Here is a 72089-nt window from a genome sequence, read left to right on the forward strand (position 1 = left end):
TGAAGTAATAATAGGATTACCAGAAAAACGGGGTATAACACCCAAGCCAATAACCTCCCCTCAGGAACACCAGAGTAAGTCAGTACAAGATTGAAAACTGCCCCATAAGTATCTATGACAGGCTAGTCGGGTATTGCTACTTGTATATGTGAAAACAAAGTTTTTAAAATTAATAGCAAAACTGATGAAAGTCACCAATAAACGTGTATAAGTGTTATATCGGCACTGCAAAAATAATGAGTGTTGTCTTTAGTATTAACATTCAAATACGTGATATCTGTATTAGCGATATTGTCTACGTTCCACCGGTGAGTAAGCTTTAGGCTTACTATCTCGTAGTATAAATGTTGCAAGAAATTGTATTTCTGAAGACATCACGATACAGTTTTTACGATGCATCAAGTCTGCACCAGCGCTTGATAACAGCCTTGTGTTTGGGTGTTTCAGTAGTTTAAATTGCTGTTCTTGATGTTGTTGAATAAACTTTGATACTATGAACAATATAAGGTTATATGAGAGTATGACTTTAGAATGGTAACATGCGTTAATGTATATCTGATATAAATATATATATATATAATAGGATGACATAAATAGAACAATGACTAGTACGTCCAGATTAGTGTATAGGCAACATTTAAAAGTAGATGAAAGAACACAATCGTCCGGAATACGGTGTATAATTCTGGTGCACTTCCATGTGACTCTTCAATTTAAATGGAGTTACTTGTTTCTTTAAAAACTATACAGTTTTAGAGACTAAGCATTAGTCTGAATAGATATCACCAGTTTGGAATTTGAAACTAATCTGTTTACAGTAACAGAACACTGTTTAAGTGTCATGTACAAATGAGAAAGTGGAATCCCGTCAATTAGGCGGACGAACCTTAAAACTATTAATACACATTAAAATAAGCAATATCTGGAAAATGTATATGCATATACTATCTGGCAATAAACACCAAGATCACCTTCCACAAAAATAAGTTTTAAAAGCAGGTTGATATTCTTTTGCGTATTTGACGAGTGTATAACTTTCGAAAGTATAAATCCTTTTCCTATACTCAGACGTTCCTGAGCCTTGCGCTTTCCTAATTATTTTGACTAAAATTATTACCGTTATCATTGTATTTGTTAATGGGAAATACGCGCCGATCAAGTACGTGCCATAAATTAAAGCGACATTGTACGATTCCGAACTCATCACGAGACTGTGTTTATGAATCACTGTTAAATAGTGGTGACATATAGTGGAAACAATACGCGAAATCGCGCATGCACAGAACGGAAAATTTGGACAAGGCATTAAGCAATCCGCATGCGCAGAACGATTGATTTCAGTACTTCCGCTAAGCGCTTCGAGTACAGCGTCAAACTCGGGCCTGTAATCTAACACGCGAGAACATACCAATGAAATCTGAGAAGTAGGAATACCGGTAGACGCTGTTGCTTGATTGACAATGCCAATCAAGAAAGGGAGGAGCTTGATGATATCGTTCTCTCCTAGTAAATTCCGATGTCAAATAACGACGTTATTTGGACGGAAAAACGATGGTTTGAAGCGTCCAAATAACGTCGTTTTTCCGTCCAATGACCATATACGGAAAAAACGACGTTTTCGTTTTTGCAGTGTTAGTTGTCTCATAATTAACCAAAACATAAGCCCAAGAAACCAAACTCTAGCTCGCAAACACCCCTTACCCACCCCAATATCCCAAAGAATAACTAACTACCTCAATGAACACCAAACTCAAAATCTTAAACAAAACTGCAAAAAATCAAACATCTTCACCCCTAAACTCAAAATACCCAAAATAGACACAACGCTAGCTAACCAAATAAATAAACAAACCGACCCAAACATAGCTAAAACCACCACAATTGCATACATACATGAAAATTGGCCAAATGGGTGTCACATATACACTGACGGATCTTCAGACCCGATCTCCAACCACACAGGCTTCGGAGTCCATACCACACAACCAGTTATATCCACACAATCTTACCGACTCCCTAACAACCAATCTATATTCACGGCCGAACTTATTGGCATGGCCTCAGCCCTGCATAACCAACAATCTAAAAACAACAATAAAATCCTAATTCTCACCGACTCCCTTAGTGGACTACAAGCCCGCCAAAACAAAAATACCAAAAAACGACCTAAATTAATAAACCAAATACTTAAAAGCTCCAACGACCTAACAAAAGCAGGCAAACAAATAACCTTCTTGTAGATCCCCGCCCACGTAGGAATTTACGGCAACGAAAGCGCCGATAAAGCAGCTAAATTATCTCTTAAAATACCAGAAATAAGCCTAAACCTAGCCATCTCAAAATCAGAAATTAAAAGTGTAAACAAACAAAACATAACCAAAAAATGGCATAATCAATATCAAAACTCAAATAGCCAAATCAAAAAAGTGCTCAGAAAACCACTAGCCAAACCTAAAATCCTACACCCCTCTAAAAAAATTGACAGATTAATTACAAAACTCCAAACAAGACACACGAACCTAAATAACCACCTAAAAAAACTTAAAAGACACACCACAGGCAACTGCCCCCACTGCAAACAACCCGAAACCACAGAACACGCACTCATTCACTGCTCCCACTACCAAACACACAGCACCACACTACAAACCACACTCAATCTAAATAAGGTTCCTACTCTAGATGAACCACTAAACCCTCAAAATAAACAAGAAAACTTCAAGGCCCTAGGCGTATTTCTAATCAAACCAGACCTAATTAAGCGCATCTAAAAACTAATTAATCTACCAATCCAAAATCCAATAAAAATACAAACACCCACCTCAACCGGCTCCCTTAGTTCCCTCCTCCACCCACCTCGGCATTTATTCCAAATTTAAAAATCTCAAAAATTCAATATAAGCACCCCCTAAAAGCCCCCTTTTGGGTTGCACACACCACTTTCACCCTTTTCGGAATACACTAAATGGTCTGGCCAGGCCTGTGTGCGACATACGCTGCAGTCGGAAAGCGCACGTTAAATCTTCTATATCGGTCAGTAGTTGTCTCAGCACTACACAATCAGCAATCTAAAAAACAAAACAAAAATCCTCATCCTAACCGACTCCCTCAGTGGACTACAAGCCCTCAAAAATAAAAACACTAAAAACCACCCCAAACTAATAAATCAAATACTTAATAGCTCAAACAACTTAACTAGGGCAGGTAAACAAATAGAGTTCATTTGGACCCCCGCCCACGTAGGAATCTTTGGAAATGAAAAGGCAGATAAAGCAGCAAAATTATCCCTTTAACTCCCAGAAATGAGCTTAAACTTACCCAGCTCAAAATCAGAAATCAAAAGTCTCACTAAACAAAAAATCAACAAAAAAATGGCAAAATATATACCAAAACTTAAATAGCCAAATCAGGAAAGTACTAAAAAAAAACCTAAATAAACCAAAAATACTACACCCATCCAAAATAATCGACACAATAATTACTAAACTACAAACAGGCCGCACCAAACTAAATAATCACCGTAAAATAGCTAATCTACACACAACAGGAAACTGCCAACATTCCAAACAACAAGAAACACCAGAACACGTACTCATTCACTGCACACACTACCAACCACACCGAACAACACTACAGACCACCCTAAATCTTAAAACCGGACTTACACTAGAATCAATCCTAAATCCATAAAATAAATTAGAAAAATTCAAAGCCTTAGGTTTATACCTACTTAAAACAGGACTAATTAGTCGCATTCAAACCCCAAATAAAATAATAAAACCAAAACTACCTTATCTAACAACCACCCAACACACACAGCTCCCTTAGTTCATCCACCACCCACTCTTGGCATTCTTTCCAAATCTCAAAATTTCAAAATTACTATATAAGCAACCCCTAAAGCCCCTAATTCATTGTCTTTTTATTGTTCAAATTACTGATAAAACATATTTTAACTTGTTCCTTCTAACCATATTTCCAAACAATTCCAAACCATTCCAAACCATTCCAAGTCATTCCAAACATTTCCAGTGTTGGAAATATGTTTGGAAATGTTGCCATTCCAATTTTGGATGTTTTGGAAAGATCGATCTTTCCAAGCTTTGGAAAGTTTGGAATGAGCGATCTTTCCAAAGCATTCCAACGTTCATTCCAAATTGGAATGGACGCTATTTGGTCTTGTGTTAACAAGAAAGACTCAAAGGACCACACACACACACACACACACACACACACACACACACACACACACACACACACACACCACCACCACCACCAAAAAATAAATATATAAAAAAGAAGAAGAAAAAAATATAACAATAAAAAAAATAAAAGTTGAGAGAATATGAATGATCTCCTCTACTTTGGATGAATGACAGTCATTACTGCATGCCAAATAGATTTTCTTAGCCCTGCCTGTAAATATATTGATCCCAAAAATAATTATCCAAATTAAATTTAAAAAAGTTCTTCTCATCAACATGCACCAAAAAAGAATGTAAGGGAAAATAAACATAAAAACTTATAGTGTCACAAATCACTCAATAGATAAACAAATAACCATGAAGGCAAGTCAAAACATTATCTTGATTACTATAATCTAGTATTTGAAATAAATATATCAAACCCTAACCTGTAAATCACACATGCCCCTTAATTTCGAATTACATTTTAACATGCATTATCATGATTATAATAAAAGTATGTAAGTCAAATTGTTTTATTTTACTCACATATTTCAATGAAAGACCTCTTAGTCTCAGGTGGTTTCCGGTTTGTGCAACAAGTAACCGCTGTTAGTATTCCATATGAATATTCACAGTGATATACCTATTTTTCAAATTGTGTAAACATTATTTGTTAAGTCCGGTGATGACTAGAACTGGTGTTGGACAATGGTAATTTTACACTGTGTATGTACTTTATGTCTAGCTCCATGTTGTTGCAGAACATGAATGGGTTTTTTCTTGGTCATACAGGGGTGAATTTCTGCTGTACAGCAACCAAAAGATGAAGCAGCATCCAGCACACAACAACTTCAAGTCAGAAGTGGCCAAAATGCAAGACAAATACACTGAATTATGTGTAATGTTATTCTGAGGGAATAAATAAAAGTGTTACACCTTGTCAGCAATATAATTGTTATGACACTGCAGACTGTGATTGATAGCAGGGGCAAGATTAAAAGATTAATTGTGATGAACGGTAGGGTTTTTTGAATTAATATTTCTGGTTGTGAGGCTCAAAAGTCCAAAACATTAATACATTCACCTTATCACTCAATCAACACTGATGAACACAAATTTAGTGCAACCATATTGACTTGATGCAGAGATAGAAACAATTGCACCTATTTTTCATATATTTGTGTATTTCAAATATTCTGCCAATAAATCCAAGTCAAACAAATGAGGTAACTGACATTTCACATTTTCCGCTATCCATTTGGACCAATCTGTTTTAAGATCTGCTCAAGAAATGTCAATGTTTATTGGCTATTGTTCTATGAATCAGTGTAATTTGTATGCTGGACCCTAAAACAGCGATACAAAAACAAGACATGTTGATATTTCAACAAAGAATTCATTTCACAAAGCAACAACTGCTATGCCATTGGTTAAGTTAAATTTTCATTGGTAAGCATCTGTTGTATTTTGGGGGAAACTTTTGACCCATTAACTGGAAATCTATTATCACACATTCCATGTGCATTGTTATGATATTATATTCAATATCAATCCAGTATCATGGCTGATACCAGAAATATTAAAAAACCTTTTTTTGTATGGCATTATCCCAGACAAAAAACAATAAATAAGACTCAGATCTATTCAGTAATTTTATTCCAAGGTCATGAGTATTAAACATTCATGGCAAATATTCCCAAATGCCAAGCCTGAACAAATAAATGTGCCAGCATGCACTGTTACTGGTGTCAGTATCTAGATTCACACTGAACTTTATGAGATGTTCTGCAACACCATGTTGATGACAAGTAGGTCCTGTTCCAGCAAGTGTCCAGTGTATAAGGTGTATTCTGATGGTCACAGACATCATTTACAGAACCAGTACTTCAGATAGATCTTTGATATGTTTACAGGAAATTGTTCTCCCCTCAAACATTGAAATATGGCCCAACTGCAAAAGATAAATAACACTTATGAGATCATATAATATATACTTCTAAAATACCAACCATTTCTTACAATGTCCACATCAAGATATGATTAATAAATTAAGCATGTACATTGTAACTTCAACTGAATATGATAAACAAATGCTAAATGGGGTTGTAATGATCAAGTCTATTCACATAATACAGAATACATTTAAGTGAGGTCACTTTTCAGAGTTCTTAAAAAAAAACCGCAAGGATTTAATCATCAATATATACAAATTAGATTAATATTTTTTGTGTGTGAATAAAACCTGATTTTTCAATGTACATAACATTATCATCGTGATATTGGCACATATCCTTATTCATTAACACAGGCACCCCCATAAGTTTCCTTGCACAACATTAAGTATTGACAAAATTTGCATTGCCAACATGCACATGATAGGCATTCTTTAAATATGACTATAGTTTGTGTCATCTCCCCTGGACCTACACATATAATTCTGTGACGTTCCTGAAAAGAGCTGAACATTTATTATTGGAAAAGGTTCAGGATAGATGTAATGGACATTTGCCATAACATTGTATGATGCATAAACCGAGAGCATATTGCAAATACCTTCAGAACGAATGTTTATGCTCATTTTTCAACGCCATCACCATTGTACGTATGATGATGAACCATGAACCGACCAGTATTGTCTGCCTTATCAACACTGACAATTATACCAACTTATCAGAAGTGTGCAAAAAACTTACCTCAATATTTATGAATGGGTAGCGGCCAGTTTGACATCGACCATAGGACGTCTTGACAACACTGCAACTGCTTTGACAAGCCAACACTTGCTATTCATGTTCCCCATCTCGAGTGTTTTAATGCCTGTGACAATGTCATGTTTTTCTAAGTTACACCTGTGTGTTCCAAATATGATTCGTCGGGCCCTGTCCGACGTGACACTGCTGTCGCCATTGCAGCGAGACGTTGTTTGTCACCGGAAGTACTAAATAACGTTAGGTCTCGCGTAGTCCCGTGACCTACTTACACCCCCTATTGAGTTTTTTTTTCGTAAGCAACAAGTGTATGAAAGCTTCTAGAGATTTTGCGTGCACTTTATTTTTGAGTAAGAGTGCAAAAGAGATTATATATTACGGTTTTCCTGATATTTTGTTACACTATTTTATATACTTATTTTATAATTATTTCATAAATAATATAAGGCATTCCAGAGATAATTAGTTACACCGAGTCATTGTTCAATTGTGAGTAATTAATTTAATGCCAAGAGACTTTCACTAAGAGATGTATTTAAAATATTTAGTGATTGTATGAATATTTGGTGTTAAAACAAACAGATTTATCATTTTTGTCAATTGTTTTCAGAACTCCGTCATCAGAGTAAATAAATAGGTGTTCGGAAGCCTTCCCGTTTTCCCATTCTTTGTCCAAACCACATTTATTTAGACGAAGTCCCCTTTATTGGTCACAACACAAGACTGGAATGTTAAACTTCAGGATTGTTTAGACGCAAGTGCGTGTGATGCTGTCATAGTCAGGACTTCTCATGGAAAATGGTGTTGAACGTCCAAGATTTATGCACTTATATAGCGACGTGGATGCACGTGGTGTATGTGTTTGTTTGTGTGTGTGTGTGTGTGTATGTGTGTGTTTATGTGTGTGTGTGGCTGCTTGTACTAGTTTGTACCGATACCAAATCATAGTGCTAGCCCACTGAGATACCATGCCACAGTTTAACATGACTACCACACTCAGACACAGTGTGCTGACTCCGAGCCGACCAGACGTTGTTTTAGCCTATTAATGCCGAGCGCCAGATAGGGTAACAACAAGAACAATTTTTTTAACTTCTTTTGGAGAGGAGACAAGGCAACTCTTGAGAAGAAAGGGGAACACTAGAGAAGTAAGTGGGACAGTAGAAAAGACAAGGGAACACTAGAAAAGACAAGGCAACTCTCGAGAAGAAAGGAGCACAAGAGAAGTCAAGGGAACGATATGAAGAAAAAGGAAACACTAGAGAAGAAAGGGGAACACTAGAGAAGACAAGAGCACACTCGAGCACACTAGAAAAGACAAGGAAACACTAGAGAAGACAAAGGAACTCTAAACAGACAGCTGAATACTAGAGAAGACAAGGATTCACTAGAGAAGAAAGGGGAATACCAAAGAAGACAAGGCAACACTAGAGAGAACAAGGGAACACTAGGGAAAAAGGGGAACACAGGATAAGTCGGGGGTGCAGTGGAGGTGAAAGGGAACACTAGACATGAAAAGGGAACACTAGAGAAGAAAAGGAACACTAGAGATGAAAGAGAACACTAGAGAAGGATGGGGAATGCCAGAGAAGACAAGGCAACACTAGAGAAGAAGGGGGAACACGAGAGAAGAAAGTGAAACTAGAGAGGAAATATGACTATGGAAGAATGGTGAACACTATAAGAGACCATAGAACACGAGAGAAGCGAAGGAACACTGAAGAAGAGAAGGGAACACTAGAGACGAAAGGGGGCACTAGATAAGACGGGGAAACACTAGAGGAGAAAGGGGACACTAGAGAAGACAAGGGAAACTAGAGACGTAAGGGGAACACTAGAGAAGAAGGGGAAAATAGAGAAGACACGGCAACACTAGAGAAGAAAGGGGACACAAGAGAAGACTAGGGAACACCAGAGAAGACACGATAACGCTAGAGAAGAAAGGGGACAATAGAGAAGAAGGGGAAAATAGAGAAGACACGGCAACACTAGAGAAGAAAGGGGACACAAGAGAAGACTAGGGAACACCAGAGAAGACACGATAACGCTAGAGAAGAAAGGGGACAATAGAGAAGACAAGGGAACACCAGAGAAGAAGGGGAAAATAGAGAAGACACGGCAACACTAGAGAAGAAAGGGGACACTAGAGAAGACTAGGGAACACCAGAGAAGACACGATAACACTTGAGAAGAAAGGGGACAATAGAAAAGACAAGGGAACACCAGAGAAGAAGGGGAAAATAGAGAAGACACGGCAACACCAGAGAAGAAAGGGGACACTAGAGAAGACTAGGGAACACCAGAGAAGACACGATAACACTAGAGAAGAAAGGGGACAATAGAGAAGACAAGGGAACACCAGAGAAGACACGATAACACTAGAGAAGAAAGGGGACACTAGAGAAGACTAGGGAACACCAGAGAAGAAGGGGGAAATAGAGAAGACAAGGGAACACCAGAGAAGACACGATAACACTAGAGAAGAAAGGGCACAATAGAGAAGACAAGTGAACACCAGAGAAGAAGGGGAAAATAGAGAAGACACGGCAACACCAGAGAAGAAAGGGGACACTAGAGAAGACTAGGGAACACCAGAGAAGACACGATAACACTAGAGAAGAAAGGGGACAATAGAGAAGACAAGGGAACACCAGAGAAGACACGATAACACTAGAGAAGAAAGGGGACACTAGAGAAGACTAGGGAACACCAGAGAAGAAGGGGGAAATAGAGAAGACAAGGGAACACCAGAGAAGACACGATAACACTAGAGAAGAAAGGGCACAATAGAGAAGACAAGTGAACACCAGAGAAGAAGGGGAAAATAGAGAAGACACGGCAACACCAGAGAAGAAAGGGGACACTAGAGAAGACTAGGGAACACCAGAGAAGACACGATAACACTAGAGAAGAAAGGGGACAATAGAGAAGACAAGGGAACACCAGAGAAGAAGGGGAAAATAGAGAAGACACGGCAACACTAGAGAAGAAAGGGGACACTAGAGAAGATACGGCAACACTAGAGAAGAAAGGGGACACTAGAGAAGACTAGGGAACACCAAAGAAGACTAGGGAACACCAGAGAACAAAGGGGACACTAGAGAAGACTAGGGAACACCAGAGAAGAAAGGGGACAGTAGAGAACAGTAATGAGGTATCGAACATTTGTTTTATCTCGGCTTCCTCTGGGACCAGCAGATAACAGAGTTGTGAAACGGTCCTTAATTTGCAGTATGTGAAAGCCAATGAGTGACAAGAGTATATCTCAATACTAACACCCTTCATTGTGCACGAAATGAGGCAGGCTCCTGTACCGGGTTCATAAAACGGTGCATTCAAACAATTGGATTAATATTAAAAACTACATCATGTGCTTTGTGTATACCACCCATACTACATCCCACCCCCAGTTATAGATCTAACATTACTGCTGATAACTTCAAACTTATCAATACCTAAGAGCCCAAGAGTTTTGCGCACGTGTTATGACCATTTTACCTGTTTATCATGATTCTGATTGGCCAGTCCGGAGTTTCAAATATCCACCTCTGATTGAAACAGTTGATTTGACGGACGTATCACCGGGGAAATCTATATTTATAGAAAAGGATCCATAACACAAAAGTGGTCCCGTTTCATTTTGTCTAACGTCTTACAGCAGTGGTTGGTTAATTAGGATCCATAACACATAAGTGGTCCCGTTTCATTTTGTCTCAGTGGCATGGACTTCGCGTCCTAGCTCCCCATTTCCAAAACACGGTATCTGTACACTGAATGAACTCACACAAAAACAAAACAAACAAAAATCTTTTGCAATGGCATTTACAGTTTATTGCCCAGACTATTACCGGAGACCTAGATGTAAAGAAAATGTAAATATTTATTTACAGATACATAAACGTTGATAATATATCCTCTTATCAGTTTCGAAATTTGAATCTTGTTCGTGTGATTGTATGTGTTACACGTTTGAAAGCATGGCTATTTATAGTTCTGATACAGCTTAGTTTCATTAGTACCATCGTCAAGGGAAAAACTCCAATTTTTCATAACACCAATTGATCATTCTGTAAAATGTTGTGATGTAGAAATGAGAGGTCTTTCTGGTGCGAGATCTCATTGTCGTCCCGAGGCTGTGTTTGCTGCTCGTGTTGTCCTCCTGTTCAGTATGTACATGGAGAAGACGACCAGGAGCAACAGAAGGGCAGCCACGCACACCACGATTAAGGCGGGGAACATCACGGACGACTCTCGAGTACACTCGCAAACCATGCTTCCTGTTGTTAATAATAATAATAATCATCATCATCATCATCATCAAGAAGGAGAAGAAGAAGTTCTAGGTGGGTTCGACTAGGCAGCGTTTCCTGGGAGAAGTCCCATTCGCTATCTGGGCAGCGTGTAGAAGAGGGGGCAAAGGCCCTGAGCTGATGATGAGCCTAACCAGCCTGACTGTGCCAGGATCACCCAAACCCTCTCTGCTGCTGCTACTATTACTACTACTACTACTACTCACCACCACTACTACTACTACAAGTACTACTGAGTTATATGAATGACAAATGGTATTCGTTTTTTTATCACATCGGGGCATCCTTTACAACAGCGGCGGGGACAATTAATATTTCGTGTCAAAATGAAAATTCAGGGCGGGCAACAAAACAAAAGGACGGCCAACCTTAGAAGAAGCTGGATTGTACCTGTTGCCTCATCTGTGGATCCGTTGAGGAAGTATACAGTAGCTGATGTCGTCTCTTCAAAGGTTCCGTTAAGTGCTTGACGTCGTCTTCTGTTCGCCGCGCCACAAGGGATCTTGAACAGTATATAAGTTGCAATGTCAAATGTTGATACCATAAACTGAACATCAACATTAAGTTTAACATTGATGAATATACTTCATCAATTATCATTTCAAAACAGCATTCATCAACGTAGAATGATAGCCTCGTCTCCCTGGGCCATGATAAGTTGGTATTCCTTTCCATTGTCTCTTCCCACCTGTTTCATCATCAAGATAAGTTGACATTCCTGTCCATTGTCTCTTCCCACCTGTTTCATCATCACGATAAGTTGACATTCCTGTCCATTATGTCTTCCCACCCGTTTCCTCATCAAGATAAGTTGACATTCCTGTCCATTGCCCCCTCCAACCTGTTACCTTGTTCAAGATAAGTTGACATTCCTGTCCATTGTCGCTTCCCACCCGTTTCCTCATCAAGATAAGTTGACATTCCTGTCCAATGTCTCTTCCCACCCGTTTGCTCATCAAGATAAGTAGGCATTCCTGTCCATTGTCGCTTCCCACATGTTTCCTCGTTCAAGATAAGTTGACATTCCCGTCCATTGTCGCTTCCTATCCGTTTCCTCGTTCAAGATAAGTTGACATTCCTGTCCATTGTCGCTTCCCACCCGTTTCCTCATCAGGATAAGTAGGCTTTCCTGTTCATTGTCTCTTCCCACCCGTTTCCTCATCAAGATAAGTAGGCATCCCTGTCCATTGTCGCTTCCCACCTGTTTCCCTCGTTCAAGATAAGTTGACATTCCTGTCCATTGTCTCTTTCCACCCGTTTCCTCATCAAGACAAGCTAACATTCCTGTTCATTGTCGCTTCCTACCCGTTTCCTCGTTCAAGATAAGTTGACATTCCTGTCCATTGTCGCTTCCCACCCGTTTCCTCATCAAGATAAGTTGACATTCCTGTCCATTGTCTCTTCCCACCCGTTTCCTCTTCATGATGAGTTGACATTCCTGTCCATTGTCTCTTCCCACCTGTTTCCTCATCAGGATAAGTTGACATTCCTGTCCATTGTCTCTTCCCACCCGTTTCCTCTTCATGATAAGTTGACATTCCTGTCCATTGTCTCTTCCCACCCGTTTCCTCATCAAGATAAGTTGACATTCCTGTCCATTGTCTTCTCCCACCCGTTTCCTCATCAAGATAAGTTGACATTCCTGTCCATTGTCTTCTCCCACCCCCTTTCCTCATCAAGATAAGTTGACATTCCTGTCCATTGTCTTCTCCCACCCGTTTCCTCATCAAGATAAGTAGGCATTCCTGTCCATTGTGTCTTCCCACCCGTTTCCTCATCAAGATAAGTTGACATTCCTGTCCATTGTCTCTTCCCACCCGTTTCCTCATCAAGATAAGTTGACATTCCTGTCCATTATCGCTTCCTAATCGTTTCTTCATCAAGATAAGTTGACATTTCTCTCCATTGTCGCTTCCCACCCATCTCATCATGAAGATAAGCTGACATTCCTGTCCATTGCCCCCTCCAACCTGTTACCTTGTTCAAGATAAGTTGACATTCCTGTCCAATGTCGCTTCCTACCCGTTTCCTCATCAAGATAAGTTGACATTCCTGTCCAATGTCGCTTCCTACCCGTTTTCTCATCAAGATAAGTTGACATCCCTGTCCATTGTGTCTTCCCACCCGTTTTCTCATCATGATAAGTTGACATTCTTGTCCATTGTCGCCTCCCACCCGTTTTCTCATCAGGTTAATTTGACATTCTTGTCCATTGTGTCTTCCCACCCGTTTTCTCATCATGATAAGTTGACATTCTTGTCCATTGTCGCTTCCCACCCGTTTTCTCATCAGGTTAATTTGACATTCTTGTCCATTGTGTCTTCCCACCCGTTTCCTTATCAAGATGAGTTGACATTCCTGTCCATTGTCTCTTTCCACCCGTTTTCTCATCATGATAAGTTGACATTCCTGTCCATTGCCTCCTCCAACTTGTAACCTGATCAAGATAAGTTGACATTCCTGTCCATTATCTCTTTCCATCCGTTTCCTCATAAAGATAAGCTGACATTCCTGTCCATTGTCTCTTTCCACCCGTTTCCTCATCAAAATAAGTTGACATTCCTGTCCATTGTCTCTTTCCACCCGTTTCCTCATCAAAATAAGTTGACATTCCTGTCCATTGTCTCTCCCCATCTGTTTCCTCATCAAGATAAGTTGATATTCCTGTCTAATTTCGCTTCCTACCCGTTTCATCATCAAGATAAGTTGACATTCCTGTCCATTATCGCTTCCCACCTGTTTCCTCATCAAGATCAGCTGACATTCCTGTCCATTGTTGCTTCCCACCCGTTTCCTCATCAAGATAAGTTGACATTACTGTCCATTGTCTCTTCCGTTTCCTCATCAAGATAAGTTGACATTCTTGTCCATTGTCTCTTCCGTTTCCTCATCAAGATAAGTTGAGATTCCTGTCCATTGTCTCTTCCCATCCGTTTCCTCATCAAGATAAGTTTACACTGAGTGTGTATAATGACATTATGGTTCTGAAAATGACGATCGTTAATGAAGTCATTCAAACTAATTGAGCTGATTTAAGGTCAGATCATTTGCACGTACGTCGTGAAGATTTTAGGGCATTTCCTCTCAATACTGAAGCACTGAAAACAATGAGATTATTGCGAGAGTGACATTAATGCGAAAACTGAGATCATTGGTATTTGCTCTCATTATTTAAACTGGGAATTTTATGTCTCAAAATTGACTGTAAACAAGAGAGCCCCATCTCTAGGCTATGCAATATTTTGAAATACAGATGGTCGAGTAGTATGCGCAGTTGGAAACTACATCCTATCCCTTTAGGTGGGGAAAGGGAATAAAACGAACTTAGTCTATAAAAGTGAGTGAGTATGGTTTTACGCCGCTTTTAGCAATATTCCATCAATATCACGGCGGGGGACACCAGAAATGGGCTTCACACATTGTACCCATGTCGGGAATCGAACCCGGGTCTTCGGCGTGACGAGCGAACGCTTTAACCACTCGCCTACCCGACCGCCCCTGGTCTATAACATGTTACATTTGCGATAAAACATTACAAGACATGATCATTTGCCATATAAATTGTATTTCTTGTTATGTTAGGCATTGTTTTACAAGCAGAAACCAAGTTTATACACTTGTACGTATAAGTTAAGCGGTTTGATGGAATTAGGTTTCATTCAATACATCTCGGATAAACCTCAAGTTATTTTTCTCGAAAATGATGAATGTGACAGTTTTCTTCTTCATCCGTTTACATCAGAACACAGATCATGCTTTGCAGCTGTAAGTCAACGGACTGTTTCGCGTCAGATATGTTGTGCTTTCTGTTTGGTGACAACATCAGGACCTTTTTAATTCGTACTTGTGTCCGAAAAATGCGTACAAAGAGTGAGTGAGTTGTGCTTAACACCACTTTTAACAATATTCCAATTATGTCACGGCGTATGAGCTGAATGTGGGAGGAAACCCAGAAGTGATGCAGGTCTCAGCCGTTTACCACTTCGGTGAAACCCACGAGCACGGGTATGGTGCTGACAAACCTAGAACCATAATCGGGGCGAATCGGGATTCGAACTCACAATCATGGTTTTCTGGTGTGCCCAGGTGACGCAACTCTGCACAGCGGATCGCGGCGCCTTAGACAACTGGGCCACCCGTACCCCCTAAACAGTTAGAAGTTGAGATTGCATGCATCATGTTGTGGTATCAACCCATCATGATAACTGTACATTATCAGCAACATCTAATATTCTCAACATAGTTTGCAACGTATTGATCCAGAGTTCTGCGCTATTGTGAATAAACCAGTTGCCATAAATGTCTCTCATGTTATGCGTTGTTTAAACATACACAGGAACAGGTGTTAACGGAGTATCTCGTGTTTCGATAAGTATACTGAACAACAACAGTTCCTGTGTCATTGAATAAGATTTAATGCAAAGTTATGTTTTTCAACAAATCTAAAACAATTTCGGTTTGCAACAGATAAAAGACTTCTGTAAGTGTTCAAATGGTTTGATTTGCCATACTGACTTCAGACAATGCGTGATTTCATAAAAAACAACATGAACATGCCAAAATGTCAAAATGCCACCCCATACCATAACGCTGCCGCCCCCGAACCGATCTTCTTCCATGACACAATGATTGACGTAACGTTCACCTCGACGTCGGTACACTCGAATCTGTCCATCGCTGTGGCTGAGACTCGTCAGTGAATAGAACTTGTCCCCAATGCATGGCCGTGCAGCGTAGACGCTGTTTGCACCACAGTAGACGTGCTTGATGGTGGTTTCCTGTCAGAATGGAACGTCTGGCGTGTCTTCTGGCGACAATCTTTGCACATCTGAGTCGACGACGTACGGTTTGTGAAGATATTCGTCAAAGGCCAGGGATGCTTCTTGCAGTCACTGTTGCTGGCTGGAATCGATTTCGTAGGTGTGTTGTTCGAATCCAGTTGTCTTGTCGATTATTGGTAACGCGTGGCCTGCCACTCCGAGGATGGTCTCTGACAGCATTTGTCTGTTGCCAAGGTTGCCATAAACACTAAATAAATTGTCTTGCATTATCACGTTGACTCGATCCTGCTTCAAGCATACCAATGGCTCGAAGACGTTCATTTTCGGACAGGCGTGGCATTTCGTAATGTTGAATAATTGCGTAATTGCGATGCTAAACAATGCATATGGAATCCTGCTAACGCACATGTTTTTATAGCCATTCTTGGGTAGTGAAATGCATGGGCTTTGCATAAATGTTAACTTTTGCATGGAATGCATGCTTTTCTGTAGCAGTTGCGTTTTTGTGACTTGATTCCATACATGTACTACAATATTAAAAAACAAACTTTACTTGTTTGAAAAATACACTTAAATAATGGTGTCACAGGAACGTTTGTTGTTGAGTATAGTATCGAAGCCTGAGCAGGACGCTCGTGGAGGATTTCAAGATGCCTCCTCGTACAAAGATGGACACAGGTCTTATCGTTTGACGTGTTAACTATATTTAGTATGTGCATTTTAATTTCCCTTCACCCAGAGGATGCTCATATCACTACCCTATTTTCACCCCGCTGAATTCATTGGTGTAAACTCGATTTTCATTCTCAGCTAACTGGGGAGTATACAACCCAAGATGCCTGTGAGGCGCTGGAAGGTTAACAGACACAGACACTGCTGGGTGAACAGAGGCACTTCTCGAACAGACTCACTTGCCCAAGGAGACGCTACATATGTTACATGTGCTTCAGTGTGGGGCAGGACCGAAGCCCTAGAAACTCTCAGGAGTCAAGGTGTTCAACGCAGTCACCCATCCGTCACCCAACCGACGTTGCTTAACATCCCCTGATTTGTGACCTTTGCACAGGACCACGTGCCACCATGTAGGATTTCATGCTTGACGTGTATGACGTGGGTTTTGACGTAGTGCTTAACGTATTGTTAGTCGTAGTGATTGACATAGCGTTTGACGTAGCAATTGACACAGTGTTTGACGTAGGGTTTGACGAGGTCTTTTTCATAATCTTTGACGTAGTGTTCGACGTTGCGTTTGACGGAGTGTTTATCATAGTGTTGAGGTAGGGTTTTGCGTATTGATTGACGTATTGTTAGACGTAGTTTTTGACGTCGTGTTTGACGTTTTGTTTATCATAGTGTTTGAGGTAGGATTTGACGTAATGTTTAACACAGTGTTTGAGATAGGGTTTCATTTATTGTTTGACGTAGGATTTAACGTGTTTGATTGAGTTTAGGGTATGGTTTGAGGTGTGGTTTGACGTAGTGTTCTGTCTCAGTTTTGACGTTGGGCTTGACGTAGGGTTAGGCGTAGGGTTTTACGTAAGGATTTTACATATGGTTTGCCACCGCTTGAATTTTAATTTACATCAGAGAGTGGCAGCTTTGGAGGGAAGCCCGAAGTGATTCATATGCAGGTCTCAGACGTTTACCACTTTGGCAAAACCCACGTCTACAAGTATTGTTCTGACACCAAAGAAACATTACCGGGGAAATCAGAGATTTGGAACCAAGGTCTGGCATGTCAAAGGGACTCAACTCTGCATAGCCAAATGAGTCGCCACAGACAACTCGGCAACCGGTGTTACCAGATACTATTCAACACCGATTATATATACTGCATACTTGGGGGTGGGGATGTGAGGTTAAATGGGGTTTAACGTCGCGTCAAATATTATTGCACTTATATAGCGATGTGCATGCACGTGTTTCTGTGTGCGTACGTGCGCGCGTGCGTGCGTGTATCAGTCCAGGCTGATGCCGATTTTATTGTGCTCGCCCACTGAGATACCATGCCGTAGGTTAAAATGAATACCCGACTCAGACACAGTATACTGACTCCGAGCCGACCAGTCCTTGTTTTAGCCCCTTAATGCCGAGCGCCAGACAGGGTAACAACAAGTACCGTCTTTTAGCGTCTTTTGGTATGACGCGGCCGGGGATCGAACCCCGCACCCTCCGCTCCCCGGGCGGACGCTCCACCACTAGACCACGAAGGCGGTCTTTTTATTGCTGTAACATCAACATACCAGATTGCACTCTTCCTTTCTGTCGGCGAGGCACAATTTGTATGTGACCTCATATATCATGGACGACGGCCCAGGGGTGAAGTATCCAGGCTTGTAGTCCATGCAGATCTTTGTGTCGCACTCTCTCCGTGGCAGCACGTCAACTAGCGCTTTCCCTGACTCGTCCGGACAGCTGAAGAGTTAAAAGTATGGACAAAAGATATTAAGCCAGTTCCACAAGGAATCGCCATGAATGTGACCTGATTCAGTCACGATCAAATACGTGTCACAAAAAGATGTTTCGAGAATGGAGTTGCTAAAACATCGATAAACGCTTACACGAATGAAAAAGAGCTACAGAAAACATGTTTAGAACATATTTACGAATTCTCAATCAATCAATCAATCATTATTTCAAATACTGAATAGGTCACAGGCCTATAGTACATATATACTTACATTAGCAGTCGGTGCAATAGGAATCACATATATCGTAACGAAATATCACATCCATAATGCAGAGGATCTGATGTTTATTGTATGGTATATACACATAGCACGATATTTTGTGACTGTTTCATTTTGAGACGACATGAGGATATAAAGTTTGTCTATCCTAGGATTCCGTAAAAATATGTATTTATGTATTCTTTTCTGATATTTGCATACAACTGGACAGACTAGCAAAAAAATGGTATTCATCTTTTATCTCATGGCAAGTACAATATTTACACAATCTGTTTTCCCTTGATATCACTAAATGTCTACCTTTTTTATTAGAAGGTCTTGAGAACTACATCTGAAACGGGATAGTGCTGTTCCGAATTTCTAAACATTCATATCAAAAAGACATTTTTCGGTAAGAATGAATGATTTAATACAGGTGTAATGATTTAACTTCTTGTGTAAACATAGTGAAGAGTACCACTTTTGAAAATACAGATCTTTTAGCCTTTGTCTTAAATTATATACGAAACGATCTGGTACTGTTACATGTTGCTCTCTCCAAATGTAATCATACCCGCAAGATTGGAGTATCTTTTTGACACCCGAGGCCCAGTTAGTTTTACCTCTGCTATCGTAAAGGATCATCATGTATTTTATCCAATATTTTATTTCTTTTACGTAACTAAATTTATACAAAGGGTATCTCCAACATTCCCCATAAACTGTAACATTTGGAGTGTTTGAAGTTACTCCTTAAAATACTTCAGCACCACAGAGTAGAATAGGACTGATCTTTATGCCGAAAATCTTGAAAAAAGCTTCATAGCTAATAATTCCAAGGGGTTTTAGGTTTTGCAAAATGCCGATTAAAATCCTTTGGGCTTGCAGTGCGACTTTGTTGCAAAGCAAGTGACCAAGTGACCAAGTTAGACGATTTGTAAAATGTACCCCTAAATAGTTGTAACTCCTTACAACTTCAAGCTTTTTACCTTTATAGAACCATTTTTCTCGTTTTGATAATTTCCCTATATTTTTGAAAACTATAACCTTTGTCTTATCGGTATTGACCTTCAATTTCCATTTGTTACAATAGTACTCAAGTTCATTTCTTAGCTTTTGAAGTCCAGGTACTGTGCTCGAGAACATAACTATAGCAAAAAGGAGAAGAAAAGGTTTAATAGTTTCAGAAAGGAGTCGGATGCCATCGTTAAATTTCACAGATATTTGTGTCTTACGTTCATTGTTTCGAACACAAGCCTTCACATTGTGATGTATGCACCATAGTAAATTACCAATTTTAGTTCCGATACCTTGAGATTTGCAAAGAGACCAAACATGTTTCTGTTAATTGTGTCAAACGCTTTAGCAAAAGCAACAAATATAGCATACAAGTTTCGTGCTAAATATCTCTGTACAAGTGTCTGCAATATAAATACATTATCCATAAGAGTATCCATGCCTGAAACAGGCTTGTGCTTCATCTATCTTATTAAAGGAATCGGTCTAAATTGCTAAGCGTTTGTGTATAATACTGGTAAAAATCTTACTGAAAACAGTCAAAAGAGTTATACCCCTATAGTTGTTGGTGACAATAGTTGATCCCTGTAGGTAGGGGAGGAGAATTTCGGACGAATATTTTAAAAATTCAGGAATCAAATTATCTTCACCAGCTGCTTTATTACTTTTTAAGTTTGCAATGCTTTCTGAAATTTCTTTCCTTGTTATAGGCGATTCAAGAATATCTGAAGTTAACTGACAAAAAAAGTTATCAAATGCATTCGATTCGTCGATATCAAAACATCTTTCCTCCTCGTTCTCTGTAGAAGTTGAAAATAGATCTTTGAAAAAGTTCAACCAATCATCATTTGGAATATTGTTTTGTGTATAACAATTAGTATTTAGCCCGTTAAGAGTGGTCCAAAATTGTTTAGAATGGCGTATACAATGTTCAGGTTTTTCCTGCTTCCATTTGAAAACACATCGCTCTCTTTTCTCTGCATACACTGTTGTATTTATTTCTTATATGATTATACTCATTTAATGAGTTATTATCCTTTTTTCTCCCAAAATTGTTTAAATATTTACATATTTCTTTTTTAAGTAGCTCACATTCACGGTCAAACCACCATTGACTAGATGTGTTAAAAGTACGCACTCTTTTCATGTCACTTGCTGCTGTGCACAAGGACTCTGACATGTATCTAACACTTTCGTCTATATTGTGTAACACTTCGCCTACAGCCTGTTCTAATAAAGAGTAGCATTCCTTGAGGAACAAGTTGAACATAAATTAGTCAGCTTTATCATTGACATAATCGAATTTGGAAGCCTTCTTATTACCATCGGGGGCACGGGTGGCCCAGTCGTCTAAGGCGCCGCGATTCGCTGTGCAGAGTTGCATCCCTTGGGCACGCCAGAAACCTATGATTGTGGATTCGAATCCCGGTTCGCCTCGATTATGTTTCTAGGTTTGTCAGAACCATACTCGTGCTCGTGGGTTTCACCGAAGTGGTAAACGTCTGAAACCTGCATCACTTCGGGCTTTCCTCCCACATTAAGCTGACACGCCGTGATATGACTGGAATAATGTTAAATGCGGCGTTAAACCCAACTCACTCACTCACTCACTCACTCTTATAACCATCAGCTTGCAGGGGTTCAGTCTGCACCCAATTATGTCTGACCAACATCTTCCATTCATGAAATGTATATTTAAGACACTGCACAAATTTATCAATTTTTTCCAAAGTTGTTCAACACATTGTCTGATGACGTTCGTACCATGTTAACATTGTCGAGTAAGAAACAATCCACTGAAGAATTATCATTATCTTAATATTCAAGGATATCATCTTCAACTAAACCCGGCTCAATACTAGTACCCGTGCGTGCATTAAAATCTCAACCTGACATAATATGATAGTTGCCGCAGAGAGAAAGAACATCTAGTAGCTCCTCCTGCAACAATAGCACACCGTTACTACAGTCAGGTGATAACGCACTGTACCAGCGTGACGATTCTTGGTGAATATACACACATGAGTACACTACATCCTGATTTGTATTGAACATGGTTTTGTCTAATTACACAAATATTCCACTTTTACGGATTTGTGTCAATTTCACAAAATTCTCAAACTTCTTTTTCTAATAAGAAGTAATATTCCACCTGAAAGGCGACCGAAGTCAGCTATTTTTTCACCCTGTTTTGTTATAACCTTAAAATCTGGAAATATGGGTAGTAACTCAATCTTTTTGGACCAAGATTATGTCAATCCAGTGATGTAGCATATACATATAAAGCTTACAAAGTCACGATCCTGTAATTTAGCCATCAGCCCTGATACATTCCAAAATATAAATTGTACATAATTGTTGACAATACTGTGGGGTGCACTTGTTTGAAGCACCCGTAAATTGTCATGGCCCTGGCCACACCCCTATCTCACAGCCTTCCGACCAGGGGTCTGGGAGCGAGAGGTTGACCTAAGATAACGTCTCCTTCGCTCCCCGCTCCCAGAGTCATCCTGTGTTGTCCGTGTGTCTCTCCTGTCACCTTGTCTAATGCTTATGTCTCTACCTAGACTCTGCTGTGTGTTGTCATTTCCTTTTTCGCGTCTAAAATCCTCTTCGATTTTGCCTCCTTTATAGAAAAATATTTTAGTCGGATTTTCAGTTCGTAATTTATTGAGTTCTTGTCTTTGATTATATGTCAAGTCATTTGCTACGCCATATCCCATGTCTCTAAGGGTTTCTCTAGATCTTAATCGGATAGTGGGCATCTTGTCCTCTTAATGACACATTTTAACAATCAGTGGGCGTGGTTTATGGACACTTTTTAAAGAGATTCTGTGGGCCCGTTCAATGTCTCTATGTTGTAGTGGCGCTTTCTTGTCCTGATCTCTAGCCCTGTTAATTACGACTACTGCTTTCTCTCTACAAGTACTGTAGAACTCATCCCCACTCTCGGGCACGTCGGAGAGGACAATGTTATTCCTTCTACTTTGTCTCTCTTGATTTTCGACTCTAGATTCCAACTCACTGATACCATCCAAATAACTCTATATGTCTTCTATTCTATTATTCATAGCATCTATATCAAGTCTTAGGATCGCTTGTTCTTCTTTCTGGTGATCGATCTCGTTTTTGATAGCACGTACCTCTTCTTTGATTGAGTGTATTTCTTCTTTCACTGAAGTAATATCTTTTGATATCTTGTTTTCCGAGTCCTTAATCTGCTGTATCATTGCTGCTTTAAGATCCGATAGCTCATCACCGATGGGTCCAGGGCTGAGCTTGATGTCTGCTGCTAAGAGTAGTAGGCTTACCACTAGGTGTCTCCAATGATCTTGTGTGTGGTTCAGTTTTCGTGATGTAAACGAAGTTCCTTTTTCAAAGTTGTTTACGCAAATCTTACCTCACCAGCACACAAGCGGTTGGTTGTCCATCGTTAGATCAAGTGACTGAGCCAAAGGTCCACAATGTAAGTAGAAGTGTGGTACACAGTACAATCTGGTACCCCATTGTTGTCCCGCCCGTCCACTGTAAATCTGGCACATTTTTCTCAACTTGTTTGCAGCCTTTCGGGGGAACGAAAGTTCCGATTCGTGCTCTCCATAATTGTAGGGGTATTCCCATTTTTAGCTATCGAATATGCACCTAAACATCAAGGGGAGGTAATTCGAAATTATGAATGCCAGTAAGGTGTGGATAGGCTTGTTGTCTTCCACAAAAGGTCAATGGTTTCGAAATTGTATAGGTTACTTATCAAGCATTTGACAATTGTAAACTCGGGGTTTCGTAACTGTGACTGATCCTGTAGTTGAGACCCGTGAAAAAATAAATATGGTGAGACTTGTGGTCGGTAAGTAGAGGTTATTGCGCGGGTGTAATTTGGTATGGTAGATATCATGTACAGGAATAGACCATATTTTAGAGGGCCTTGGCTAGATAACCTTTTATCTTTATCATTCATAATTGTCATTCTTAAATTCCATTGTCGAAATGGTATTCTCATCTCTAATAATAATAATAATAGGTCCATTAATACTGCGCCAGATTCCATTCACCAAGTTAATGCTCATGGCGCTATATAGTTTCAGTAAATAACGCTGATGAAAATGGGGTACAGTTGATAGTGACTAAGTGTTGTCTGAAAAGGTGTGTTTTCAGATGAGCCTTAAAGGATGAAAGCGATGGCGACAGCTTAAGATCTAATGGTAGTTTGTTCCATAGGGAGAAAGCGCAGAACTTGAAAGATCTCTGACAAAAGGTTTTGAGACGAGTTTCGGGACTTGTAACAGGTGGTTATTCTGAGAAAGGAGATATCTGGAAGGCTTGTATTTAGGCAGTAGTTCGGTAGGATATAATATGCTGTCTTCTTGTGGCATTTGTAGGCCAGAATTACTTTAATTCAATCCTGGCTTAGAGTGGTAACCTGTACCTACATACTTTAATTTAGTCTGATATTAGTATATTACGCCACAAGGTCTGTCTGCCGGTCATTGATATCAGTCAAAACTGTTCCAACTCGAATTTTAGACAGCGGCGTAACTAGTATACAGGGTAAAAGGCACTTGCTCACAATGTATCAGTAATCGTTTTTCGCGGCAATCCATCGTTCCGCACTTAAGTGTAACTGCCCTTTGTCAAAGCGTTCAAGAATCTGCCTCGCCTGTCAAAATGTTACGAAATGCCTTAAAAGTATTACGCAGGGACAAAAGGAAGCATGGTAACATAATATATCGGATAAAGTTGGACCTGTGTCGGGAAAAGATCACAAGCCCAATAGGTCAAGCACAGAAACGGAAGCTGATCAGGTCAAGCTGAATTGCTTCGGAAAGTTGCCTACACTGCCGTCAGACGCTGGTTTTTACAATATTAGCGAACATGGGAAGATTTACGGTAACAGGAATACAGGAAATTGATCAACATATGTTTCCACATCGTGACGATCATATTTCCTTCGTCAAGAAATGGCGGCCATTCAACTTTTAGTCAGCAAATCATGCGTTTACACGTATCAGTGATTCGATTCTATAAATAGGTACCTGTCTATGCACACTATCAAGGTAGACACAATTTTATAAATAACAACTTCTTTAATACTGTAAAAAGCGACGTTTCGGTATAGATCCTTATACCGTTGTCAAGCAGGAATATTGTTCGACACGAAGGGAAAGTTGCCTATTGTCATACAGTCTTGAATAGAGGTTTGAGCACAGATCTAAGTATGACACAAATGAGGCGGTCTCACTGGCTCCATTTTTCTAGTTCACGTGGGTAAATCCGTTGAAGGGAATTGGCTATTTGATTGTTATTGAAGGATGTCAGATCATCGATTAACCTGAAGCTTAAGATAAACTTCTTGGACAAATGCCCTTGTCTGATCTGATTTTACAGATTTTTGTCTTAGCTGAAAATCCTATCCATATGCAGAAAGAAACATCTTAGCAAGAAGGGGAGCGCACTAGATGCCCATGGGGAGGCCTACTTCTTTCCTAAATGTCATACCCACAAATGACAACGAGATGTTATCATTGAGGAAGTCCAACACTTGACTTATTACTTTTTCAGTAATCTTCAGATGACATTCGTGACAGATTTTCCAGAACCTTTAAAGATAGAGATCTTACTACATGTATGTCTTAGTCACCACGTTCAGTGACAAATGCTCCATCGATGTTATCTGTGAATGAAATTCGGAAACAATCATTGGATGATAGCTCAGTGAGTTGGTCTATTGCGATTTATGTAGCCCGATGGCGGGGATCGTTGAATGGCAATATTGATCCTTTGATTGTCTGGTCCAAGCGCGACTATTTACAGGCCGCCTTCAATAAGTTGGAACATTGCTGAGTGCGGCGTTAAACAACAACAAACACAGACACACACACGCACGCACACGCACGCACACGCACGCACGCACACACGCACACATCTTACCCATTAGCGCCGTAAGTTACAGCTTCTCTCCGTGAAGCACCGGACCTGCCATTGTGGCCCAGTATACGCAACAAACCGAGATAGGCAAACCCTGCATTGACAAGAACAGGTATTTTTACGGGTGTAAAGATATTGATGTATTCAAATCGTTTAATATGTTGATGTTAAGTCAAAATCAAAGTAAGTTGCTATAATTATTTACTTTGACATAATTGTTTTCCCAAATATAACAGATGTTGTAAACATGTGGCTGTAGACTCCGAATATGTCCATTTACTTCAAATCCGACAATAATCAGATGTCAACCTATAATTCCCAATCATTCCTAACAACCTTCTCATCCTAACAAATGGTGTTAGGCTTACAATCAGTTCTAAAAATGCAAATAAGATAACAGTGACACACCATATCTGTAATGAGATGAAATGTCTGCTTAGAACAGCCCGTTGTACGATTCCGAGTATATCTTAAGCATTTGTTTATGAATCACTTTCAAATAATGATGATATAAGTTTTTCGCGAAATTGTGAGCGTATTCTGCCCACCGGTTGAAACCGCCACAAACACATGCAAAGGCAAAATATGCGTCAGATTTGGACATGTCCTCTTCATTTGTAAACATTTTGTTTGAAAGCTTTGCCGGGGCCTTGAATTTTGTACCCCTGATCAAACAACTGTTATGCGAGAGTCGCAGTAGATTTCGCACTGTTGGACGGTGGGGTATTTTTCATGTTATTGAAACGTGATAGTGGAACACCTATTGCGGTAAAATGCACCGGAGTGAATTGAAATAAATACTGCGGCAAAGTATAACAACTGCTTTAAATTGTAAGGAGAAATGCATCCTTTGTAACTTTTAAGAAAATATTCGTATGTTGCTAGCATACAAGGGAACACACATTAATTTCATTATGTACAAACAAGCAAACTGAACATCAAACCCTGGACATAGAAAACAAATTCAAACTTTTCAAAAGACAAACATTCCTTACTTGTATTATAGTAATTATACTTCTTTTGAGTGGTATATATTCCGTTTCCCATCACAAGAGTGAGATCGATAAATGCACCCAAGGAGAAATTAGCATTAGTTATTGTGTCTAATTTGTTAATATGCCTTATGTATATAGGAGTGTTTACATACCCCCAGTTGTAGTAGCCTCCAGACACATGCTGAAAACTTGATTCAGAGCAATCGGTCCGACAATGGGAAGTTCATTCGCCAGAGTGAGGGTTAGCTTGGCCCTATAAAACTCCTCCTCAAACTGTTTGTTGATGAACTGCCTGTAATTACGGAATCAGACACTTACACTATCAAATAAATAATAAAACAAAAACATTATTATTATTCTACTACAAAAATTTAGATTTACGACTTCACAATTTCAATGTCGAAGACATGAGTCAAATGTCTAAAACTAGACACTAAGATTCCAAAATTAATTATTTGTCATGTTTTGTCGTTACCGGTTGAAGTATCAACACGCTGAATGATAAGCTGAGAGTGTTTTCACAATTCAACTTACTGCGAAGCGTCCGCATCCACAGTAGTAGACACTGTACCAATAGGTGAAAGACAACATTTCGCAAACAGGATTTCATCCGAAGCGACGAGTAGGATCGGATTATATTGTATGCGGTACGACACAGTGTGGCAGACATCATTCCCCTGCGAAGAATGATGGAAGCAATGGATGAGTGACTCAATGATCTGTTCAATGAGCGAATCAAAAAGTGATTCAATGAGTGATTCAATGACTGATTCAATGACTGATTCAATGACTGATTCAATGACTGAATTCGTGAGTGATTCAATGCGTGATTCAATGAGTGAATCAGTGATTGATGTAATGAGTGAATCAGTGATTGCTGTAATGAGTGAATCAAAGAGCGATTCAATGCGTGAATTCATGAGAACTTCAATGAGTGAATTCATGAATAATTCAATGAGTGAATTCATGTGCGATTCATTGCGTGATTCAATAGTTGAATGCATGAGCGATTCAATGAGAGATTAAATGAGGGATTCAATGAGGGAATTCAATGAGTGATTCAATGAGTGATTCAATGAGTGATTCAAGGAATGAATTCAAGGAGTGAATTCAATGAGCGATTCAATGACTGATTCCATGAGTGATTCAATGAGTGAATTCAATGAGCGATTCAAGGAGTGAATTCAATGAATGATCCACTGAGGGATTCAATGAGTGATTCAACGAATGATTCCATGAGTGTATTCAATGAGTGATTCAATGAGGGATTCTAAAGTGATTCCATGAGTGAATCAATCTGTACTTTAAGGAGTGATTAAATGAGATATTCACTGAGTGATTCACTGAGTGAGTCAATGAGTGATTCAACGATAATTCAAGGAGTGATTAAATGAGATAGTCAATGAGATATTCACTGAGTGATTCAATGAGTGATTCACTGAGTGATTCAATGAGTGATTCAATGAGTAATCCAACGCTGATTAATGAGTGATCCAATGAGTGATTCAACGAATGATTCAATGAGTGATTCAACGATGATTCAATGAGTGATTCAATAAGTGATTCAACGATGATTCAATGAGTGATTCAATGAGTGATTCAACGAATGATTCAAGGAGTGAATTCATGGAGTGAATTCAAGGAGTGAATTCAAGGAGTGATTCAATGAGATATTCACTGAGTGATTCAATGAGTGATTCAATGAGTAATTCAACGATGATTCAATGAGTGATTCAGTGAGTGATTCAACGAATGATTCAACGAGTGATTCAACGATGATTCAATGAGTGATTCAATGATGATTCAATGAGTGATTCAACGATGATTCAGTGAGTGATTCAACGATGATTCAGTGAGTGATTCTATGAGTGATTCAACGAATGATTCAAGGAGTGAATTCAATGAGTGATTCAACGATGATTCAATGTGTGATTCAACGAATGATTCAAGGAGTGAATTCAATGAATGATTCAACGATGATTCAATGAGTGATTCAATGAGTGATTCGACTATGATTCAATGAGTGATTCAATGAGTGATTCAACGAATGATTCAAGGAGTGAATTCAATGAGTGATTCAATGAGTCAATCAATGAGTTATTCAATGAGTGAATTCGTGAGTGATTCAATGCGTGATTCAATGAGTAATTCAACGATGATTCAATGAGTGATTCAGTGAGTGATTCAACGAATGATTCAACGAGTGATTCAACGATGATTCAATGAGTGATTCAACGATGATTCAGTGAGTGATTCTATGAGTGATTCAACGAATGATTCAAGGAGTGAATTCAATGAGTGATTCAACGATGATTCAATGTGTGATTCAACGAATGATTCAAGGAGTGAATTCAATGAATGATTCAACGATGATTCAATGAGTGATTCAATGAGTGATTCGACTATGATTCAATGAGTGATTCAATGAGTGATTCAACGAATGATTCAAGGAGTGAATTCAATGAGTGATTCAATGAGTCAATCAATGAGTCATTCAATGAGTGAAGTCGTGAGTGATTCAATGCGTGATTCAATGAGTGACACACAGTAGATCAACAGTAAGCTACAAGACGCGACAAAATCGATCGGATACCTCGTCGTAGCCGTGACAGCAGGCTACGTTGCTAATTACGTGTATATCTGTCTGGCCAAATAAGCAGCCGTGACACTGCTGTATACTTACCTGTTTCAAAGAGGGGTATCTTCCGCAGAGGTTCACGAGACCAATCATACATCACGCATAGTCTGACACAGCTAATGCATGTTGTATACTTACCTGTTTTACAGCGGGGTATCTTCCGCAGTCCCCTTCAAACTCGACTGTGATACACTGACCCTTCACCTCTGCTGGGATCCTGTCTGTAGGGTCATCGGGGTCGGGGACTGGTCTGGCCGTGCATTGAGTCGACGTGTGGCCAGAGACGGTGACAAGAGGCTGAAACTCGTTGATGGGGTTCATGCAGACCGTCATCTTGTTATTGTCACAAGAAGTGATGATGGCTGCCAAGGAAAGTGAGTGAGTGAGTGAGTGAGTGAGTGAGTGAGTGAGTGAGTGGGCAGCTGGGTGAGTGAGTGAGTGGGTGGGTGAGTGAGTGGTTGGGTTGGTGGATGAGTGAGTGAGTGGGTGGGTGGGTGGGTGATTGGGTGGGTGAGTGAGTGAGTGAGTGAGTGAGTGAGTGAGTGAGTGAGTGAGTGGGTGGGTGGGTGGTTGAGTGAGTGAGGGAGGGAGCTTTAATGCCGCAGAACAGTATTCCAGTTTTATCATGGCGAGTCACATGTAAAGAGCGGACATACCTAGACCTGGGATTCGAACTCTTAAGAAAGAATCATCAGGGGGTACCAAACTGTTGTTGGATGATATACCATATCATATCACTGTGACAGATTAGGAATTATGTGTTTATCAATTAAATATATTATTAAAAAGAAGTATTTTTTTCAAATTACTTCGCTTCAGCTGACAGGCCTTGTCTCCGGTGCTGTAGAACTCGGGATAACATCGACACTGCCCCGTGCCGTTAACAGACACACACTGGCCCCTGGAGCCACAGTCCACGTCTTGGCACCCAGACCCGTTGACGTCATCTGTAATCATGAAACGTCTTCTGTACTTGATGCCAATCGGGAGTCTCATCACAACATTCAAACTAGATATGAGGCAAAAGATAGATTCAGAGACAGACGAAGGGAAATAACTCTTGTACCTCTGGTGTCAACATCTCCAAGTTATGAATAGAAACAACATCGTTTAGAGTAAAATCTAGCATTTCAGTCTCAGTTGTACGAGTATATCATTTACTGATAGTATCTATGTTATTCGTTGTACAATACATACAACTTTTATGCAGGGAAAGAGAGTAGGTGACGGGATGCAGGGGAAGAGAGTAGGTGTCGGGGTGCAGGGGAAGAGAGAAGGTGTCGGGATGCAGGGGAAGAGAGTAGGTGTCGGGGTGCAGGGGAAGAGAGTAGGTGTCGGGGTGCAGGGGAACAGAGTAGGTGTCGGGGTGCAGGAGAAGAGAGAAGATGTCGGGGTGCAGGGGAAGAGAGGAGGTGTCGGGGTGCAGGGGAAGAGAGTAGGTGACGGGGTGCAGGGGAACAGAGTAGGTGTCGGGGTGCAGGGGAAGAGAGTAGGTGACGGGATGCAGGGGAAGAGAGAAGGTGTCGGGGTGCAGGGGAAGAGAGAAGGTGTCCGGGTGCAGGGGAAGAGAGGAGGTGTCGGGGTGCAGGGGAAGAGAGTAGGTGACGGGGTGCAGGGGAAGAGAGGAGGTGTCGGGGTGCAGGGGAAGAGAGAAGGTGACGGGATGCAGGGGAACAGAGTAGGTGTCGGGGTGCAGGGGAAGAGAGAAGGTGTCGGGGTGCAGGGGAAGAGAGTAGGTGACGGGATGCAGGGGAAGAGAGTAGGTGTCGGGGTGCAGGGGAAGAGAGGAGGTGTCGGGGTGCAGGGGAAGAGAGTAGGTGACGGGATGCAGGGGAAGAGAGGAGGTGTCGGGGTGCAGGGGAAGAGAGTAGGTGTCGGGGTGCAGGGGAAGAGAGTAGGTGACGGGATGCAGGGGAAGAGAGGAGGTATCTTCACAAACACACTTTATGTCTCCTGACCTAATTTGTACACGCTCCCTGCGTTTCTGATAACGAAGCACTAAGAACAGGAAGGCGCGCGGCATGTTCTCCATGTCAATCTCACACATGTTAAAAGAACGATATTTAAGTTGAAAACGGCTATATCAGGTAAATTTACCTCAAGGCGAGGTCATGCAGGTCGGTGTGACCTGTGCAATCCCCAAACACTTCTGTATAGGTTGTCAGCGATCATATTCAACAAAAAAGAGATTTGTATCTTACAACGTCACATCTTGTTTCTTCACACTCTCGCGTGATCCTAATCTTAACGCATGTCGGAGTCTTCTGATAAACACTACTTTGTTATTAGTCGTATCTCTCGTCCATCTGTGTACGCCTGGCTAGGTGTGGTTCCACCTATTTCACACCTCTTTTATGCTTGATTGAAAGATAGGTTAAGGGACATCCAACTGACTCACCGAGCCAATCAGGTGTGCACGCTTTAATTTTGTTAGAACTTTCTAAATGATACAAACAGGAAAATAAACACATTCTGACGACGGCTGTGCTGTATTCTGTCGCATGTCATCAATTTACCGTAACAAGCGACGTAAGCGTATCCATGATCCATGTCTGTCGTAAATTGCGACCAAAACGTATCCATATATGCCGTAAGCGACGATACACGTATTCACGACGTACATAAATGTCTGTCACAATAAGCGACGTAAACGTGTCTATTTCTATCGCAATAAGTGACGTAAACGTATCTATATCTGTCCTAATAATATACGTAAACGTGTCTCTTTGTGTCTGTCGAAATAAGTGACGTAAACGTATCTATGTCTGTCGAAATAAGCGACGTAAACGTATCTCTATCTGTCATAATAAGCGACGTAAACGTATCTGTGTCTATCGTAAGACAAGTAAAAGTGTCTATGTCTGTTTTAGAAAGCGAGGTAAATGTGTCTATGTCTGTCGTAATAGTCGATGTAAACGTATCTATGCCTGTCGTAGTAAGCGACGTTAGCGTATCTACGTCTGTCATAATAAGCGACGTAAACGTATCTCTATCTGTCGATATAAGCGACATAAACGTATCCTGTCTGTCGAAATAAGCGACGTAAACGTATCTGTGTCTATCGTTAGAAAAGTAAAACAGTAAAAGTGTCTATGTCTGTTTTAGAAAGCGAGGTAAACGTGTACATGTCTGTCGTTATAGCCGATGTAAACGTATCTATGTTTGTCATAATAAGCGACGTACGCGTATCTATATCTGTCGAAATAAACGTCGTAAACCTATCTCTATCTGTCGACATAAGCGACATAAATGTGTCTATTTCTATCGTAATAGGGCGATATAAAAATAGTTATGCCTGTTTTAAAAGGCGACGAAAGCGTATCTATGTCCGTCGTAACAGCATATGTAAACGTATAGATTATAAGAAATGACAACATCTATGTCCTTGACCAAAACAATCTTGGAAAGGGAAAAGCCACTCATAGAAAGCATGTAATATGGTATATCGTAGCCTTGTGTATCTGAAGAAACCTACTGATAAATAATTATGATATATATGCAAAAAAACAGCAAATTTCTTTGTCCCAGTAAGAAAATTTTTAAGAATTTCCCATATAGTGTTAAAAAATCCTTACAGCTATTGTTTGGATGGCTAAAAATAGAAATCCACCATATAAAATAGTCGTGGGTCAAAATGTTCTTTGGTAAAAAATGTCGAAGGGCATGGTCCTCAATAATTTGTCTTTCCAGTAACAACTTCTTGAAAAATAAAAATATTGATACCTCCCTTGGCATCATCAAATACTATTCATGTTATGCCCAGAGGATATTTCCTGCAGAGAAAGTTGCTATATATGTGGTGTTGCACAGCATGAGAAGAGAAGAGGACAGAAGGGCAGCTTTAAGGTAAAACTTGTGTTAGAATATCCTTACCATGTCTTATCCCATAACACATTAATCACATATACATACTGAATTATTTATTATGCTTTTGTATGTTAAACATATATCAATTGAGAAATACAAGAGGCCAATAACTTTTGGTCTAGGGGGCACTCACTGTATACGAAATTACAAATTGCAAAGTATTTGTCTTTCCTGTAACTGTCCTTACCATGACTCTCATTTTCGTTATGGTAAAGACAGGTTTTGCTACAGAGAAGACATCTGGCTCTAAAAAGGTTATTTACGTCTGCCGTTACATAGCAATAAATGAACATAAGACCTTTGAAAAACGGACATACGCAGATATAATTTTAGCTAATGTGTCAATTAAAAGAAAGAATTGAAAAGACATCATGAAGACCTTTCTTAAATTTGTTACAGGAAGGACAAATGTTGTTACTGTTAAAGACATTATCATTCAATAAGGCACTTATAATCAACTATTACACAGAAATGACGTTTGACTGTATACAGTATTACAAGCTATTAACCTAGACACACACACAATGTGATCATTGGAAGTCATCTATGCTGAAAATTAAAGATTTGGTTACAGGCAAGACAATGTCTTGTTATGGGGACAGACATTTGTCCTCTGAAATGTGAATTTCTAGTTGACACCTGTGCTAAAAAAACATTTACATGGATGAAAAGTATTAAACATTAGATGAAGGATCATACTTGTAACTGTAAGTATAAATCTAAAAAATAATTGATTTTTCTATTAATCTGACAAAAAAACGTTACTGGACGGACATATTTTGTTAAAGAAAAGACATTATTATTTCAAAATGTCACTTACATGCCACGATTACACAGAAGCAATATTTGACTGTATGATACGATATTATCTATTAGACATGCATATAAATAATTGTTTGTATGAAGATACATGTATGATTATTGGGGGTGATAATGCTGAAACAGTAAGTACTTGGTACAGGAAAGGCATTTTCTTGTTATGGGAATAGACATTTGTCCTCCGAAATGTGAATTTCTCGTTGGCACCTGTGGTAAAATAACATTTACACTGATGACAGCCCGTCAAACATTAGATACAGGATCATACTCGTAACTGTGAATAACTAATAATTGATTTTTTAATATAAATTTACCAAAAACTGCTTTTGTTAAAGAAAAGACATTATTATTTCAAAATGGCACTTATATGAAACGATAACACAGAAGCAATATTTTAATATATATAATATGGTATTATCTATTAATCTAGACCCGCATATAAAAAACAACTGTTTAAATGAACGTCTGATTCTTGAGAGTGACTATGCTGAAACTTTAACATGTTGTTACAGGAAAGACATTTGAAGGTCAGATGGGATAAATCATTCATCGGAATAACGCACGCGGCCTCATGGAGAGGTTAAGGGGGGAAAGGAAACACTGATTGTGTAATTCTTAAAGGTAAGAGACAGATGGTGGAGTGTGCGAACAGAAAGAGAAGAGACAGATGGTGGAGTGGGCAAACAGAAAGAGAAGAGACAGATGGTGGAGTGGGCAAACAGAAAGAGAAGAGACAGATGATAGAGTGGGCAAACAGAAAGAGAAGAGACAGATGGTGGAGTGTGCAAAGAGAAAGAGAAGAGACAGATGGTGAAGTGTGCAAACAGAAAGAGAAGAGACAGATGATAGAGTGGGCAAACAGAAAGAGAAGAGACAGATGGTGGAGTGGGCAAACAGAAAGAGAAGAGACAGATGGTGGAGTGGGCAAACAGAAAGAGAAGAGACAGATGGTGGAGTGGGCAAACAGAAAGAGAAGAGAGAGATGGTGGAGTGGGCAAACAGAAAGAGAAGAGACAGATGGTGGAGTGGGCAAACAGAAAGAGAAGAGACAGATGATAGAGTGGGCAAACAGAAAGAGAAGAGACAGATGGTGGAGTGTGCAAACAGAAAGAGAAGAGACAGATGGTGAAGTGTGCAAACAGAAAGAGAAGAGACAGATGATAGAGTGGGCAAACAGAAAGAGAAGAGACAGATGGTGGAGTGGGCAAACAGAAAGAGAAGAGACAGATGGTGAAGTGTGCAAACAGAAAGAGAAGAGACAGATGATAGAGTGGGCAAACAGAAAGAGAAGAGACAGATGATAGAATGGGCAAACAGAAAGAGAAGAGACAGATGGTGGAGTGTGCAAACAGAAAGAGAAGAGACAGATGCTGGAGTGTGCAAACAGAAAGAGAAGAGACAGATGGTGAAGTGTGCAAACAGAAAGAGAAGAGACAGATGATAGAGTGTGCAAACAGAAAGAGAAGAGACAGATGGTGGAGTGTGCAAACAGAAAGAGAAGAGACAGATGCTGGAGTGTGCAAACAGAAAGAGAAGAGACAGATGATAGAGTGGGCAAACAGAAAGAGAAGAGACAGATGATAGAGTGGGCAAACAGAAAGAGAAGAGACAGATGGTGGAGTGTGCAAACAGAAAGAGAAGAGACAGATGATAGAGTGGGCAAACAGAAAGAGAAGAGACAGATGGTGGAGTGGGCAAACAGAAAGAGAAGAGACAGATGGTGGAGTAGAGAAAGAGAAAGTGACAGTTGGTGGAGTGGAGAAACAAAGTGAAAGATGATCAGAGCACTGTACAGGAACGAATGTCATTGTTGTATGCGGGGGAGTTTCTGATCCAGGATATGTGGAGATTGCAGGCTTTGAAGATGTTTATGTTGAATGCATGCGCAGAGTTGATAACATATATGCTAACCGTTTCTACTGACCAAAAAAATTGTAGATGGGTGTTGGTACAATTATACTAAAACCAACAAAAGTTGCTAGGTCGTTACAATTTGAAATTGATTAACAAATATGGCGATATGCAGTGGACTGTGGACACAATCAGTGAAGAACTCTTCTAAAATGTTGGTTGTTTGTTTGTTTGTTGTTTAACGCCGCGCTCAGCAATATTCCAACTATATGACGGCGGTATGTAAATAATCGAGTCTGGACCAGACAATCCAGTGATTAATACCATGAGCATAGATCCACACAATTTGGATCGATGACATGCATCATTAACCAAGTCAGCGAGCCTGACCACCCGACCGCCTCTCACGCTAAAATGTTTGAAGCTGCACGTAAATGTTGTTTGTAAGACCACTCATCATCAATGCATTTATTGTTAAAGTCTGTTCACCTATCTTTAATGTTTCACAGAATTGGTTGTCAAATGTTAAGGTTCTGTTTTTTTATTGATATCAGATCACTGTATTCAAAATTATAAGCTTGTAAACTTGATTTAAAGAGAACACTTTAAAACTGATGACAAGGAGTATAGTGGTCAGGAAATAAGGTGATAGTTGTGTCTTTTAGCACAAGTGTAGACGTGCATGTATTTGTAATTCAGTGAGGGTACTTATTTGGACATGCGCCTTGACGAGGTGAAATCCATCAGAGAGAATGTATTTCGGGGCATGGATTATCAGGGAGAATACAGTACTTATCTTAGTTTTTCACAAATGTCCATCCTGTAACATATTTCATTTAACACCAGGCGAATGGCATCGCTTCATACTTTCTTGTGACAGTGTTTGGCTTTAACATATTGTGCAATTCTGAAGAACATACATCAAGAACCTGTTACAATTTTTTCCTGTTCTTTAACAAAATTGTCCATCCCATAACATAGCTTTCTTGTTTGAAACGCTATGTCAGATTTTCCACATGCAGCTTCATGTATGTGTCTGTTTGAACAAATGACGTAAACGTATCCATCTTTGTTGTAAACTTATCTATGTCTGTCGTAATAGGCGGTGTACATGTGTCCATGTTTGTCGTAATAAGGGGCGTAAACATGTCCATGTTGTCGTAATAAGAGACGTAAACATAAGCACGTCTGTCGTAAATAGAAACGTAAACATAAGTACGTCTGTAAATGTGTCCATGTCTGTCGTAAAAAGCGACGTAAATATATCCACGTCTGTCAGGTAACGTAAACGTATCTCTGGCTGTCGTTATTGGTGGCGTAAACGTGTCAGTGTCTGTCTTAATAAGGGACGTAAGCGTTTCTATGTTGTCGTAATAAGCGACATAAACGTATCAATGTCTGTCGTAATAAGCTATGTAAATGTATCCATTTTTGTCGTAAAAAGCGACGTAAACGTGTCCATGGCTATCGTAAAAAGAGACGTAAACTTATCCACGTCTGACGTAATAGATGACGTAAACATGTCCCTGTCTGTAAATGTGGATACCCTGAGCGCTTTGATTAAGCGTGTCATCAGACGCTGATGGTAGATGTACACGTGTACTGTCAGTCAATAATGTTATAGTTTTAGACCCTATAAACAGAACAGAAAGCCATGATGCTACGAAATGCCGCTTCCCAACTGGGAACAGCTCTGCGTCCCTCTCACCTGCTATGATGCTGCAGTCAGGGCCTGTCCTTCCGGGCACACCCGAACAATCACACGTCTTGCCATTGGGTGGGCAAGTTGTTCCGGAAGCACAGTTCACTCCATATCGGTTGCAGTCAAAATGAACAGGAGCTACAAGACATATAATAGTGATTGAGTGAGTGGCTTTGGTTGAGGGGCGCTTTGAACAGATGCCGGTGATATCACGCCATGTCAACTTGATCCTGATGTTGGAACAAACCCGGTGGTGGACTACGACGTTTACCATCTTGGTGAAATCTACTAAGCCATGCATGCAGTTATGATGTCCAAGCAAAGAGTAATAATGTCCAAGTAAAGAGTGATAATGTCAAATGCATGCACAATAAGGAACGCAACTCTGCCTCGGCAAATTACGGCGCTTTAGACGACCTGCCCGACTGTGCTTCAACATGACTCACAATCGGTACTTTACAACAGCTGAATGCACCCCCTCTTCAAATATGACCGACCGTAATACAATTGTTTCTTTAGTTTCGTTCAGGTCATGGACCATCTTGTGTAGTTAGACAATGATGATGTTGACATAGGTATCATGATATGTTTTATGAAGATATATGAGACATTATGTTATACAATGTACATGCATACCCATTTGCAGAGAGCACCTGGTAACACCGTTGGAATTTTAAAATAATTTATGGGTGTTTTGTTATTATCGAGCTGCTTTTTTTGTTTCTCTCAGTTAGTGAGATAAGCGTAGTGTCCCTAACCTAGTGGTTAACAATTATACACACATACCTTTCTACCATTTTAGTGCTTATAGCACCTTACCATCATCATCTTCTATGCAGGCTTCAATGGTTGTGTTGGCATAATTCTCAGCAGACAGTGTGACCAAGAACGTTTCTCTGGACTCAGTCCCCTGAAAATATAAACACTCTTTATATGAAAAGAACTTTATAGCATATCATTTCGATGTCATGTTCTCTTCCAATGATACATTAAACGTCAATAGTTTACAAATAATGACTGAACGCAATCACACATCCACATTTGCTCGTACCAGATCGTCAACAATCGGAATTTCCAGGATGACATATTCATCCATTTCATGGAACTCGAGAATACGAATAGTTGTCAGATAATCGCTTCCAGATTTGGCACTGACGTCTTCATATTGCACCGTCACATTCAAAGGTCCTCTGTCAAACTGGGATCGGTGGACGTGAAGACCGACAACTCCCCGATTCTCCGGTTCACATGTTTTTTCATTTATGGTGAACACGAGATAATCATCTGCAAAACACAACACATGTCAATCTGTAAAAACAAGTTGAATAAGTTAATACACTATGTACCTTGCGGCAATGGATGTTGCCGTTACGAGCTGTCTCAAATGAATATACCTGTGATGGTTTTGAAATGAGTGGACCTTGCAAAATACAGTCATGCTACTGTGTAGTACTTAACATGAAAGGGTAGTCTCGATTATTAACACTTTAATTAACAGCCTCAGATTTGTTCATGACTAGTTCCGAGAAACTTTATTTCACTGGTCTGTAGATATTGGACCTACAAATATAGTCATCTCCGAACAAGAAAAAATGTTTACTATGTTTTCATTTTCTATCAGTTTTATTTGGTTCTAATTTGTGCCATTATTAAAGCATTGAGAACTGGATCATAAGCATAGCGCTCAAATGCTATTAGTGGATGAGGACTGACATCGTTGGATGTTTACTTGTCCTCAGCAGCATGTAGTAGTCATAGGTACCACGTATAACATTGGCTGTTGAAGCAGTGTTCTTCGCCACCCACTCATGTGTAAAAACTCACCATCATCAATAATGCAGATTTGTATGGTTTCGTTGTTATATCCTTCCGTATAAAGTGTGATAGAGAAGCTTTCCCGTGATTCCATAATCTAAAAGGTGAAACAGTCGTTTATTACTACAAGGGCAAACATATCGGGGTTCATTAAAATCATATGTGCCCTAGGGTCATATCAAAGAGTTATAATGTCCAAGCAAAGAGTTATCATATCCAAGCTAGGAGTTATCATGTCCAAGCTAAGAGTTATCATGTCCAAGCTAAGAGTTTTCATGTCTAAGCTAGGAGTTATCATGTCCAAGCTAAGAGTTATCATGTCCAAGCTAAGAGTTTTCATGTCTAAGCTAGGAGTTATCATGTCCAAGCTAAGGGTTATCATGTCCAAGCTAAGAGTTATCATGTCCAAGCTAAGGGTTATCATGTCATCACTGACTTTGACATCAACCTGGAGAAGCAGATCAGCCACCTACAGCTGAAGAACATCATCAAGATCAGAACCTGTCTCACCAAAGAAGCCACGTAACTCAGTCTACCAATATTTCCCGGATCGATTGTTATAACCTTCTCGCCCACTCCACTAAAATTCTCCTCCACCGATTACCACGTATCCGAAATAACGTTGCTCGTCTTGTCTCTCTTTCTCCAAAGTCCAACGACATCACTCCCATCCTCAAAGAACTGTGCTGGCTTCCTCTTCCGTACACATCAATGTTACTCTAGAATCGCCCTAAGTTATCTTTATGCAACTAAGTGGACCAGCACTATAATATCGGCATTAGTCAGGACTAGTACAAGCAGTCGCACGCACGCACGCACGCACGCACGCACGCACGCACGCACGCACGCACGTGGGCCTGATTTTTTTAACAGAACATAACACGTCGCAACATTGTAATTCTTGTGGCGGGCAGTTTCTTTTTTAACAACGGTCTGAAGCATAATTAACGTTTTTCCAGAATTTTCAGATGACTTCTTTTTTTCCCCAAAATTGGGAGGTAACAAACCTGAAGCACCGAGAATAATGGGGATTCGGACAACTTGGTACTTGGGAGGCAAGCGTGACATTTCGTAAGCGTGATCCGCATATTTGCCATGTTTTTCCTGAATCTTGTCAAAACACATCAGTGTCAAGAGGGACAGAGAATACAATGATAAATATGATTTCATTGGATTTAATTAAAAAGAACAAGATCAGGTTTGTCGGCATGGATGGGTCTATTATAAAGGCCTGTACAGGCATAAAATAAAGAATGTTGTAGTGATCATTTTCCATGACGCCCTCTACATATTCTTGGTCGTACCATGGATGGACCCGGGTCCTCGGCGTGATTAACGAACACTCTAACCACCAGGCTAGCTAACCGTCCAGGGTGTCGGGAAGCGGGTGCTAGCCTAACTAAGGTACGCAACTCAGCCAATTGCCGACCCACGCGTTTCCCCCAAACATGCATTGTTATGTAAATGAATAGAGCGTTCACGTTAGTTACATGTACCTTATCTTTTAATATTGGTATTTGCAGTGTTGCCTGTCTGTCCCTTTCAGCGAACTGTAGACTTGTGACGTTTGATGCGTAGTCGCTGCCGTCCATGGCGGTGCCGTCGTCGTATTCCAACGTCACAGTAAGCGTTTCCGTGTCGCATGTGGGTCTTAGGATATGGAGGTGTGGAACTTCCTCGTCTTCCTTGAAGCAGTACTTGCCCACGACGGTGAACTCTTTGACTTGGTTTTTATCTGGCACATAGTGCGCAACAATTAGTATGCTTCGTCGTCGTAATATGTGAAGTGCAACCAGACAATTATAAGTATATATTTAACAGGAATCTCACTCAGCACATTTTTATAATTAACAGGAAAGTATGTACTTTATTAAAGCAGTTTGTTATTGTCAACAAGAAATTATTTGTTGTATGTCAGCAACTTTGTATGTTTTTACCATGAAAGTATTTCAGCAAAAATATGTATTTATTACAAAACTGTTTCTGTAATTTCATTCAATTAATTTATTTTTCATAAGAATCGACACGATTATATATTGCTCATGTGTTTAAGACACTTTCAGACAATTTGCATTTTAAACAAGAAAGCGGTGTCAGCATCTCAGCTTTAGTTCCAATAAAATACGTTAACTCGGATGTCTGGTTAAAGATGGTCTCATTCAGAGAGTAGAACAAATTCAAAATTATTATTAAATATTTCATTCTGAAAATGTCACAATTCATAATTGCATGTTGCTACTAAAGCTAAATATTTAATAGAATTCATTCGCTGTATTTTCATTTTTGATTGTTGTGTATTACTAGAGCGGCGAGTATTTACTTACGGAAATAGAAATATGTTTAAACCAAGCACTAACCGATGTCTCCTGAGATGCAGAGTTGGATGGTTTTACTGAAGTATCTATCGTGAGTTAGTTTTATGAAGAATGCTTCTTGTGATTCAATCACCTAAAATGTGAAATATGTAGACGTTCATCGCAGATGTTTGTTTGTTATTGTTTCTTAACGCCGCACTCATCAATATTACATCTATATGATGGCTGCCTGTAAATAATTGAGTCTGAAACAGACAATCCAGTGATTAATATGTCATGAGCAGCGATCCACGCAATTGGGATACGATGACATGCATCAACCAAGTCAGCGAGCCTGTCCACCCGATCCCGTTAGTCACCGTTTACGGCAAGCATGGGTTGCTGAAGACCTATTCTTTCCCGGATCTTCACGGGGGACAAGCATGGGTTGCTGAAGACTTATTCTATACCGGATCTTCACGGGGGACAAGCATTGGTTGCTGCAAACCTATTCTACCCCGGATCGTCACGCGTCGACCAGATAATGCAGTGAAAGTGGGCCAATTACACAAGTAATATATATTTAACTAAGAATTGACTTTCACTTTGCGTGAGTTTACTGGAATATGAACAATCATTGAGTGAGACTGTACTGTTTATCGTTGACGGATTTTAGTCACGATATGGATGGAATACCGCTGTGGCTACTCACTCACTCACTGTAAATACGTCGGAGCGTGCGAAGACGCTCCTGCAATGTTTGGCCCTCACTTTATGACGGTTCATACTCCAATGAACTCACACAAAGTGACCGTCATTTATTACATGTTTTATGTCCATTGTTTTACCCCGCAAGATGTAGACACAAGTATATATACCCAGCTGGATCGTGGAAACAAATAGGTTCTCAAAACGAAAGATCATAAGAGTGTATGCATGTTCAATTATGTCCTCAGTAAAATAGTTTGAACGTCTACGACCAGCATCTCGTTTGGCTTTTCTTCCACGTGAAACCCATCTTCCCGAGGCCAGGGAGTTAACTGACTATAAAAGTCCTGTTTCCACCCTTGCCAATCAAAATCTCGTAACAAAATCAACATCCGGTTCCTAATTATAAACAATTTGGATTACAAAGTGCAGATTTCAGTCGACTGAAGGATTTGCAGAGGATGTGTACCGTCAACTGGGCGTCGACAGATATTTTCAAAATCTTTTCTGGTTTTAAAATCAACGTGCTCATGTGATTTGATGCATTTCGCGAGGTAAGACCCATTCTATTTCAATGTAGATCTTGATCATCTATCATATCGTCTTGACCGGGCGCCGCCATTTTGTTCGAAGCAAATGCAAGTGATATGATACGTGGAATCAGATTAGTCAGTGGGAGACACATAGAAGGGACATAACTCGAAAAAGCCTCTGGTGGCGCTACAATCGAGCCTGGAAATTCCAGCCTATATCGGCAAGGGTGGAAACCGGACTTTTATAGTCTGTAAACTCCCTTGTTTTGGAAAGATGCGTCAACCCACACTCGATCACCCCATGCACTTTACCTCATCCTGAACTAGACCAATCATCAGCATAACACTCTCTTCATTTCTGGCGAACTCCAGGCGAGTCACAACTGTAGTAAAGTCGTTGCCAGCCTCGGCGCTGTCATTGTCGTACTCCACAGAGACATTCAGTGTACCCGTGTCTGACGCTGGCCTTCCAACCCGCAGCTGTATGGCTGTTTCATTCTCAAAGACACACCTCATATCAGACACAATGAAATCCAATAGTGCTGTGTCCTTTCCTACGAATAAAGACAATATTTTGCGTTTTTAAATGCATTGGTGTACATGTTTTTTATGTACATTGTATTTGTTTACTTGGGACCTGGAAAAACAACATGTATTACATTTATGCTTAACGTATTACATTCTTGTTGTGTAGGTTGATTCGTATGTAACGTTCAGTATTTTAAACAAAAACCTTATACCTATCAGTTGAATGTCATACATAGAGGTGAGGATTTCACAACTGTCAGTACACGTGTCTTACCATCGTCGTCGAGGATGGTTATATTCAGTGTCTCATCGAAATATCCCTCCGCGATGAGTGTCACGGAGAATTTCTCCCTCGATTCAGTCACCTGTAACAAACAGAAGCAACGTATGTAGCAAACAGAAGCAACGCTTGTAACGAACAGAAGCAACGCATGTAACAAACAGAAGCAACGTATGTAACAAACAGAACAAGCAACGCATGTAACAAACAGAACAAGCAACACATGTAACAAACAGAAGCAACGTATGTAACAAACAGAAGCAACGTATGTAACAAACAGAAGCAACGCATGTAACAAACAGAAGCAACGTATGTAACAAACAGAAGCAACGTATGTAACAAACAGAACAAGCAACACATGTAACAAACAGAAGCAACGCATGTAACAAACAGAAGCAACGTATGTAACAAACAGAAGCAACGTATGTAACAAACAGAAGCAACGCATGTAACAAACAGAAGCAACGCATGTAACAAACAGAAGCAACGCATGTAACAAACAGAAGCAACGCATGTAACAAACAGAACAAGCAACGCATGTAACAAACAGAAGCAACGTATGTAACAAACAGAAACAACGTATGTAACAAACAGAAGCAACGCATGTAACAAACAGAAGCAACGCATGTAACAAACAGAAGCAACGCATGTAACAAACAGAAGCAACGCATGTAACAAACAGAACAAGCAACGCATGTAACAAACAGAAGCAACGCATGTAACAAACAGAAGCAACGTATGTAACAAACAGAAGCAACGTATGTAACAAACAGAAGCAACGCATGTAACAAACAGAAGCAACGCATGTAACAAACAGAAGCAACGCATGTAACAAACAGAAGCAACGCATGTAACAAACAGAACAAGCAACGCATGTAACAAACAGAAGCAACGTATGTAACAAACAGAAACAACGTATGTAACAAACAGAAGCAACGCATGTAACAAACAGAAGCAACGCATGTAACAAACAGAAGCAACGCATGTAACAAACAGAAGCAACGCATGTAACAAACAGAAGCAACGCATGTAACAAACATAACAAGCAACGCATGTAACAAACAGAAGCAACGTATGTAACAAACAGAACAAGCAACGCATGTAACAAACAGAACAAGCAACACATGTTTTTTGTTTGTTTGTTTGTTGTTTAACGCCGCACTCAGCAATATTCCAGCTATATGACGGCGGTCTGTAAAATAATCGAGTCTGGACCAGACAATCCAGTGATTGACATCATGAGCATCGATCCACGCAATTGGAGCAAAACATGTAACAAACAGAACAAGCAACACATGTAACAAAAATAGCAACACATGTAACAAAAAATAGCAACGCATGTAACAAACAAAAGCAACGCATGTTACAAACAGAAGCAACGCATGTAAAAAACAGAACAAGCAACACATGTAACAAAAATAACAAGCAACACATGTAACAAACATAACAAGCAACGTGTGTAACAAACAGAACAAGCAACACATGTAACAAACATAACAAGCAACACATGTAACAAACATAACAAGAAACACATGTAACAAACATAACAAGAAACACATGTAACAAACAGAACAAGCAATGTGTGTAAAGCGTTCGTTGTTTCGTTCGTCACGCAGACCCACGGGTTCGATTCCCAATATGTGTAAAATGTGTGAAGCCCATTTCTGTTGGTCCCCGCCGAGCTATTGCTGGAATATTTCTATAAGCGGCGCAAAACGCATCTCACTCACTGACTAGTGTCAAAAGTTCCTGTACCTCGTCGTTGAGTATTGGGATCTCCAGCCACGCCTTTGCTTCTCCCTCTCCAAACTCGAGCCTGGTCACTGCGGCTGAATAATCACGGTGCACCCTGGCGCTGCCAACCTCATACTTCACAGCCAGGGGAAGGGGGTCGGTGTCAAATGGTCCCCTCCATATTGGGATCTTAGCTGTTTCGTTTTCAGAGACGGAAATGCTTCTAGGCACTCGCAACTTCAGGAGGTCACCTGAACAAGGAAGGGTGTGTTGTAATTTTCTATTTGATCATCGCATTTTTACAGATTTTATTTGAGGATTTACATATATGCATCGACACGACCTTTGTATAATTCGCGTGCAAGACTACAGCTCGATAAGAACGTACCTTCGCTAAACTCGTCATCACTGATGCAAACTGTCACTCCGAGTGTGTTAAGGCCTGGAGCTTCAATTAACACTTGGAAACTTTCCTCTTCTTCTTGATCCTGTCATTTTATGCACATTATTTTAATTGTTAATGTTCCTTGAATGATTATGTTAGTTATAGCGTGTTATTGTCAAAATTAACATAGATTCGACATGGATCATTTCAATGTGCAGTTGATGTAGATACAGTATGGCAATTGTTGCATCATGACTCACCCCATCAATCGCAATGCCAATGGTGATGAAGGTGCCCCGGCCCGGGGGGGTCACAGTGACGGTGTGTGACGAGAGGGCAGTGAAGTCTCCAGGGGAGGTAGCCGTGGCATCCACTGTATTGATGGTCAGTGTCACAGGGGCCGTCAAGTTCCCAGTTATCCGAACTGGAATGGCCACTTGACCGTCCTCTTCCCACACACAGGAAAATTCGTCAAACAGGGACGATAATTGTGGAAAGGATTTAGCTGAAATCATTAGATATCTGCTCGTAGCAACACATCAACTCAGAGATAGGAATATCATGTTCAGCGTGCTACATCGACAGACTGGACGATCAGACCAGTTGTTTGTTAAAATGTAACCGATGACCGCAACCGAGACAAGGGGTGTGGGGGACGGAGGTGGGGTTGGGTGGGGGACGGAGGTGGGGATGGGGTGGGGGTAAGGGGATGAGGATGCTTTTCTTCTTGCTGATCTCTTTCTCTATCTCGTACACTTTGGACAAAGGTATATCGATGATCTGACTTCGTTCGATTACTATCCACTTCCCTTCCACTGATTTATCCGACTGAACTAGAAATAAAGGAGACCAGTGAGACCGCCTCATTCGTTTCATATTCAGATCTATGCATAAAGATTCAGAGTGACAAACACTCACCACAAGACTAGAGGGATGACTTCAACTTTCTAATAGCCAACTTTCACTTCATTTCGAGAAGTATTCCAGCAGCTACAGCCTTTAGAGTCTAAGTTTCACATCTTTTGAGGTTCAATCGACCATTCTGTTTCTCCCAAGATTTCGAATATCGCCATACGTTGTTTGGACAGGATTTAACTTTCAAGGCCTCGGTAATATTTTATGGTAGATATGTGTAGGACATTTTCAAATTAGGCTCATCAGTGACAAATGTGATGTTTGATGCAAATCCCTATTTTCGACCCTACACATGCCCATACGGTTGGAATGGTAAAGCTTATGAATATGGAAAGGGTTTTGTCGCTTGTATTCATTTTGTTGAGGTACGGTCATGTTCTGTGAAGCTCCGATATCTGGGTTACTCCCAATGAAATACATTTACTGCATACATGGTACTCTTAAACTCTATTAAGCAATATCACAGTGGGGGACATCTGAAATGGTCTTCATACATTGCACCCATGTGGGGAATCGGACCCAGGTCTTTAGCGGGAAAAGCGACCCCTTTAACTATTGGGCTACCCCACCGCTCTTGATAATGATAAATACGAAGCACTGACGATGCATTTAGCACTATTGCAGGCAATAACATTATATTTGGACGACACCTCATGTTATGTCAGTTTAATATAGTTGGAGCATGGGAGGTAACCTTATAATGTGTACGTTTCTGGTAAACGTGAATACACGTAGCAACGAAGTTTTTTGTCCAAAGTCAACTGAGGTCGAACATCAATCTCATTAAAATCAGATGGAAGTTCTCGCTGCCGCTAAACAAAGATCTGAGGACATCCCATTACGGATCAGGTCCGAATGACCTTTCGCGAACTTTGACCGAACACTGAAAGGACTAACGAGAAGTCGACATCAGCCAATAAGAAAGCAGCTTTCTCGAGCTTCACGGCACTCGTTTCAACCTGGCGACTTCCATTTCAGATTACACTTGAAAAAAATGTTGACACAGTTCTCGATTAAAATTTTGAAAACTAAACAAAGCGAACGAATGTCTATTATATGGCTGAGATTGTATGGCAGTGAATCCCACGTACTATGCAACGCCTCCTGCGTTCAAATGTTTATCCCACGGAAGCGAGAGAAAGACGATAATTTTGACGGAATCAGTCGTACGGGCCGTAACTGTCGTTCGGAATACACAGTATCTACGTTTTCGAGGTTGCGTGATAAGAAAACACATTCCGACTGTCACTTTCATGATCTGGTAAGCGACGCTTTGATTGGTCGGATGAAAGGTCGTTCTGATGTGACCCGTAATGAGATGCCCTCAGATCTTTGTTTAGTGATAGCGAGAACTAAGATCTGATTTTAATGAGATTGGGTCGAACATTGTAATAGCAACAGAAACATATATTTGACAGAGGTAAAGTCATGAATTGTTTGCTCACCCATGAATAATACTGAATACATGTCAAAAAGGCAAAAATAACCGTAATCAACTGATTACTGAAACATGATTATAATTATGCTGATATACTAATATAGACATTGGTGAACACAACAAAGCACTCGTCAAGACGCAATAAGGGAGCTTCAAACAGTTTCAAGTTAAATATGTATGCGTGTTAGATCACACATCGACTCTCCATCACTCAGCCGTACATCTCTAATGAGAAAAGAGATTAACACGCCATTTCATCATCACTTGTATCGAGAGCACCAGCCTTACAAGCCCGAATGTTTATATGTTACAAGATAACAGTTCACATCTTTCTTCATGGTTTGTATAGATCAGGGAAACAATACTACACTTTAAATAAAAATGATAATAGGCCATTTATATTGCGCATATTTCCACACCACACAGGGACATGCTTAAGCGCTATTATTACCCCGGTTTAGGGATCTGTGTGCACTCAACAATCATTCTCGGGTCCCTGGGGAGTATACACCCCAGACTGCCTGTTGACGCTGGAAGGTTATCAACTCATCTCATCCTACCGGGTACCCATTCACTGCTGGGTGAACAGAGGCACATTTCGAACAGAGTCGCTTGCCCACGGAGACGCCACATGTGCTACATGTGCTTCAGTGTGGGTCAGGACCGCAGTCCTAGAAAATCTCAGGAGTCAAGCTGCTGAACGCGGTCACCCATCCGTGGACGCTCTGCGACCGACGTTTCTTAACGTCAGCTGATTTGTGACCTGTGCGCTGGTCACAGGACCACGTGCCACCACGTATCTTTAAATCTTTACAACAGAATACGAAGGTGGGTCGTTGAGTTCAAAACAGCCAATCGCATGATAAATCATTGTATGATCCTAGTTACTGTTAATTCTGGGTATCTTAACACTGCAGGTGGATGATCAGGGTTGACGATACACAATGGGTCTCTGAACGCAATGCAGTGTGTCGAGGTTAGGTGTAGGTTGTAATTATACCTCTACAAAAATGCATTACGCTTGCAAATTATATAACTCCTATATCTTACCGTCATGGTCGATTTCCTCGTCCGAAATACAAACAGTGAGCTCGAGCTTGTTGAAGTTGGGCGCTTCAATTGTCACATTGAATGTTTCCTCTTCCTCGGGATCCTGGGAGGTAAGAAGGTGCAGCTTGACACTCAAAACTGGAACGTTTCTTTTCAGCATGTATTACGTTCGCGGGCAGCTCATGTAATAAGTCATGGCAAGATAAACATTTGACACTCCGTAGTTTGAATAATAGATATGTCTCAGTTGATGTGTCTTGGTTGGTCTGACTTGGTTTGATGTGTCTTTGTTTATGTGTCTTAGATGGTGTGTCTTAGTTAATGTGTCTTGGTTCATGTGTCTTGGTTAATGTGTCTTGGTTAATGTGTCTTGGGTAATGTGTCTTGGTTGATGTGTCTTGGTTGATGTGTCTTAGTTTAAGTGTCTAAGTTGATGAGTCTTGGTTGATGTGTCTTGGTTAATGTGTCTTGGTTGATGTGTCTTGGTTGATGTGTCTTGGTTAATGTGTCTTAGTTGATGTGTCTTGGTTAATGTGTCTTGGTTGATGTGTCGTGGTTGATGTGTCTTAGTTTAAGTGTCTAAGTTGATGTGTCTTGGTTAATGTGTCTTGGTTGATGAGTCTTGGTTGATGTGTCTTGGTTAATGTGTCTTAGTTGATGTGGCTTGGTTAATGTGTCTTAGTTGATGTATCTTGGTTGATGTGTCTTGGTTGATGAGTCTTGGTTGATGTGTCTTGGTTGATGTGTCTTGGTTGATGTGTCTTAGTTGCTGTGTCTTGGTTGATGTGTCTTGGTTGATGTGTCTTGGTTGATGTGTCTTAGTTAATGTGTCTTGGTTGATGAGTCCTGGTTGATGTGTCTTGGTTGATGTGTCTTGGTTGATGTTTCTTGGTTGATGAGTCTTTGTTGATATGTCTTAGTTAATGTGTCTTAATTGATGAGTCTTGGTTAATGTGTCTGGGTTTACGTGTCTTGGTTGATGTTTCTTGGTTGATATGTCTTAGTTGATGTATCTTGGTTGATGTGTCTTTGTTGATGTGTCTTGGTTGATGAATCTTTGTTGATGTGTCTTAGTTGATGTGTCTTAGTTGATGTGTCTTGGTTGATGTGTCTTAGTTGATGTGTCTTAGTTAATGTGTCTTGGTTGATGAGTCTTGGTTGATGAGTCTTACTTAATGTGTCTTGGTTGATGAGTCTTAGTTGATGAGTCTTACTTAATGTGTCTTGGTTAATGTGTCTTGGTTGATGTGTTTTGGTTTATGTGTCTTGGTTAATGTGTCTTGGTTGATGTGTCTTAGTTGATGTGTCTTGGTTGATGTGTCTTGGTTGATGTGTCTTTGTTAATGTGTCTTGGTTGATGTGTCTTGGTTCATTTGTTTTAGTTGATGTGTCTTGGTTTATGTGTCTTGGTTGGTGTGTCTTTGTTGATGTGTCTTGGTTAATGTGTCTTGGTTGATGTGTCGTGGTTGATGTTTCTTAGTTTAAGTGTTTAAGTTGATGTGTCTTAGTTGATGTGTCTTAGTTGATGTGTCTTGGTTGATGTGTCTTAGTTGATGTGTCTTAGTTAATGTGTCTTGGTTGATGAGTCTTACTTAATGTGTCTTGGTTGATGAGTCTTAGTTGATGAGTCTTACTTAAAGTGTCTTGGTTAATGTGTCTTGGTTGATGTGTTTTGGTTTATGTGTCTTGGTTAATGTGTCTTGGTTGATATGTCTTAGTTGATGTGTCTTGGTTGATGAGTCTTTGTTGATGTGTCTTTGTTGATGTGTCTTGGTTGATGTGTCTTGGTTGATGTGTCTTGGTTGATGTGTCTTGGTTGATGAGTCTTTGTTGATGTGTCTTTGTTGATGTGTCTTAGTTGATGTGTCTTAGTTAATGTGTCTTGGTTGATGAGTCTTGGTTGATGTGTCTTGGTTGATGAGTCTTTGTTGATGTGTCTTAGTTGATGTGTCTTGGTTGATGTGTCTTGGTTGATGTGTTTGGTTGACGTGTCTTAGTTTATGTGTCTAAGCTGATGTGTCTTCGTTGATGTGTCATGGTTGATGTGAGAAAACAATTCTCACTCACTCACTCACTCATTTGATGTGTCTCAGTTGATGTGTTTTGTTTATGTGTCATGGTTGATGTGTCTTGGTTCATTTGTTTTAGTTGATGTGTCTCAGTTGATGTGTCTTGGTTTATGTGTCTTGGTTGGTGTGTCTTTGTTGATGTGTATTGGGTTATGTGTCTTGGTTAATGTGTCTTAGTCGATGTGTCTTGGTTGGTGTGTCTTGGTTGATTTACTAGTTGATGTGGGGATATTAATATAATTGTAATGTAAACCAAAGTTAAATAATTCTGATATTGGTAGATATATACGACTCACCCCATCAATCGCAATGTCAATGGTGATGAAGGTGCCCCGGCCCGGAGGGGTCACAGTGACGGTGTGTGACGAGAGGGCAGTGAAGTCTCCAGGGGAGGTAGCCGTGGCATCCACTGTATTGATGGTCAGTGTCACAGGGGCCGTCAAGTTCCCAGTTATCCGAACTGGAATGGCCACTTGACCGTCCTCTTCCCACACACAGGAAGACTCGTCAAACAGGTAGGACAATTGTGGATTCGACACCACTGAAATTATTCAAGGATTGACTGTTGATTTATTCTGGTTCACTGCGGTATGACTCGAAACACCGATGTGTAAACTTTAGAATCAGCGAGTCTCTTCATGTAAACTGTATGAATCAGCGAGTCTCTTCATGTACAATATAAGGTACATGTATGTTATATTTCGTGGACATTGATTAAGGTAAAGTGTTGTAGCATTATGAAGGGATAACACCTACAAGTATATGCTGTGCATGAAATTAAGACTGCTTATATGCAAGGGCCCTTCTCGAATTGGATCATGTTTGAACCTATAGCTACGATGAAGATAGTGCTCAAAATAATATAATAAACCTTACAGAGAGGCCACAATTCTCCCCGAAATTGTTTGATGCATCCGATCGGTTAATTCATTTTCATAATATATATAATTAAGTTGATAGAAGTTGCGTCACGCATACTTTGATGACCACGTCCGTGATATTGACTCCAACCATTTGATATATATGTACTTATCAAGTGGAATTGTAACATTTCGCGAATGATATGATGAATAGATTAATAACATCGATCAAGAGTTAACATTTACACGTCGTTCATAATTGTACTTAAAACTTTCATTAAAGTTTCATTCTTATTCTTAAGAGTAAATAGATAAAAAGAAGAGCACACGTGTAGCAGGTGTGCAAGCACTCATTTAGTCACTGTGGATATCTGATCAATATCACATTCAAGCACAACAAATTTTATTCTCATCAACAATATTTTAGAATTCATATCAGTGGCCATTTGACTGGTGCCAGTACAATACAATATGAATCTATAGAGTATAGGTGACAAAATACGAACAGCCTCGGCTAACTGAAGGGCCCTGGCAGAAAAAAAAGAATACGTAAGGAAATAATTAACCTTTGGCGTAAAAGAAATTGTTCAATTATATGCCAATTCTACCCCGGATCTTCACTGGTCTGTTAACTTATTAACAGTGTTATCAATGACAAGGGGGAATTAATATCAGCTGGGAAGGCTATTTATTTCAGATGAACAAAGAAACTTTTATGAAAAGTTATATTCTTTAAGTTGTAAAGTAACAAATGAAAATATTGATATATTTGATAACATTTATACACCCACACATATTCCTGCAAGGGCTGAAAATACTGATGGCGATATAACTATGGATGAAATAGAACATGTTTTTAAGTCCATAAACAAAAGCCCAGGAATAGATTGTTTCCAAATAGAATTTTTCAATTGTTTCTGGAAGGATCTTCAAATTTGGGTTTGTTGATGCATAATGATGTTCAGGCAAAACAGTTAAGTTAAACAATTTAGAGAGGCATTATCACATGTATAGCCCAAGCCAACTAAAACAGGCAGTTGTTAACAACTTGTCCAATTTCCTTGCTAAACTCTGTGTATAGTATTGGGTACTTGTATAGCAAAATAGAACTAAAACGTCATTAAATACACTTATTCATGAAGATCAAACAGGTTTTATACCAGGAAGATGCATCAGTGAGAACACTAGACACAATATCTTGTTTGAAACAAAGTTACAAGGAAAACAGGGTCAGGATTAGGAAAAAAAAGATTTTACACTGTTTCCAAAGAATGTATAATTTTGACAGACTTTGGACCCAATATGGAAAATGGATCAAAGTACTAATTAATAATGCCTCATCATGTGTTATACAAACCGGTCTTTTGTCGTTTTTTTGTTTTATAATGAAAGGGAATGTAGACAATGATATAAGTTTTCTCCCTACCTATTCCTCTTTGTAGTTGCGATCTTAGGAATAATGATGCGTAACAACAGTGAAATATAAACAATTATACTGAAAAACTTTGAACATAAGCTTGGACAACATGTTGATGATACAGAATAATTTCTAGATGGAACTGAAGAAAGTTTAAGAGCAGCTATTAATGTCCTCATTGGTTTCAATGAAATGTCTCGTTTAAGAATAAAGTAAATATAACTAAATCCATTAAGATATGCTCAATGGTAAGTAGAAACATTGCTTTATGCCAGGACTTAAAACTTGAGTGACATTATGGGGATTAAAGCTCAATCCTTACTTAAATAACCTTTGGGTAATTAACACACGACAAAGACAAGAAAACATTCAAAGAAATTTGACATTGATAGAAAAGGTAACTGTTGTTAAAACTTTGGATCTTTCATCACTGGTGCATATATATTCACTTTACTTCGAAACCCCCAAAAGGAATTCATTGATGAGTTAACAATATGTTTTGTTACTTCATCTGGAATGACAAGCGAGAAATAAAAAAAAAAGAACGAACAACACTTATTAGAAAATATGAAGAAGTAGGATACTGGATGGTAGATATTAACATATTCATTAACTCATTTACAATTATAAATAATAAGTATCTTCAAAATAAACACAACACAAATCCTAGTACCTGTCTGGTTACAGAAGTAATTCTGCTTGGCGCTCATATAGAAAATCACATAAATATTATCAAGCCTGTTTGGATGGATGTATTGTCTGCATGGGGAATGTTTTAAAGACAAAATAAAACCGATTTCGCAGATATTGATCAAGTGCCATCTGAACCTCTTTGGATCAATCATTAATTCCCAGTTGGTAATTTCGTCATAAGACATTGGAATATTAATGGTAATAAGTCCATCAGGGACCTGTGTATTGATCAATGATATGTGCCATTTAGTGAACTTAAGAACACCGACAAAATTAGAGGTACAATTCTTAATTATCATCGGTTTATTTTTCAATAAGACCTAAAGAGTGGAAAGATACTATTAGGCATAATTCTTTGATATTACATAACCATTATCTCAACATATCATTGGTGGATTTACTCTCAGCACAACAAACTACCTAGATCCAAACAAACTTAGTAGTGTAATAAGTGAAAAGCGGCAAAATATCTTTGGTATTGCAATTGCCTGGGAACATTCTTTTAAACAATATATAAAAAATCTACAAATGACATAAATTGATTGATTTCCAATTTGAATACAACCATAGTTCTGGATTCATGTTTATTGGGAATGTAATGGGGTCATAACTTTCTGGATGAAACATAACGACTATATTGAAGGGGATATAATATTGACGAAATATACAGTTTTAATTGGCGGAAATAATACGGCCTTATGAACCACTTTACTTGCTGGTAAAAAAAAATATTCATGAATCAAGTATTTAAAAAAAGTTTAAACATTTATTAAGATAGTATGTGATATATTCAAGACAGAAAGATTTATTAAGATTTATAAACTGAACGAAATTGGTCAAGATTATTAAATGTATTTTCTTAATGCACGCCCATGTTACTCATACTTTTGTCAAACTTTGTAATATTATGTATGTCATCACCTTATACCAAGTGATTTGAGTGAATAAAAATAAAAATGTGAAAAATAGTATGATTCGATATGTAAGATAATGCCCGCCTCCAAGATATGCTTTGTCAATCACAATGATCACTCAAACAAGCGAAGTGGTACAAACATATCAATTCATTTACGAACCAAACAAACACGGCACATGTACACATCCCTCTTGATTTCGGACCGCCTCCGTGGTCTAGAAGGAAGCAGAGAGCGGAAGGTCCGGGGTTCGATACCCGGCCGCGTAAGACTAAAAGACTATAAAATATGATTCTTGTTGTTACCCTGTCTGGCGCTCCGCATTAAGGGGCTCAAACAAGGACTGGTCGGCTCGGAGTCAGTATACTGTGTCTGAGTGGGGTATTCATGTTAAACTGCGGCATGGTATCTCAGTGAGCTAGCACTCTAACGAACTAAAGTACTCACGGAAATGAAAAGAAAACTGTTTTTCTCAATTTAAAAATCGACACAAAGTGTTACGTAGCTGTAAATACGAAATGACAAAACAACTCGAAAAGTACTAGTCTGGATTTGCTAGTTTGATCTCAGTGAACAATACAAAATGTACTTTACAGGAGGTAATTTGTCGGCACTTTCAACATTCAAAATAAAATAACATCCAAATTGACATAGCAGAAACAGACTATAGGCATTATGCACCTGTTCTCACCTGTCGTCAAGGTGTCATAGGTCACCTTGATCTACTTACACCTGGTTATGCCCTGTTTCACAATAGTCTGTTTTATTCACATTTTTACACACTTTTACGTGTAAAAAGGCATAAAAACATTTGATACGCTGTATTTGTGCCACGGCCCAATTAGTACTAATTAAGTTGTTTGAATATTTACATATTTTGTATATTAACTGCATTTATTTAAGATCTTAGGTCGAAAAAACAGGGTTTTTTTCATTTCCGTGAGTACTTTAGTACAAGCAGCCACACACACACGTCGCTTTATAATTATATATAAGTGCAATAATCTTGGACGCGATGTTAAACCCCCTTTTAACCTCACCTCATAATTCCGACTTTTACGACTTCGAGAGTTGACACTTGAACAGTATTTCAGTTATTTCACGGCATGTCAGTTACAAGTACTTCATAGTATCTGGCACACCTAAGTTGGATAACTTTTGCCCAATCCCGTTGACCATATATGTCAATAAAATATGTTTAAAACAAAACACACCGCATTTCAGCGTCGTGAGCTGCGGAGACAGATACACGTGTACACATACGTACCTTCACAGGTGAGCCATGATACCAGCAGCACGACTAACGCTCTTCTCAACACACCAAGCAACATGTCCAAGGTTGAGGTCGTTCGAATGTGACTGTACTTTCAAACAAAAAGAAATCTAAGGACAATTATTTGTTCAATATTCAAGAGTAGGTCATCATCGTGTCCATTATGACATATGCTCTTCGAAATCGACGGTAGTTGGGTGAGCGTTGTTAATACTAACTTACCTGGTTCTCTCATCAAGCGAGCGTGACAACAGGACAAGACTGTTGATACTTTCTGCGTCACAATTTAGCCTAGACTGGCGCCAGTCTCTGTTCCCAAATACAGGCTTCTAGAACAAATCTTGGTACAAATTCTTCGTTACTACTGGTTTAAATTCTTTTCCAACCCTCTGAACCTATATGCCAGTCTCGATGTAACAATGTAGCAATTGTTTACGGCATTGTACGACATTTATCACATAATGTTTAGGAAACTAGAGACGAACATAGTCCTATTTAGGATTCAAGGCTCACATTAAATTGCAAACAAAGCGGACTGTATACATGCAGCAACAATGACACGTCAACGCCAGATAATATCTAGTCTCGCTTATCCTTCGGAACTGATTCCAATGTGCGTCAAGAGCCCAATAGTGGTTACAAGGATATGAAAGTATCACTGAACATCAGTGATGACACCGGGTGCTCGCGAAGAGGGTAGGCATGTCCTGCCCTACCGGTAACACGAAGTGTATAAGTAAGTGTTGTGTTGCCTGCCACCACACAGCAGTACTCCTGCCATGCGACGGCGGCCTAAACACAAACCAGACAATCCAGTGATGGACCACAATCTAGTCACACGTTTGCGTATTTACTGATTTTTTTCAAACTAAAAACAACATCTTATTCTTGAATTACGTCTGCTGTTTACAAGTGCAGAGATTCTGCATCTTAAAAGTAAAGAAAAAACGTTTAAGAATTATTTTTGTTTTGGAACACGGTTGGTTTGGGTGGGGTAAGTTTTCATGTCTCGGCTCAAACATTTTGCAGTTAAATCAGCATAACTGATAATGCTAATGAGCTTATGATGAAACTCGGTGACTTAAGACCAGAAACATCGACCCAGTTCAAGTAAATATAAAACGTCAACGCCAGAAATAACCAGTCTCGATTATCCGACGAGTTGGGAGTAAAAGGCAATCTAGCTTTGATAGGAAGATGTAATAACATTGACTCTCGTCCGACTCTGGTCTATAAGAAATATATGATAAGATTGACTCTCGTGTATGAGTGAGTGAGTGAGTTTGGTTTAACACCGCTTTTAACAGTATTCCAGTTATATCAGGGCATGCCAGCCCAATGTGGGAGGAAAGCCCGAAGAGATGCAGGTCTAAGACGTTTACCACTTTGGTGAAACCCACGAGTACGGGTATGGTGCTGACAAACCTAGAAACATAATCGGGGCGAACCGGGATTCGAACCCACAATCATAGGTTTCTGGCGTGCCCAAAGGACGCAACTCTGCATAGCGAATGGTGGCGCCTTAGTCGACTGGGCCACCTGTGACCCCCTCGTGTGTGGGGATTATGTAATAAATGACTCTAGTATACTCTACCATAACGTTGACTGCTATAACGTAACTGTAAGGCTATTACGACACAGAAGTCAACGTGAAAACAAAATACTGTCGAGTAGTGAGCGAGGGAAGTGTCTTTAATGCCGCCTAGAAATAGCGCATGTCAGGGACATTCACCACTTCAGTGAAACTCACAAGCAAGGGCATGGTCCAGGGCCCCGTTCCTCAAAGCGTTCTTATCGCTACGATGATCGTAAGCCTATGTTGAAGTATGGGAGTTACAATCATCTTAGTGCTAAGATCGCTTTGAGGAACGGGGCCCTGGAAACCAATCATCACAATTAGGGCGAATTTAAAATTCGATCCCAAAATCTAAGGATCCTGATACTCCTAGGGGACGCAACTCAATGCGGCACGTGAAGCCCCTACGTCGCGAGCGACCCCTCACATGCAAACCACAGCCGCAGATCAAAGATGCGTCGAATTTTTCCCATCAACATAAGCTGTGATATTTGTAAACCACGATTGAAATAATTTCTAAAAAGCGATACCTTTTGACTGTAATGATATCCGAACATTAACGGTCGTGTCATCCTCACACAATCTGTACCCGTCAGTCAGAAAGGGAGACGCCATATCTCTGAGTAATGTGTCTAGAATGAATACCTTAATGGGTTAAAAGATACGATCTGCCTCCGCTGTGAGTCAGCGACTGCAACTGGGGAGCCCCGGTGTGAATACATGGACGTTGTCACGCGGGTTTGACTTCATACAACTCCTGAAGTCTTCCTATAAGGCTTTGTTAAACAAGCTCAGAGAAGGGCGTCATCTCCATGGCAAAGAAAAGTGAATTTCTTCCATCCTTTGTCATAATAATGTCGTTATATAAATCAGCCGATGCAGAGAGCTATTCACTGAATCTTAGACTCGAATACTGCTATAAGGGCCTTTGTGTATTTGTGTCTTGACTAAAAGTATCTTTTGTATTCTTGTCAGGTGATATTTGAGGCAGGTTCGTCATAAACACTGCCACTTAAATAGACGAAAGCTCATCTCAAATTGCTCGTGCACTTCACTCAGAGTAACGCCCATCTCGCGTTGTTCGTGCCCTTCATGTGACGACAAACTTTCCATAAGACTGTATGACAAAGGGGATGTTCCTAACTATAATCAACTTCATCTTTTTGTTTGTCAATATTCCAGTAGCACTAGACTGTGGCGTCTACAGTTCACAACGTTTGACGTACAATCAAAAAGCATCGTAGGACTCGTGTGGTCCGGGCTACAGCACTCAAGGCCCCTGTAAAGCTTTCAAAACGTTTATGGTAGACATGTGGAGGATATTTCCAAATTTGAGTGACCAATATTATATCCGGTGAAATTCCCTATTTTGACTAGTACAAAGTGCTCCCGTATTTGTTTCAGGCAAACAATTGACTTGCCTTTGCATGTGTTTGTGATGGGTGCCGCCGGTGGGGCAGGATACGTTCATCCTTTTGCCAACACCTGGGATTCTGGACATTTGATAGTGATTCATAAACACACGCTTGTGATACAGTCGGAATCGAACAAAGTATGGAAAAGGTTTTGCCACTTTTATTTTAATCCCGAGCAATATACATGTCGTTGCAAATCTCAATCAACACGAGGGGGCACGGGTGGCCCAGTCGTCTAAGGTGCCGCGATTCGCTGTGCAGAGTTGCGTCCCTTGGGTCGCCAGGAACCTATGAGTGTGGGTTCGAATCCCGGTTTGCCCCGATGATGATTCTAGGTTTGTCAGCACCGGTTTCACCGAAGTGGCAAACGTCTGAGACCTGCATCACTTCGGGCTTTCCTCCCACAGTAAGCTGACACGACGTGATATATCTGGAATACTGTTCCATCACTCATTCAGCACGATTACAGTGAGAGTGAGCAAGGTGCGTTAACGTTAACGTTTAACGCCATTCTAAACAGAGTGACGGTACATGATGTTACTGGAGCGAAGGACGTTGAGCACGAGCACTGCTGCTGAACCAAGTGACGTAATAAATCAACAGTATGAAGTGGCGTAATATATCAAAGGATGGAGTGACGTAATATATCAACAGTATGAGGTGACGTAATATATCAACAGTATGAAGTGACGTAATATATCAACAGTATGAGGAGACGTAATATATCAACAGTATGAGGTGACGTAATGTATCAACAGTATGAAGTGACGTAATATATCAATCGGATGGAGTGATGTAATATATCAATCGGATGGAGTGACGTAATATATCAACAGTATGAAGTGACGTAATATATCAACAGTATGAAGTGACGTAATATATCAACAGTATGAAGTGACGTAATATATCAACAGTATGAGGAGACGTAATATATCAACAGTATGAAGTGACGTAATATATCAACAGTATAAAGTGACGTAATATATCAATCGGATGGAGTGACGTAATATATCAACAGTATGAGGTGACGTAATATATCAACAGTATGAAGTGACGTAATATATCAACAGTATGGAGTGACGTAATATATCAATCGGATGGAGTGACGTAATATATCAACAGTATGAAGTGACGTAATATATCAACAGTATGAAGTGATGTAATATATCAATCGGATGGAGTGACGTAATATATCAACAGTATGAAGTGACGTAATATATCAACAGGATGAAGAAAACCAATGACATCGCTTGAGATCATCTTGTGATATGCCATTGGTTTAGGTAGAGAAATGTCGGGAGTTGAGGTAAAGTGGAGTTTAATGTGGCGTTTCATGATTTTTGCACTCATAGGGAGAAGTGCATGCATGTGTGTGTATATGCGGGGGGGTGTGGCTGCTTGCACCAGTACGGACCAGTACGGACATCTTAAATGTTAGATCACTGAAATACCATGCCACAATTTAACATGGATACCCACAGTATACGGACTCTGAGTCGACCAGTCCGTGTTTTATTCCCTTAATGCCGAGAGGGGCGGTCGGGTAGCCTAGTGGTTAGAGCGTTCGCTCGACACGCCGAAGACCCGGGTTCGATTCCCGACATGGGTACAATGTGTGAAGCCCATTTCTGGTGTCCCCCGCCGTGATATTGCTGGAATATTGCTAAAAGCGGCGTAAAACCATAATCACTCACCTTAATGCCGAGCAACATACCGGGAAATAACAAGTTAGGGAAGGTGAAATTTAACGTCGCGTCCAAGATTATTTCACTTATATAAAGTGTGTGTGTGTGTGTGTGTGTGTGTGTGTGTGTGTGTGTGTGTGTGTGTGCGCGCGCTAGTCCGGGCCGATGCCGATTTAAGCCAGCCCACTGAGATACAATGCCGCAGTTTAACATGAATACCTCACTCAGACGCACAATACTGACCCCGAGCCGACCAGTCCCTTGTCTTAGCCCCTTAATGTTGAGCACCAGACAGAGTAATATCAAGTGCCATATTTTACCGTCTTTTGCTATGACGCGGCCGAGGATCGAACCCTGGACCTTCCGCTCTCCGGGTGGACTCTCTACCACTATGACACGGAGGCGGTCGGAAACAACAAGCACTTCAGTTGAACGTCGATTGGTATGACGTGGGCGGGGATTGAACCACGAACTTTCGCACAACGGGCAGATCCTCCATCCACTAGACCACGGAGGCGGTCGCACAGGTGTTCACGATGTTGTCATTGATTTCAGATATTTGTGTCACGTGATGCAGGTAGTCTCAGTGAATAGTCTCTTGTGATGCGGGTAGTCGCTTGTAATATGTTGGGATTGTTTCCTTGCTTTCAAATGAAACATGGCTGATTCCAGTGTCATCATGTGTACCGCATCATTACAATTGCATACACTATGTTTGGAAACAACTCAGAATGCCTGTAATTACAGCTGGTGAACGCACCTGTCCCCAAGCTGTTGTCTGTGTATCTTGCGGCCAGTAGGCAAACATAAAAGGAAGATACTCAAGCTTAAACTGACATGTACACACCACCTACCTCGTGATTACATGCTGCAGAGTATCACATTGTTGTTGCCTGCAACCTCCACGCGCTTTTTCCGAAGCAGCTCCGCCATCGAGTGTCGGTGTTCGTCAGACTGGAACGCTGTGTGAAGTGAGAGATCATACCCTTACTCGTTCTCACTCAGGTGTCGTCAGGCGGGTAAGTACGTGCGCTTACCGTGAGAGGCGACTGTGCTTGTCGAAAGAGGCGACTAACGGGATCGGGTGTTCAGGCTTGCTGACTTGGTTGATGCATGTCATCGCATCCCAACTGCGTGGATCGATGCTCATAATCACTGGATTGTCTAGTCAAGGCTCGATTATGTACAGGCCGCCGTCATACCGATGAAATATTGACCGAGTGCGGCGTTAAATAACAAGCAAACAAACAGTACGTGTGACCTCAATATGAGCTATGTTTTGGCACGCAGTGCCATTGTGAAATTATTTCTTTTAATGCAATACAATACATGCAGTTTAGGACATATTGTTGGTACCTGTTACCTTGCCAGTCGCGGAGAGTCGATTGATGGGTGACCACGTGTTGTTTCCTTGGGCAAGTGACAGTTTGAAATGGGGTTGTAACCGTCTGGCGCCTAAAAGGCAGATTTGGTTGTATACTCCCCAGGGAGCTGAGGATGATTGTTGAGTGCACACTGATTCAGTGACCAGGGTAATATTAACGCTTTGAACATGCCCCTGTATGGTATGGAAGTATGCGCAATATAAATGTTGATATATTATTATTATTATCCATGATTCCATTCAGAAAGTCATTTTCATGTACGCGAGTTTGGTTTAGCGCCGTTTTTCACAGTATTCCAGTTATATCACAGCGTGTCATCTCAGTTTTGGAGGATAGTCAGAAGTGATGGTCTAAGACGTTTACCACTTTGCTGAAACCTATGAGACAAGCCTAGAAAAATAATCAGGGCGAACCGGAATTCGAGCCCACAATGATAGGTTTCTCTCGGGCCCAAGGGACGCAACTCCACAAAGCGACTCTGTTCATGTAACTGTGCAGCGCTTATCAAACGCTGGCAGCGGGAACCATCAGTCCAGTCAGCGCAGGGACCCAAATACACCTGTTGTGCTAAAGTGTCCACTGTGGGTACAATATTCGCTGTTGTCCCAGCAATTTTCCCTTCGTGTATTTATCCATGAATTTTAATACGAGCGGCTTCAAGTCCTGACCAGCGTTACCTTGAGTGGAATGTTATTATTTTGATAACATTGCACTTTTCAGGTTGTAAAATATTAACAATACTATTTAGCCAAATACGTAATTATTACATAGTTAATAGGAAACGGAAACAAAAGTGTGAAAACGCGATATATGTGTAAATTGGGAATACCTCGGTGAAATATTTTGGATAAAGATTCGATCTTGTTCTATAGTTCATGTTAGATCGTTGACAGACATTACACTTTCAGCTAGAGTTACGTCCCTTTCATTGTAAGACCAGAGGATCAACACGGCGCAAGCAAATGTTGTTGCATACCTACCTATCGATGCACGTTTCTTTACCGTAAAAAAGTACAAATGTGTAACCCAGAAGATAAAACAAATTGTAATTTGCATTGTTTTGTTTTAAACATATTTTATTGATATATATGGATGGGCAAGTGTTATCCATCTTAGGTTGCCCTTTCCCAAATGTATATGTACATACACTGATTTTTATACATACATAAATATATTACATTTCAAAGTAACAAACAGAAATATATTTACATGAAAAACATAAACATGTTTTTAACATAAACATACATAAAATACCTACATGAACTTATTTTACTTGTATGAAATACTCAAATATATAAGAACAAACACACACGCAAGCCTACATATATAATTACACACACATACACATATATAATAACACACACATACACATATATAATTACACACACACACATTTATACATGTACATACACGCACACACTATGTAATTTGCATATGTGTAATTTGTATACCTTTAAGATACCTTTAAAATCAGGAATGAGAATATGGCACATTTCAGTTTAAATGTTTATGTTGTATTAAAGTAGAAAACAATCATAGTTTGAAAACAAAATTAGTAATATGTTTTCAGAACAATGACTTCCTGGAACATTTTTTATTGTTTTAAAGGGACAAAAACAAAGGTATGATGTTGACACAATCATAGTGGTATACATGATACTGTTCGCATTAATATATCTACAGTCGTAATCAATATTTGTTTCATTATTAATCATTTAAATAAAATAAAATAAAATATGTCACGGCAACTGTGCAATGATGTATCATTCCAAAATGGCTAACGTATTTGTTCAAATTCTATCTGTAACCGGAGAGACTCTTTTTATTCATATACATGTACAAACGCCGTGAGCCGAATGTTCCGTTATACATATGAAACTGTAATACGAAGCCGCCAGCAATCAAAACCCTTGTATAGCGCCATCTCGCGAGGGAACGAAAGTTGGTGATGATTGATGTGTACAAATGGCGCACGTTTTATTTTCTTAATTTGTATGAAGGCCTACGTAATTACGGTAATAGTTTGGCCAAATATGGTTGTTGTGGGCATGGATTTGATGAACATGGGAGCGAATTGCATTAGCAGTCAGGTAGGGTAGAAATATTTGTAACCAGCCCCTCTTAGTCCTGACACCCATCATTCCGGACAACCACGGTTCGAGTCGCGTTAGGAGGATTCTTTTGGAAACGATACCTTATCTTGCAGCAGTGGAAGGCACGGTTTTACTATTCCTCTCACAACGAATGCAGCAGTGGAAGGCACAGTTTTACTGTTCCTCTAACAACGCATGTAGCAGTGGAAGGCACGGTTTTACTGTTCCCCTAACACCGCATGCAGCAGTGGAAGGCACGGTTTTACTGTTCCTCTAACAACGCATGCAGCAGTGGAAGGCACGGTTTTACTGTTCCCCTAACAACACATGCAGCAAGGGAAGGCACGGTTTTACTGTTCCCCTAACAACGCATGCAGCAGTGGAAGGCACGGTTTTACTGTTCCCCTAAGAACGCATGCAGCAGTGGAAGGCGCGGTTTTACTGTTCCCCTAACAAAGCATGCAGCAGTAGAAGGCACAGTTTTACTGTATCCAAAACAACGCATGCAGCAGTGAAAGGCACGGTTTTACTGTATCCCAAACAACGCATGCAACAGTAGAAGGCACAGTTTTAATGTTCCCCTAACAACGCATGCAGCAGTGAAAGGCACACTTTTACTTTTCCTCTAACAACGCATGCAGCAGTGGAAGGCACAGTTTTACTTTTCCTCTAACAACGCATGCAGCAGTGGAAGGCACGGTTTTACTGTTCCCCTAAGAACGCATGCAGCAGTGGAAGGCACAGTTTTACTGTTCCCCTCACAACGCATGCAGCAGTGGAAGGCACAGTTTTAGTGTTCTCCTAACAACGCATGCAGCAGTGTAAGGCACAGTTTTAGTGTTCCCCTAACAACGCATGCAGGTTAGGTGTAGGTTAAGCAATGGGACAAGAACCAAGGAATGCTCAGTGTTTCACTTCATGACTTCAATGTCTTAAGACAATGATACCAATTTTACCCGAGATAAACTATTGTACAACTCACCGACATGCAGTAGCAAGCATGGGATATTTCACAACCCAGAGCTTGTCCTTTCATTTATAAGTCATGAATACTACAAAAAATTACGAACAAAGGCCAAACCTTATCCAAACCTTCCTTCCTTGATGATCTGAAACGTCGCGTTCATCAGTCGGTATAATTATATTGATCATTGTTCATTTAACACTGAACGTCAATTTCTGTAACCAAGACGATATGAACACCTACAATGTCATATGTCAGACTTTATGTTGTAGAGAACGTTGCCATGTCAATAGACGTGACGTTGATTTTACCATTTGTGACCTCTAACTAGCCACCTGTCCCGTCCTTCACGACCATCCTTCAGCCAACAGTCTCGCCAACCCTGTCAGTACCTATATGCCTCGAGCGTCAATTTCAGTGACCAAGACCATATGAACACCTACAATTGCGTATGTCAGACTTCATGTTGTAGAGAACGTTGCCATGTCAATAGACGTGACGTTGATTTTACCATTTGTGACCTCTAACTAGCCATCTGTCCCGTCCTTCACGACCATCCTTCAGCCAACAGTCTCGCCAACCCTGTCAGTACCTATATGCCTCGCCACAGTCTCCCCTGCCCTGTCTTCGTTATGGGTTGAGCACTGTAATTCGGGATCGATAGGCTTAAATCAGCCATCACACACGGCGCTTAATAAAATATGTACCCCAAATTACTATAAAGACTTTGGCAAATAACCTCATTCCGTTGTTTACACACATTCACTCGGCTTACGCACGGGGCTGATTCAACCGCAAATTTGAGTTAGGGAGAATCAAGCTAGTTGTCCCTAGAGCGCGGTCCCTATTACTGAACATAAAACTACCATTTTGACCACAAGTTCCAGTAGATGAGCTTTCATGAACTTCCTCTTATACCAGTACAATAGAGACTGCTTGACGCTATTTTGACTGTCATTGTGTGTTTATTGCTATACACTGGTCCCAGTAATTTCATTTGAATAAATTGATGTTGTTGCTAATCCCTTAGCAAAGTAGTCCTACACACTGACGCTGTCCATTAACTCAGAAAGGTCATTGTCTATACATAGGTTCTATCATATGAAACAATATCACATGCTGGTTTATAAGCAAGTGGGCAGGTTCGATCTACTATTGTTCCTGAAATATACGTGTATGTGTACAGAACACATCCATAACGATGCAAGGTCATCTAAGTATAACCATGTCTTATGTTGTATACCAATAAATAAAGCGACAAAACCCTTTCCATATCCAATAGACATCTCTGCATAAAACAGTCGGTAGTACGATTCCGACTACATCATGAAATAGTGATGATACCAGGTGTTCGGGAAAAGGTGCGCGTATCCTGCCCCAACGGGGGCACCCGTCACAAACACATGCAAGGGCAGGTCATTTCTTCGCTAGAAATAACACGGGAACATATGGTACAAGCCAAAACAGGGAATTGCATCGGACATCATTTTCGTCGCTGACGTGTCAAATATGGAAATGTCCTCCATTCAACGCCATTGCCATAGATGGACATATTATGTATCTATCACATACACGACTTTTACAAATTGGCATCAAACACATTGAAACCGGTGTAATATACCTGTCACCGGGCCGTAAAACCAGTCTAGTCACGGACTAATGACCGCACCCCTTCCCTCTCTTCACTGCTCGGCGACGTCACCGTTCGGCAAACTCCGGCGATCGCCGTCTTTATGTTCATTGTTAGAGAATAAGAGACCCGTAAATGTTATTCTCCAACGGTTTAATGGCGCACTTTTATATGTCTTGATTTGATATATATTATCTCGTACATGTATGCAAACTTATTCATGTATTGACAATGTTTTTGTAACTTTGATTTTCGCGCATTAGTGCGATTATCTAGTGCTGGTAGATATCCTCATGTATTAATGGTTATTTTGCCATCTCAATAGTGAATCTGTAGTTGGACAGCTTATGTTTGGTTCTTACATCTTCCTTATTGGTTTAGTAGTTAGTTTGCTATTCGGATTATTCCTGTATTAGAAAACACACTTTGTTACCTCACCAGGATAAAGCATCCCCCAGCTTTACCAGGACAGGATGCCCTCTCTTTGACGAAATCATGTGTCTTCATGGACAGGGATCGCTCGACTGTTTACGGGTCGTCTTGCTTCTGGGTGGTCATTCGAAACTCAGGTTTCGTTCGTAAGTAATTTCGGGCAGTTTTAATCTTGTACTGATTTACTCTGGTTGTGTTGGGTTAAACTTATTAGCTAGGGTTTTTCATGGCCCGCTTTTCTAGTAACCTGTGGTTAACCAACTTTCCCGGGATCGCCTAGTTTAGGTCAATTACCTATTTACCATTGGGAGGCTTTTTCTGTTTTGGTCCAGTACCTTTCTTAATGACTATGAGTCTAGATACTCCGTAGGTCAAGTATCATGTATAGTTAGGAAGATCAGGATTTCCTTGCCCAGTGAAAGTGAATGATTCATTAGTCTGTACGACTAGTTTCATATTCAGCTATTTTCGTCTATTTCATAGTCCAAGAGACTTCTTTTATGGATAGTCCCTCTGTGTTTAGTTCCTCCCTATTTAACACAGCCGAGGTTATTCACTCGTTAGAGTGTTGAGGTAATTAATTCTCTGGTGTTAATTGAAGGCTTAATGGACTGTCTATGCATTTTGTCAATTATCTTTTCAACGTGTTGATTACACTGATCTCTTTTTATTACTGCTATACAGTTCCTTTGTTAATGAGCTTCTGTATTTGTTCTGGTTTAATTATTCAGTGATCGTTGTCAGTGTAAATTTGGTTTTTTATCCTTTTTTGTCACCTATACTTACATACTTACTTACTTACAGCTAAAAAAATAAACCAGTGAAGCCATTACCACGTTTTCATTATCACTTTATTCTTGTTTAATGACACCCTGGTCTCTGGAGCACAGCTCCGTGACAATTCCCGAAGTGGCACCAGGTGGCCATATCAAGAGAATATGTCCGGGAATTGACCAGGTCTAAGGCGCTGCATTACCAATCACCTCCCAACTCCCGTTAAAGGGAATGTATACATTTTGTTTTCTTCACAAGTATCACGTATTTATAGGAGAAATGGCTTGTTCAACTTTTAAACCGACTGATCGCATAGACAACTTTTTTAATTAAAAATGTCTGTAATAAAAACTCTCAAATGTATAACCTGTATCGGAGATTAAATATCGCCTGCAGTCGTGAACTCGGTTCAATGAAACCGCTGACCTCAGCACGTGGATTTCGCAACGGTGCGAAATCAGCACCTGCGTCTCGCAATGGCACAAATCTGCACGTGCGTCTCGTAGGCTGATTGTAGTTTTTGTTCTATCATGATCAAGGGTTTACAATTATTGTAAGCCCTCCTGCGAGGTGTTACCGCAAATTCAAAAACTCCATATAGAGTTACACAAACAGCCAGAAGGTTAATAAATTTAATGAACGTATTGCATGCTGAATGTTTTACATTATTCTGTTAAACGGTATAATGTAAGTGTCGTATGATGACACCAGATGTTCGTGAAACAATGGCTCATCATGACCTGCTCGACCGGCAGTACCCGCCACCCACACAAGTCGCAGAAATCTAGAAAACGATCGTTGTCTCACTCCGCACAGCAGTCTTGAGCAGACAATACAGTGATACGATAGCGCGTTTACTGATGTTATTGAAACTAATGTTCATTTTTAATTAGGTCTGCTATTGTATGGAATAGATGCATAGATACATTCCGTATTCTGATTGACACGTGTAATTAATGCATAGAATTGATGATTATTCTCTGTATAAACTCATTGTAAAATTAAAATCAATTTCTTTAAAGTCGTTTAAAACTAGACACTCGACATGAACAAGAATACCTACATATCAGACTGTTGCGATATGTAGATCGGGAGCTGCCACGAAATCGAGACAGGGCTATTCTGAAATACTTTACGGTTACGTCTGATAGAACAGCACCACGCATCTATTCATTTGTAAATTGCGTTCCCATTGCGTTATAGTGAGTGAGTGAGTTTGGTTTTACGCCGCTTTTAGCAATATTCCAGCAATATCACGGCGGGGGACACCAGAAATGGGCTTCACACATTGTACCCATGTCGGGAATCGAACCGTGGGTCTTCGGCCTGACGAGAGAACGCTTTAATCACTAGGCTACCCGACCGCCCCATTGCGTTATAAGTTGTAAACTTATTTTCTCCTTATGTTGACGAGGTACAATCGACGACACGTGGACGAATCTCTGGTACAGTTCAATATGAAGACTGCTCCTTATACACAAACGTTGTATTTGAATATACATAAAACAAACACAACGCAATGTACACGCAGAAATAAAGCAGTGTGGAATAATGCCTACACAATGAAAACAACATACCCATGCTAGGAATGAACCCTTCCAATATTAGATTTCTTTGAAATCAGCAAATATCTGCTGGTGTATACTATAAGAACTAATGCTATTATGCAGAAATCATAAATTATTACTGTTAGTTTTATGGCAATGTATATTTTTGTATATATTATCATTCCAATCTGGTATATGCTTTGGAAATATCATCATTCCAAAGCTTATACAAGCTTGTATAGATGGATGTTTTTTTGCAGTGGTAAGTCAGGCGAGGTTGAAGCTTATGTTCAAATATATTTATATGTTATACCATACACAAGAGAAGGAAGTATTAGTGATTGAGAACATTTGGTATATTCTTACACAAATCCCACAAATTGTTTAAATGTAATGTTTGAATAAGATTTGTGATGTACCGGGAGGGAACAGATTAAAGAAAGGAGCAGTTTTTTAAGACAATGTTGTTGTTGTCCACTACTGCTCATTGTCTCAACATATTGATAATCCCTCATAGCAGGGGAGTGGGCCAGTCCATTCATTAATTAGGTGTGACCAGCATGGCCCAATTAATTAGTGAGCTAATTTTAACTGCGTTTTGTGAGGTCTGCATTTTGGAGGTCTACGTTATGGGAGGGAACCCTTCGAACCAGCACCACTTCGTATGCATTATACAGGAAGTAAGTGGGTGATAAAAATGCATAACCGGTTGCAACAGGCAACTTGTGTATGAGTACATGCCTTGACGGTGCGAAATCACCTGCACAGATTGCATCGACGTCGACGTGTCATCCAACAACAGCACGTCAGCACTGGGAAAATTGACGGTGGGCTAATGTCATGTTTTCTGACGAATCGAGGTTAACTCGTTTTATGGACGTTAATGTCGTACAACATGATCGTTTGTGAGGGTGGAACCATAATGTTATGAGTGAGTGAGTGAGTTGGGTTTAACGCCGCTTTTAACAGTATTCCAGTTATATCGCGGCGTGTCAGCTTACTGTGGGAGGAAAGCCCGAGTGATGCAGGTCTCAGACGTTTACCACTTCGGTAAAACCCACGAGCACGGGTATGGTGCTGACAAACCTAGAAACATAATCGGGTCGAACCGGGATTCGAACCCACAATCATAGGTTTCTGGCTTGCCCAAGGGACGCAACTCTGCACAGCGAATCGCAGCGCCTTAGACGACTGGGTCACCCGTGCCCCCCATAATGTTATAGGGTAATATGACAATGACTGGCTGAACTGCGCTCCATATTATCCATGGCACAGTCACAGGTCACTACTCTAGGGACAACATCATTGCACCACTCGTCAAGCCACTTGCACAACGTGTTGGACAACATTTCAATTTTCAAGATGATAATGCACGTGCTCATCGTGCCAGGTTTGTGACCCAATTCCCCATCAGCAAAACATGCATGTCATGCCATGGCCAGCTCCCAGTCCTGACCTTCCCACATTGAACACGGCTGGGACGTTATTGGCAGACGCGTATGTCAACGTGAGAATATTCCCACCACTCTCAACGAACTCGGTGGTGCTCTCACTGATGAGTGGAACAACATGAGTCAAGCTGACATTGGTCGGCTCATCAGAAGCATGCCTCAGTGAATCGGTGACGTTGGTTGCAAAATGCCCATTTTCAATTTTACCCCCGATTTCTTTAACGACACAGTGCGTATAGACCCTAAAACATATATATCCAATACAGCCCATGCTAGTCTATAACGTTTGGCAAATCTAGATTACTGGAGTATCTTCGAAAAATGAAGAAAGTCTCTGGGCTCCTTTTTATTATATTTTATAACCATAATTTAACAACTGTTTTCTCTGTAAAATATGTTCATTTCAGAGAATAAATGTAAGACCAGACGCGATACAACAGGATCTATTAACAGATGAAGACCTTCACCTTTAATGATCTGACCCAGAAAGCAAACATGGCCTAATGCTACATTAACACATTATAATATCAATGACGTTGTGTCGTATTGTGACGTCCAAACACTGGTGTCATAAATGTGACTTTTCGACATGCCGCGATGAAGACAAATCAAATAATAACATTACAGAAACATAGTTTGTTATGAGTGTGAACATTTGTTAGCTTTGAGAAGTGATGGAGTTGAGGAAGCCGATACGTGACATTATTTCAGATCGATTTTATACATTTTCCTACTCAGTGTTTGATTGCACTGATAGTGCAT

General features: G+C 40.2%; 1 protein-coding gene across 2 annotated transcripts; it reads right to left on the reverse strand.

Moving 5' to 3' along the window:
* Nucleotides 1-10691: 10691 nt before the first annotated feature.
* LOC139465947 (adhesion G-protein coupled receptor V1-like) lies at nucleotides 10692-58566 on the reverse strand. Of its 2 annotated transcripts, none has more exons than XM_071247957.1 (23): nucleotides 58482-58566; nucleotides 56370-56466; nucleotides 51515-51759; nucleotides 49150-49252; nucleotides 46007-46251; nucleotides 45750-45849; nucleotides 45383-45612; nucleotides 43622-43712; nucleotides 43132-43373; nucleotides 41642-41732; nucleotides 40781-41019; nucleotides 39294-39381; nucleotides 38521-38753; nucleotides 38289-38379; nucleotides 37476-37607; nucleotides 30040-30177; nucleotides 29369-29592; nucleotides 27127-27269; nucleotides 26745-26884; nucleotides 25601-25691; nucleotides 18230-18401; nucleotides 11596-11707; nucleotides 10692-11172 (listed from the first exon to the last, which is right to left on the reverse strand). In XM_071247957.1, the coding sequence occupies exons 1-23, from the start codon at nucleotides 58521-58523 to the stop codon at nucleotides 11012-11014; spliced, it is 3450 nt and encodes a 1149-aa protein (XP_071104058.1). In that variant the 5' UTR covers nucleotides 58524-58566; the 3' UTR covers nucleotides 10692-11011. The 2 variants fall into 2 exon arrangements, with proteins under 2 accessions (XP_071104058.1, XP_071104059.1); XM_071247958.1 differs by lacking the exon at nucleotides 58482-58566 and adding an exon at nucleotides 56598-56671.
* Nucleotides 58567-72089: the final 13523 nt, after the last annotated feature.

This window comes from Haliotis cracherodii, unplaced genomic scaffold, assembly GCF_022045235.1.
Source record: "Haliotis cracherodii isolate W230 unplaced genomic scaffold, xgHalCrac1.p SCAF_18, whole genome shotgun sequence".
Lineage (NCBI taxonomy): Eukaryota > Metazoa > Mollusca > Gastropoda > Lepetellida > Haliotidae > Haliotis > Haliotis cracherodii.

Bases quoted from the DNA above. Each gene is read 5' to 3' on its own strand.
- LOC139465947 (XM_071247957.1), bottom strand. From the start codon at position 58,523: ATGACACGACCGTTAATGTTCGGATATCATTACAGTCAAAAG. The intron at 41,020-41,641 runs GTTAGTGCTTGG...ACTATGTGCCAG, and splicing joins CTGCATCTCAGGAGACATCG to ATAAAAACCAAGTCAAAGAG. The intron at 38,754-39,293 runs GTGAGTTTTTAC...TGTGTTTTGCAG, and splicing joins AATCTGCATTATTGATGATG to ATGATTATCTCGTGTTCACC.